Source organism: Crinia signifera, chromosome 6 (genome assembly GCF_055691185.1).
Source record: "Crinia signifera chromosome 6, ASM5569118v1, whole genome shotgun sequence".
NCBI lineage: Eukaryota > Metazoa > Chordata > Amphibia > Anura > Myobatrachidae > Crinia > Crinia signifera.
Genome location: NC_139222.1, coordinates 110,053,625 through 110,125,713, shown reverse-complemented (window position 1 = coordinate 110,125,713; position 72,089 = coordinate 110,053,625). Strand labels below are relative to the sequence as shown.

At 43.7% G+C, this 72,089-nt stretch overlaps 1 protein-coding gene and 1 pseudogene across 1 annotated transcript; both read left to right on the top strand.

Annotated features, from left to right (window-relative positions):
* Positions 1-25,900: 25,900 nt before the first annotated feature.
* On the top strand, positions 25,901-49,956 carry LOC146009629 (uncharacterized). Its single transcript, XM_083150079.1, has 5 exons — positions 25,901-26,611; positions 26,987-27,171; positions 47,822-48,022; positions 48,274-48,336; positions 49,921-49,956. Exons 1-5 carry the CDS (start codon positions 26,059-26,061, stop codon positions 49,954-49,956), a joined length of 1,038 nt encoding a protein of 345 aa, XP_083006205.1. The 5' UTR covers positions 25,901-26,058.
* A 13,208-nt stretch (positions 49,957-63,164) lies between these two features.
* On the top strand, positions 63,165-65,355 carry LOC146009628 (uncharacterized; annotated as a pseudogene).
* Positions 65,356-72,089: the final 6,734 nt, after the last annotated feature.

Below are 72,089 nucleotides of genomic sequence, written 5' to 3'. Positions count from 1 at the left end.
GTAAGGGGCATTATGTGTGTCATGTATAAATGCATTAATAATGTGCGACATATGTGTAACAGGCATTATGTGTGTCATGTGTATGAGGGCATTAATAATGTGCAACATATGTGTAAGGGGCATTATGTGTGTCATGTGTATAAGGGCATTAATAATGTGCGACATATGTGTAACATGCATTATGTGTGTCATGTGTATGAAGGGCATTAATAAAGGTTGGCATAATGTGTAAGGGGCATTATGGTTATAAGGACATTAATAATGTGTGTCATGTGTAAGGGGCATTACTGTGTGGTATTATCAGGGGTGCAGAGAGAAAGGGGTAGGGGGTACAAATTATCCAGGCCAAAGTCTGAAGGAAGGGCCCAGTGGGGGCCCCGGGCCCCCTCACCTTAAGTGACCGCAGCAGTTGCAGCTCTTCTCCTCTGCCCAGCACACTGCTTTGTGCTGGGTTGCAGTGTGGCCATGGAGGTGCTTAAAATACAATATTTTCTCAGGATTTTTTTCTAAGGGTATAATGTGAATAATGTGTGATGTAATGTATATAAGGTAAAGTGGTACTACTGTGTTATGTAACGTGAATAAGGGACACCATCGCATGATATAATAAGAATAAAGTTGTCACTACTGTGTGGCATAATTTGAATTGGGGGTACTATTGTGTGGCCATGCCCCTTCCCCTGTTTGGGCTGCGCACCAAATGTGTGCGCTGTTTCTATTTAAAATATTGCGGGTAGGAGCACCAAAATGATGACTGCTATGATGAGGGTTGATGGTGCTGGGAAAGGGGAGCTGGGTCAGAGACGGAAATAGTGGCGGTGCTAGGGGGCACCAGCCAAAATCTTGCCTAGGGCATCATTTAGGCTAGGGCCGGCTCTGCCCCTCTCGGTGGCCCTGCCCACAACCTAACCCTAGCCACCCCTTCTAGGTGCCTAACCTTAACCTTCCCTGCAGCCCAACCTTAACATTCCCCCCCGCAGTTTAACACTTAATGCCTAAACCTAACTAACGTCCCCCCATTCCTGGTGTAAAGCTAATCCAGTTACTGACCATTTGGCATTACTGTTGTCAGGATTCCGGTGCCAGTCTCTCAGCAGTAGTCGTGATGCTTGCATTAGTATAGTGAATGCCTCATGTATTGGACTCCTATGGGAATGTGCGCGGGAATGTGTCCCCTGGCACTGCTCTGTTGCTTCTATGAATTATTCTTACCACCTCTAACTTGCCCTCTTCACCTGGCATGGTGTGCTACCCTGTGATGTTTTTTTCTGGACCCATCTCTGCTATTAGCAATCTTTGCTGGCTGGGCTTAATCCTTAGACCAGGATCACAGGCAGTGTTGAATAGGAGGGATTAGATGGATCGTTAATGGATCAACCCTGCTATTGCTGTAGGCAATAAGAGATTCTTACAGTGAGCCCAACACTCCACCACAGGCCCCCAAAACCTCTCCACCATTGCCATTGCACCCCCACCCCACACATAAACACACACCGTGCGCTGAGGATACATGCTCTAGCCTGGATGTACCTGCTCGATTCAGGGGTACATAGGAGATGATTCAGGTTTACACGCTATTTAGCAAGTTTGGTCCAGGGACCGATGTTGTGGGTCTGTGCATGCGTATAGCCATCAATACACATGTGTAGACCCGCTGTGCGAATGCCTTGGGCGAGTATCACACTTGCCGAGGTATTCGCAAAGAGCGGGCAGGAAGGGGGATATCCCGTGGGAACGCGTAGAGTTTCCTGGGCTAGTCCACAAAAATGGTGATCAGAAAAACGCTGAGCGTCCCCATGAGAGGCGTGTTTATGCATGCAAGGGGTGGGCGGGTCAGCTGACCCACCTTGAATTCGGCCATGCCCTAGGCAAATAAAATTCAGTCTACCATTGACCTTTATTTGTAGAATGATTTTTCGCCCCTTTGACCGCATGCGAATGGATGTAGAAGTGTACTCATCCATTCGCATGAAGCCACGGGCATTCGGTTGGCGAAGGGGGGCAGCCATTCACTCCCAGCGGGTAGCGTTTACCTGCTCGCTAAGCAGAGAAAGAACGCTGCTTAGCGAGGGGGTCTGAATCAGGCACATAGACAATACTTATGCTAATACCTAATGATTATGTAATAGTCTCCTTATACTTTTTAATTTATACCATTTATATAGGAAGTTCTTTTATTCACCTGTTTCAAGGGAACCGTATGAATATAACCTTTATGAGAAGCATTTTATAGAGAACTGCATTTTGTGTATACATAATAGAAGACATAAAGCAATACTGCAATGTAAGTGATCTGTTTATACCTTATATACTACTGCCTCAATAATATCAGAGCTGGTTCTTCTCATTTACATACTGTTCCTTTTGAAGCTGATGAATAAAAGAACACGCTACATAATGGTATAAATGGGAAGTATCGAATCTTTTCGACTCATATCACATAATCATAGACTTTGGAACCTGGGATTGGCAACATTGTAATGGTAACTGGTAATCTAGTAACTATTTAGTTTCTTCAACCTCAACCGTATTTTTAATACTTATCTTTTGGTAATCTGAATGGCATGATATATTATTCCTTTTCAATGACTGAAACAGCTGACACACGCACATAAAACTTAATTTATTACTATGGATAAAAACAGTGTTTTATTACACATTTTATGTATTTCTAGTGAAAATATTTATTCTCTCTCATATGGAAGTATTTATTTATTACCATTTATATATCGCACACATAGGCCCTTATTCAGATCTGATCCCTGTACAAATTTGTTCTCAAAATGGGCAAAACCATGTGCACTGCAGGTGGGGCAGATGTAACATGTGCAGAGAGAGTTAGATTTGTGAGTTATTTTGTTTCTGTGCAGGGTAAATACTGGCTGCAATATTTTTACACTGCAATTTAGATTTCAGTTTGAACACACCCCACCCAAATGTAACTCTCTCTGAACATGTTACATCTGCCCCACCTGCAGTGCACATGGTTTTGCCCATTTTGAGAACAAATTTGTACTGCGAACAGATCTGCATAAAGGCCATATTCTGCAGAGTTTTACGGAGAATAGAGGAACATTCACAACATTGAATTTAAACATTAAACATTTATTATAGGTCATGATATTATTAAAAGAATGCTAATATTTTAAGTCATAAATAATTAATACGGTTTAAATTGGTTTATCAATAGAAGAAATCTTAAGTGTATCTTCCATAAACTCACTCCTTGTTTCTTTTTTTTGGTGTGATTATTATGTTAATGTTTAGGTAGAGCATAGGATTGCATTGTGTATTTACTACAGTACATTCCTGTTATTAATCTGGTACAAACAATGCAATTTCTAAGGGTCAGGACTGCCATCAGAAAATGTGAGGCCCAGGACTGACAAAATAGTCAGGGCCCCCTTTACTCTGCTTAACTGGTGAGTGTCTGCAGCATTGGCCACGATACATTACCTCCACATTGCTTCAAGGGAAATGTGAGCTTTGTCTATGACAACTTATACTTAATAGACTCCAGTCCTGTGCCCCCTTTCTCTGTAGGCACGGGACTGTAGTCCCCGCAGTTCCCCCCTGATGCCTGCCCTGCTATGAGTTTACCAAACCTCTATCGTGGCTGGCCAAAACCTCTCTGGAGACTGTCTGTCTACTTTCCTACACATGGGCCCCTATTACCTTCATGCCCCAGTAAAACGCTGGGTTCATTTGTACCTGCTTCACATTACGGTTCCTGTTCTTCACTAGTGTTATATTCACCATGTGTAGGTGAAACATAGTTGTGCATTCAACGGGAAGTTGTGTGATGTCTGCTTCGGCGCCCAATCCGACTGCTTCTATTGCAGCCGCCGAGTAAGTGCTGGGCTACGCACCGCCTCACACACTGGAAATTCATTTGATGGTGGTCGGGTTGCAAATGAATTTGCAGGTAATCCCTAATCCAACTAATAAGGCTATCTAATCGCAGGGGGGATCACAGAGCGTTGCTACATCACCCTGCAGTGACCAGGTGTGAATAACCCCACTTGTTGTATTATGTCCCACTTGCCTGACATTTATTTATCGCACTAAATTCTTATCCTTTCTATACTATTGTCCTAATATAGCAATTGTGCACTTTTAATAATAAATATCGGTACTTGTGTATAATAACGGAGCCCCCGATTTCCATCACAGGGCATTGTACGATGAAAAATTGTACATGCACCCAGATACCTTATTACCATGTTAAATGCCCCCCAGACCCGATTGTTAATTGTATACCCACCCTCATGGGTCATGAGTATGTGAAATGCCCCCCCCCCCATTGTTAACGCCACCCCACTATGAACGCCAACACAAAGCGTGGCGAGCGGCAGTGGTACGCATCCTCCGACCTTTTTCATACCCCCACTATCCACGTCGGTGTGGAGTCGATTTTATAAAGTGTGGCGAGCGCAGCGAGCCACCGAGGCTGAAGCGTGATGAGCGGACGCGTATACCTGTGAAGTAATGCGTGTCCCCGTGCTCGCCACGCTTCAGGTTTGGTGGCTCGCTGCGCTCGCCACACTTTTTAAAATCGACTCCACGCCGCCGCTGCTCACCACGCTTTGGGCTGGCGTTGATAGTGAGTGGGGGGCCGTTAACAATGTGGGGGCATTTTACATATTTATTACCCATGAGGGTGGGTATACAATAAAAAATCGGGTCTGGGGGTGCCATTTAACATGGGACTCAATGGCAAATCGCATCGCATCGCATGCCATTGTAATGGCATGCGATGTGACCCGATTTTAAAATTGTATACTCAGCCCGGGAAAAGGCTGAAATCGGGTCCATCGCATACCTTAATTAGTGGTATGCGATGCGATTCGATGGGCGCCGTGATAATACACAAGTACCTAAATATCTCATTTAATAGCTCTGCTAGCCTCATAGCCTCAACAGTATTTCCTCATCACTATAGTTCCTGCATCTTATCACAACTGGTCCTTATTGATATGTTTATGTAATTGATTGAAAAAAGATAAAAATATATTTCTGAAGATTGCCTAGATTTATTCCATCATTTAACTTCAAACTCTATTTAAAATCTAGTTTAACCCCTTCCCGACATTTGACGTACATTTACGTCATGGTCGGGAAGCACTTCCCGACACATGGCGTAAATGTACGTCATGGATTTAAACTGTCACCGCGTCTATAGACGCGGTGACAGTTTCAACATGTCTGCTGTCCCTGACAGCAGACATGTCCGTGCATGCCCAGGGGGGGCTGCGATGCCGCCCCCCCGTCGGCGATCGCTGTGATTGGCTGTTCAGTGTGAACAGCCATTCACAGCGTTTTCCTGTGTCACCGGCGAATAACGTTCGCCGGTGACACGGGATCAGAGGTGATTGGTGCTGTAAAGTACAGCACCAATCACCGCGGGGTGTAAGGGTGACACTGGTGTCACCCCACCTCACCCCGCCCGCCCCCAAAGGCCGTGATTGGTCCGTCGGACCGACGGACCAATCACAGCCAAGGAGGGGGATTTAAACTAACGGTGACTGCACTGCAGATGCCATTCCGGTCTGGAATAGCGTGCAGTGCGGTCACCGTACCCCCCTGCCGCCATACTGACCAGAACCTTGCTCCATACTTACCTGATCGCTGCTTCATCACTGCTTCCTGGATCCTGTTGCTACTTGTGCCTTCCTGTGCTGTGAAATTGTGCTGCTGCAGTGTAATAGCTAGATAGAGAGATAGATAGAGAGATAGATAGAGAGATAGAGAGAGATAGAGAGATAGAGAGAGATAGAGAGAGATAGAGAGAGATAGAGAGAGAAAGAGAGAGATAGAGAGAGAGATAGTGTCAGAGAGTGCTATATTTTGTGCTGCTGCAGTGTGATATAGTTATAGATAGAGAGAGAGAGATAGAGAGAGAGAGATAGATAGAGAGGCCTAGTGACAGAGTGCTATATTTTGTGCTGCTGCAGTGTGATAGTTATAGAGAGATAGAGAGAGATAGAGAGAGAGAGATAGAGAGAGATAGTGACAGATTGTGCTATATATTTTTTATATAACTGACTGCTGCCCCCTCCTTTTGTGCTGATCAGTATAAATTAACTGATCAGCAACTTTTTGGGGGCGCAGGTTTTTTTTTATATATAGATATACCTGTCAGTGCTGCTGCTGCAGTGTCATAGAGTGATAGATAGTGAGAGATAGAGAGATAGTGACAGAGAGTGATAGAGAGTGCTAAATTTTGTGTCTGCTGCCCCCGCCTTTTGTGCTGATCACTATATCTGAGGTGATCAGCAACTTTTTTGGGGGTACAGAGGTTTTTTTTTTTTTATATATACCTGTCAGTTGCACCAAAGGTTGTGCACCTGCTGCACCTCACTGGTAATCAGTGTCGCATCACTGATCACCTTTTTTTTTGTGTGTGTGCTGTGGGGTCTTTTTTTAATTTTTTTTTTTACACACACTGTGATTTTGTGGGTGTCCTGTGGCCGCTGTGCGCTGATCAGTGACGTACATCACTGATCATCTTTTTCGGCACAGGGTTGATCTATTTTTTTTTTTTTTTGATCAAATTCCTGTTGCCTTTGAGCGCTGTTCAGTGACAGACGTTACTGACCAACATCTGTGCTCAATTTTTGGCGCAGGACCTTTTTTTTTTTTTTTTAACCCCTTAAATTTTTTATTTTTAACCCCTTCATTTTTTTTTTTTTTATTGGTATAAAGTATTTTTTTTTTTTCTGCACTACATACACACTACACACTACATACCCCCCGGATTGAAATAAAGTTTGTACCCCCCCCTACACTATACACGTGTTGAAACATTTCACTACCAGTAACACAAAAATAAAAATGGCATCCCAAATGTCCTCCCAAATGTCCTCCCAAATGTCCTCCCAGTCATCCAGGAGAATGTATTCAGTGGAGGAGGCATATGCCATGCTTGCTTCTGACTCTGACACAGCCAGTGATGCAAGCGGGGAATTTGAAGGATTTGCCTTAAGCTCCTCTTCCTCCTCTGGTGATGAGGGACCCCCTCAAAGACGCCCCCGTAGAGCAGCTGAGACCCCCCCCCCAATAATTGATCTCGTATGGACCCCACCACCAGACAATTTTGAGCCCCAGGTTCCTGAGTTTTTGGCCATGCCAGGAATCCAATTTGATTCCACAGGTCTCAGAGAAATTGACTTTTTCAAATTATTTTTCTCTGATGATTTTATAAATTTAATGGTGGACCAAACTAATTTATATGCCCAGCAGTTTATTGCTCAAAACCCCACGTCATCATTTGCTAGGTGGACCCCTGTAGATGCAGTAGAGATGATGACGTTTTGGGGTCTGGTGTTTCATATGGGCATAGTAAAAAAGCCAGAAATTAGGCAATATTGGAGTACAGATGTTCTGTACAGTACTCCATTTTACCGTATGGCCATGACCCGGACTCGATTTGAGACAATTCTTAAATTTATACATTACACCGATAATGCACAGTGCCCACCCAGAGATGATCCCACCTTTGACCGGCTATTCAAAGTCAGGCCGGTCATTGATCATTTCAGTGCCAAATTTGAAGAGGTGTACATCCCTGAAAAATTTATTTGTATCGACGAGTCCCTTATACATTTTAAAGGAAGGGTTAAATTCCGCCAGTACCTTCCCAGTAAGAGGGCAAGGTATGGCATAAAAATGTATAAACTGTGTGAAAGCACCTCAGGGTACACCCACAGGTTTAGGGTTTATGAAGGGAAGGATTCAAGAATTGAACCGCCAGAATGCCCCCCCTCCCTCGTAGGTGTTAGTGGGAAAATTGTCTGGGATTTAGTGCACCCCTTCCTGGATAAAGGTTATCACCTCTATGTGGATAACTTTTACACCAGCATCCCCCTGTTTAAGGCCCTTGGTTCAAGAGGTACAGCAGCTTGCGGTACTGTGCGCAAGAACCAAAGAGGCCTCCCAAAAACGCACATTGCCCAAGTAATGAGAAGGGGTGAAAGCAGGGGAATATGCAACGAAAATATGTTGTTGGTCAAATATAAGGACAAGAGGGATGTCCTTATACTGACAACAATTCACGGAGACAGTACCACCTCCATCCCTGTACGAGGTACCAGTACCCACACCTCCAAACCTAATTGTATCCTGGATTACAATAGGTACATGGGCGGAGTGGATCTTTCAGATCAGGTACTGAAGCCGTACAGTGCCCTGCGGAAAACAAAAATCTGGTACAAGAAGGTGGCCGTGTATATCATCCAGATGGCACTGTATAACGCTTACGTGCTATTCCGTTCTACCGGCCAGAGGGGGACATTTATGCACTTTCAAGAGGAAGTCATAAAGGGCCTAATATTTGGGAACCAGCAGGCAGAGGGCCCCAGTACTTCTAGTACTGGTCCCCGTATTGTACCAGGGCAGCATTTTCCTGATGAAATCCCCTCCACTGGAAAAAAGGGCAGGACACAAAAAAGGTGCAAAGTTTGCTATAAAAAGGGAATAAGAAAGCAAACTATTTTCCAGTGTGACACTTGCCCCGACAAACCCGGCCTATGTATAAAGGAGTGTTTTAAAATATACCACACATCTATGGAATATTAGGTTCATAATTTCACCGTGCTTCGGGGGTCTTGCTAATGCCACATAGCACCCACCATTCATTCCACCAGAATCTGAGCCGCAAAATCCAAAAATCACTCCTTCCCTTCTGAGTCCTGCCATGCACCCAACTGGTATTTTTTGGTCACATGTGAGGCATTGCCGTACTTGGGAGAAATTGGGGCACAGATTTTGGGGTGCTTTTTCTCCTTCATTCCTTGTGAAAATGAAAAATTTTGAGCCAGAACTGCATTTTTGTGTAAAAAAATGTAATTTTTCATGTTCACTGCCCACTTGTATCAAAATTGGTGAAACCCCTGGGGGTTTGAAATGTACACTATACCCCTAGATGAATTCCCTGAGGGGTGTAGTTTGCAAAATGGGGTCACTTGTGGGGGGGTTCCACTGTATTGGTGCTTTGGGGGTCTTGCTAATGCGACATAGCACCCACCATCATTCCACCAGAATTTGTGCTGCAAAATCCAAATATCACTCCTTCCCTTCTGAGTCCTGCCACTTTTTGGTCACACATGAGGCATTGCCGTACTCGGGAGAAATTGGGGCACAGATTTTGGGGTGCTTTGTCTCCTTCATACCTTCTGAAAATGAAAAATTTTGAGCCAGAACTGCATTTTTGTGTAAAAAAATGTAATTTTTCATTTTCACTGCCCACTTGTATCAAAATTGGTGAAACCCCTGGGGGTTTGAAATGTACACTATACCCCTAGATGAATTCCCTGAGGGGTGTACTTTGCAAAATGGGGTGACTTGTGGGGGGGTTCCACTGTATTGGTGCAACATAGCACCCACCATTCATTCCACCAAAATCTGTGCTGCAAAATCCAAAAATCACTCCTTCCCTTCTGAGTCCTGCCATGCACCCAACTGGTACTTTTTGGTCACATGTGAGGCATTGCCGTACTCGGGAGAAATTGGGGCACAGATTTTGGGGTGCTTTTTCTCCTTCATACCTTCTGAAAATGAAAAATTTTGAGCCAGAACTGCATTTTTGTGTAAAAAAATGTAATTTTTCATGTTCACTGCCCACTTGTATCAAAATTGGTGAAACCCCTGGGGGTTTGAAATGTACACTATACCCCTAGATGAATTCCCTGAGGGGTGTAGTTTGCAAAATGGGGTCACTTGTGGGGGGGTTCCACTGTCTTGGTGCTTGGGGGGTCTTGCTAATGCGACATAGCACCCACCAAAATTCCACCAGAATCTGAGCTGTAAAATCCAAAAATCACTCCTTCCCTTCTGAGTCCTGCCATGCACCCAACTGGTATTTTTTGGTCACATGTGAGGCATTGCCGTACTCGGGAGAAATTGGGGCACAGATTTTGGGGTGCTTTTTCTCCTTCATTCCTTGTGAAAATGAAAAATTTTGAGCCAGAACTGCATTTTTGTGTAAAAAAATGTAATTTTTCATGTTCACTGCCCACTTGTATCAAAATTGGTGAAACCCCTGGGGGTTTGAAATGTACACTATACCCCTAGATAAATTCCCTGAGGGGTGTAGTTTGCAAAATGGGGTCACTTGTGGGGGGGTTCCACTGTCTTGGTGCTTGGGGGGTCTTGCTAATGCGACATAGCACCCACCAAAATTCCACCAGAATCTGAGCTGTAAAATCCAAAAATCACTCCTTCCCTTCTGAGTCCTGCCATGCACCCAACTGGTATTTTTTGGTCACATGTGAGGCATTGCCGTACTCGGGAGAAATTGGGGCACAGATTTTCGGGTGCTTTTTCTCCTTCATTCCTTGTGAAAATGAAAAATTTTGAGCCAGAACTGCATTTTTGTGTAAAAAAATTTAATTTTTCATGTTCACTGCCCACTTGTATCAAAATTGGTGAAACCCCTGGGGGTTTGAAATGTACACTATACCCCTAGATGAATTCCCTGAGGGGTGTACTTTGCAAAATGGGGTGACTTGTGGGGGGGTTCCACTGTATTGGTGCAACATAGCACCCACCATTCATTCCACCAAAATCTGTGCTGCAAAATCCAAAAATCACTCCTTCCCTTCTGAGTCCTGCCATGCACCCAACTGGTACTTTTTGGTCACATGTGAGGCATTGCCGTACTCGGGAGAAATTGGGGCACAGATTTTGGGGTGCTTTTTCTCCTTCATACCTTCTGAAAATGAAAAATTTTGAGCCAGAACTGCATTTTTGTGTAAAAAAATGTAATTTTTCATGTTCACTGCCCACTTGTATCAAAATTGGTGAAACCCCTGGGGGTTTGAAATGTACACTATACCCCTAGATGAATTCCCTGAGGGGTGTAGTTTGCAAAATGGGGTCACTTGTGGGGGGGTTCCAATGTCTTGGTGCTTGGGGGGTCTTGCTAATGCGACATAGCACCCACCAAAATTCCACCAGAATCTGAGCTGCAAAATCCAAAAATCACTCCTTCCCTTCTGAGTCCTGCCATGCACCCAACTGGTATTTTTTGGTCACATGTGAGGCATTGCCGTACTCGGGAGAAATTGGGGCACAGATTTTGGGGTGCTTTTTCTCCTTCATTCCTTGTGAAAAGGAAAAATTTTGAGCCAGAACTGCATTTTTGTGTAAAAAAATGTAATTTTTCATGTTCACTGCCCACTTGTATCAAAATTGGTGAAACCCCTGGGGGTTTGAAATGTACACTATACCCCTAGATGAATTCCCTGAGGGGTGTAGTTTGCAAAATGGGGTCACTTGTGGGGGGGTTCCACTGTATTGGTGCTTGGGGGGTCTTGCTAATGCGACATAGCACCCACCAAAATTCCACCAGAATCTGAGCTGCAAAATCCAAAAATCACTCCTTCCCTTCTGAGTCCTGCCATGCACCCAACTGGTATTTTTTGGTCACATGTGAGGCATTGCCGTACTCGGGAGAAATTGGGGCACAGATTTTGGGGTGCTTTTTCTCCTTCATTCCTTGTGAAAATGAAAAATATTGAGCCAGAACTGCATTTTTGTGTAAAAAAATGTAATTTTTCATGTTCACTGCCCACTTGTATCAAAATTGGTGAAACCCCTGGGGGTTTGAAATGTACACTATACCCCTAGATGAATTCCCTGAGGGGTGTAGTTTGCAAAATGGGGTGACTTGTGGGGGGTTCCACTGTATTGGTGCAACATAGCACCCACCATTCATTCCACCAAAATCTGTGCTGCAAAATCCAAAAATCACTCCTTCCCTTCTGAGTCCTGCCATGCACCCAACTGGTACTTTTTGGTCACATGTGAGGCATTGCCGTACTCGGGAGAAATTGGGGCACAGATTTTGGGGTGCTTTTTCTCCTTCATACCTTCTGAAAATGAAAAATTTTGAGCCAGAACTGCATTTTTGTGTAAAAAAATGTAATTTTTCATTTTCACTGCCCACTTGTATCAAAATTGGTGAAACCCCTGGGGGTTTAAAATGTACACTATACCCCTAGATGAATTCCCTGAGGGGTGTAGTTTGCAAAATGGGGTCACTTGTGGGGGGGTTCCACTGTATTGGTGCTTGGGGGGTCTTGCTAATGCGACATAGCACCCACCAAAATTCCACCAGAATCTGAGCTGCAAAATCCAAAAATCACTCCTTCCCTTCTGAGTCCTGCCATGCACCCAACTGGTATTTTTTGGTCACATGTGAGGCATTGCCGTACTCGGTAGAAATTGGGGCACAGATTTTGGGGGGCTTTGTCTCCTTCATTCCTTGTGAAAATGAAAAATTTTGAGCCAGAACTGCATTTTTGTGTAAAAAATTTAATTTTTCATTTTCACTGCCCAGTTGGACCACAATTGGTGAAACCCCTGGGGGTTTGAAATGTACACTATACCCCTAGATGAATTCCCTGAGGGGTGTAGTTTGCAAAATGGGGTCACTTGTGGGGGGGTTCCTAAATTTTAGCATCTTATGGTGCCTAGAAACCTACATGGTGCCTAAAAAATAATCTCATAAAAAGGAGGCTCCAAAATCAAGTAGTTGCTCCTTCTATTATGAAGCCTGTGGTTTGGTCAACGTGCACACTAGGGCCACATATAGGATATTTATGAAAACAAAAGAATTGGGGGAATCAATTTTTAGTCACATTTCTCTAGTAAAATGTACTGTGTTCCTTAGAAAAATGTATTAAAATTGCAAATCTGCAAAAAAAATGAAATTTTGAAATTTCACCTACACTTTGTTTTAATTCCTGTGAAACACCTAAAGGGTTAACAAACTTCCAAAATGCTGTTTTGAATACTGTGAGGGGTGCAGTTTTTGAAATGGCATCATTTATGGGGGTGTCTCACATACAAGTCCCTCAAAGTCACATCAGAACTGAACTGGTCCCTAAAAAAATCAGTGTTTGAAATTTTCTTGAAAATTTGAGAATTTGCTATTCATATTGTAAGCCTCCTAGTGTCCAAAAAAATTAAAAGGAAGTTGAAATAATGATGGAAACATAAAGTAGACATATGGTCTATGTTAGTTATTAACTATTTTGAGTGGTAAGATTATTTGTCTCACAAGCAGAAAATTTAACATTTTGCAAATCGCTAAATTTTCCATTTTTTCACGACATTTTGGTATTTTTCACAAAAAAACACAGACTGTATCGACCCAAATTTACCACTAATTTGAAGTACAATGTGTCACGAAAAAACAATCTCAAAATCACTGGGATAAGTAAAAGCAAAAAAAAGTTATCCCCACTTAAGTGAGACATGTCAGATTTGAAAAAAATGGCTCTGTCAGGAACGCAAAAACTAGCTCTGTCAGGAAGGGGTTAACAAGTATCAGTGTAAATGTTACCACTCTGTGGAGCGTTTTATCTAAATAATCAGCTGCACTCTTTCTTACTAATGAGCATGAATCAAGGGAGAGGAGAATAGAACAAACTATGCAAAGAGCAGTAACACATTAAACGTGTTTGACAACTGCTTTTATGAACTTACTTGCTGTTCATTCGCTTATTTATCAGATGTGGTGACGAACTATTAAGTAATTTACAAAAACTCTTTCCCAGTCTGTGGATGAAATCATCCGGAATCATGGGCAAATTACCATGGGAATGCCCAGCATTTTCATGGGGACCCCTGTGTGTTCCCATGGTCATGCCTCGTGTCTGCAGCCCCACGACCCCCTGCCCGTGCTGCTGTGTGAACGGGCCGGTGACTATACAAGTTGGCGCATCCGCTTGCACAGATGGCCTTCACATGTGCGTAAGCGAATATGCGCATATGCAGTCCACCACCATCGCTTACCATTGCGAATTTGCAACGGTGAGGATGAATTACAATGACCTAAGTGTGCAACTTTTTTTTATTGAAATAACAATCACCTTCCAGGACTTTTTTTTATAGTGTTATCACTAAGCAGTGACAACATTTCTGTATTCCATGTGCATTTGCAGGATTTACATTTGATTGATATGTCCATATTACTGTTATAGACCAGCCACAACATCATGTGGAATAAATATTAGCTAGTTTGCTTACACTGTATTCATATCTGCCTTTGGTATCATTACTTACTTACTTACTCTTACTCTGTTGATGTTTTTCAGTATATTTATATATCTTTGTTTGGATTAAATTACATTTCTTATTGGTCCCTGTGTGCCTCTCCATTTACATTGTTACTAATGCAATGTATTGGCATTATATTAGTAATGCACCCAGCACTTTGTTAGCATTGCTGCATTTGAGGCCTTGTTCAGAGAAGTATGCAATGGCAAGTTTCCAACTGAGCGATTATCATCACACTGGGCATGCACAGCACTCGCATCGCACACATGTCAAGATGCCACTGTATACCCGCACATAATAAGTCATGGCCATTTTCAGGGAGTGTATCTGACATCTGCAAGCCCTAGCTTACCGACTCGAGCAATTGTTTCCTGTTGTTACATATAGGCTGCCTATGCGTATGCAATTGCGAATGAGTTTCAGTATCTCCAATGGGCTCCTCTTTTCATTATCGGGACAGCAGCTTCACTTACTGATAGCAGCAACTGTGATGTGGCTAAAACCCACACTAAAGGTGCCCATACACGGTGCAATGTGTACCATGCGGTTTTTAAATGGATTGCATCACATCTAGTTCAAAACGCATTTGATGGGTTAAAGCACCGTGCGTTTTGAACTAGATGCGATTTATCTAGTTAAAAAAGCACGGGCAGCACATACTTTATGTGCTGTTCGACGGCATGTAAGCGGGAGCCTGCCCTTAGTATTCAACTGACCCCCTGCCTCGCTGTTTTCACCTTTCTGTTTCTAAAAAGCAAGGTGAAAACGGCGAGTGCGGCCATCAACATGGCGAGGCTCGCGGCTATATGCAGTGGACTCACTGCATTAGCGGAGAACCTCACTGCTCGGGGAAACCTTGCCGTCCTCTGAAGGCAAGGATTCCCTCGGAACATAGATTATGGCGAACGGCTGGCGAGGGGGTTAAACGGTGAGGATGGCTTGTTTTCGGTGATCCTCACTTAAACAAGCCATTCTCGCCATAAAAAACCCTCGCCAGCCGCATTGAATACACCCAAAAAGTCAGCGTTCGCAATGTCAACATTTAGAATATCGACTGTTATACTGTTGACATGGGTAATTTGTTGACATCATAAATGTAAACACTTGTGAACTGTTAATGCAGAAGGGGTGTTGAGTGTTGACATTAAACGTTAGTGTTAGGGTAGGGGTTTTGTATAGACTTACTGCAAAAATACATCATTGACATTCTGACCATATAGGCATTTCATTAGTGTTGGCATGGGAACTGTTGACATAATATGAAAAACCCATCCTAACACTCCATTAATAATGCGATGCACGTTACTATTTTCCATGGCAGTTTAATTCCTTATCTTTCTAAAGTGTATATATTGTTTTGATTCTTGTTTATTTGTTTGCCTATCTTACTATTGTTTTTTTTTTTAGTTTTTCGGGGTTTTTTTTTGTTTCAACAAAATCAAATATCTTGGTTGTGTCAGTATAGAGCGAGGAATATGGAGAAATACCCTCTTTGGGTCTGTGTATGAACTATAAAGACAAACAATTGTCTGTTTCTCTCATTGTTATGGCATCATGCTAAAATTAAGTTTGTTTCACTATTGGATATCTGAGTGACCTAGAAATCAGGAAGAGGAGACATGGAAAATGTTGACATGAGTTGTTTCATGTTTTTTTGTTGTCTGTCGTCATAAGTTGCACTCGGCACACTATTATATTCTCCCTCCACGCCGTAGTGGATGGTAGGGCATTAAATACCGCCTGTTGGCACGTCAGCTCAAAATCTTCTTGAAAAAATGCGTGTCAACATATTTCATGTCAACATTTTTCACATCAAACTTTTGACCATGTCGACCTATTGTCTGTCGACCTTTAGACACTGTCGACCTTTTCACTGTCGACCTTTGGACCCTGTTGACTTTTGATTGTCAACCATTTGACTGTCGACCAATAGTGGCCGACCTAATGACTGTTGACCTAGAGTCAATCTATCATGAGTCCGGATACCGTTATGAGGATCATCAAGTCACAGAAGTAAAGGCTCAGGGCTGCTGATGTAGTCTCAGGACCAGCTGCTTCTCCCATGGACAGCTTTTATTGGCTTGCTCACGATTTAGTATCCCAAACATTTGTGTGTGTTAACCCCTGAAGGAAAAAGTACAAATATTGTTTACAAAGAAGAGCAATAATCTGGCGCTTAGTCAGACATTATAATGGGCGCTAATACTGTATATAAATATTTAGTCTCCTGGGTCTTTTGAGCAGTCCTAAAAAGGAGTGCTTGTTCCCTCAAATGGCAAAATACACAAAACACTTAAGAACTGCGCCAGACAGACCAGAATCTAAAATAAACCCAATTATTTTAGTATTCCTCTAATAAACAAAATCACTGGCCAGTGACAGTGGCGTAGCTAGAAATTTTGCTCCCCCTATCAAATAATTCCTATCCCCCCCCCCCCCCCCGCTACACATTTATTTAAAAAATTTCCCAAAATACTCACTGCCAGGCATTTCAGTAGGACCTCTAGCCTCTATAGAATCTGTCCATTAGGTCCTCTAGCATCTGCCTCCTCCGACGACTGACGATGTGGCCATTTTTGGAGGGTCATTTTCAGCAGAGACCATCTGCAGAGATCAAGCGCCCTCACAGTACTGACTTCACTTGCGCTGCAGTGCCATTGGTACACCACTGGCCAGTTATAACATGCCTTTTAACAGTCATGTATAAAATAAACATTTAATGTTTTACTGATGAATACATATTGGAAGAGAATAACCCACCTGTATAATAATATATAGAAAGAATCACACTGGTAAGTAGCTCAATAGATGGCTCAGAAGTGACAGTCTCAGTCAGAAGTGTTCTTATCAGCTGTTAGTACTACTTCTGTCCTTTGGTTATTAATAGGGATTAGTAGGACTGTCCTCCAGTTTAGCAAAAAATAGATGTAATTACATTTTGTAGCATACCAGTGTCTGGTGAGACAGCATTTTTATACCTCTGTCATAGTGAGTTTTGCTTGCTGAGTCGTATCCCCCAGCTGCTGGTGCTTATCCTTGAGATGCAGCTTTTTCAAGAGATAACCGACAGCAACTTTCTCTTGAAATATAGTTGAGAGGTAACTTGGTGGTATTCCAGAAAGAATGATAAGGTCAGCTTTTAATGGCCTACTCACGATTTAGTAGCCATAAGCTTCTTTTTCGTGTTAACGCCTGAAGGAAAAACTATAAATATTGTTTACAAAAACCTTTTGTAGTGATCAACGTCTACAATATAAAATACACATCACAATATTAGATGCCACTACTGGTTTTGTAAAATTAGTTCCACTGAAACTATGTGGATTTGTGAATTCACCGCCGATCCACGTGTTTTCCACAGTGGCGCAACTATAAATTTAGCTCCCCATGCCAAAAAATTGTGGTTCGCGCCCCTCCCCAGTTCGGCCGCCCCCCCATCTTTAGTAAAACATGACAATGGTAGAATGGTTACCTGGGCCACTGTAGGCCGACATGTATAGTGCTGCAGTAATGACACTGGCCACCCCCAGGCACAGAGGAGGTGAGGAGACTGGAGGGGGGGGGGGGGGGCTGTCACCTATGCAGCCACAGTACACAGCCACCGCTGCCCACTACAACTGAGTGACAGCAAACTGTATATTCGTACAGGACAGCAGGTATTTTTCAGTGCGCCCAAGACCACTGGCTCCCCCAAGCCACAGGTGGGGCGGCCACACCATAGTTACGCCACTGGTTTTCCACTACTTTTGTTTTGCGGGTGCAAAAAAATTGAAAAAGCATGTACTTGAAAATGCCCGTAATTGAATACTGAGTGGCCAAATTTTTATTGCAGTTTTTCGGCTAGTAAAGGGGCATTTTTTCAATGATGTTTCAGTCCTTATGTATCTAATCTAAATATTCTAGAAATGTTCTTGCTGGCTGGTATTTCAGGAAAGCAAATGTCATTTTTCATTCTGGCTTCCTGAATCTCTGAGAATATTCATCTCTTTGCTCCGTTGGGAGCTGAGATCTCACGTGGCAGCTTCATGAAATATGCAGATTCCTATCTGTATCAATTAGCAGAGCCGCTGAGTGTTTTGCTTTTCATGTCCAGAAGATCCCACTTGCCTGTATGACAGATGTGATGTCAGGTATCTGGAAGAAGGAGTCCCTCGGTGCAGGAATTATAGTGGGCAAGAAGGTTCAGTTTAATGTTTCTTTGCAAACTAATCACTGTGTACCTGAACGCTGGCTGGTGTGAATTTGCGGCCTAGGACTGTAACTAGGGTTGTGTAACATGCCTGCCCAATTGTCCTTGCTTATGTGGCTAGCAGGGTGTCTGAATTTGCACATGGCAAATAGTATCACTTCATTACAGTGGCAAATGTAATCCAAAATCCCCCACTCTGTAGCACATTGGAGTAAGTACTGGATACTGTATGGAATATAGTATTCATATTTAACTGTACAAATGGTCTATAGTATAGGCTGTTTCAAACATTTAAATAAGATAAGTGGTCAGGAAACGGTTAAATATATCATAATAAATACTGTGTTCCAAATACCAGATCAGATCTAGGATTTTGTTGTAAAAGTGGTATTAATGTGGTAGAAGAAGCTGGTACTCTAGGCATCTACAGCAGCTCTGCTCTGTCCCTTACACTGCATGATGTGGTGGCAGCTCTTTTGATCATATTATATACCAGTGCTATTGTTGTCGTAAGGCAAGAGGAGGGGGGTTTCCAGGCAACCAAACCCCCCTTGCGTTTGCCTATGCATTAGATGCTCCAGACAAGAAGCCTGCAGACTGTATAGCCAAATGAGCACATTTGTGCCCGTTCCGGAGCTGATATGGACATTTCAAGGCAAACCGTTTACAAGAACAAACGTTTGTTACTTGTCTCAACAGGAAATGACATTACTTTACTGCATTCTTGGTTAAGTATCTCTGAAACAGTTTTGCTCACATCACTAGTAAAACCACCATGTCAGTCAGCAGCATCAGTTTAAAAAATTATTATTTGAGAAATGTATGAAACATTTTATATTGTCTGTCTGCATGGCGTGGTACAGTGTACTGTAAAGTTAAGGCCCCCATACACTTGTCCAATTTGGGCCCAATTTCACCTGATTCCGATGGATCGGACTAAGAGATCATATGTGCTGCACATCCTGTCACCCAAGAGGGTCCAGGGCAGCTGGAGGGTGAATGTATGTGATTTTGCCGAAGGGAGAAGTGTATAGTGTATGGATACTTTCACTGTAATGTAAACTGTTTTCCTGCAACCATATTTGGAGTTTTTAGCCCTAAAGGCCCATACACACTGGGTGACTTTGAGATAAGAGCTGCTCAAAACCGCAAATTTGAGCGTTTTTCAGCTCAAAGCCGCCCAGTGTGTATGGCCCAGCGGTGAGCGCTGCTGCTCGCTCCCGCATCATCGCCGGGAAAGCCGTTCATCTGCTGGTATTACATGAGCAACTTTGTGGATGGCTTTGCATAGTGCTGCGCTATACAAAGACATCCTCTCCCCGCTGACGGTGCCAGGCAGGGGGAAAGCCGCTCAGTGTGTATGCATTGAGTGTCTTTCCCCGCAGCGGTGATAGCGATCATCGCTGTCCATACACGCTGGGCATAGTCGCCCAGTGTGTATGGACCTTAGGGTATCTATTTATTAAAGGCTTTTGATCAGTATACCAAATATGGAAATGCTCAGAGGCTTTCTGCCAGATATAAAGATGGTGGCTGGAGAGTGGTAGTACTGACGTGTTCCTGTGTCTTCAGTTACAGAAGCAGTGCCCATAGCTTTCTACAGAGACTTCAAAAAGGGTTTACCATGCTCTGAAAAGATTACATGTAGGAAGTTGGTCTTGATACCTTGTTTCACTGTAGTCTAGTACCAGTGGATTAAGGGCCTAATGGGCCTGAAGTTGAAAATGTTCAAGGGCCTATTATGAGAAGTGGAGGCGAGGCCAATGGCATGTAGAATCAATACACTAAGCCCCAATGTCTCCCTAATTATATAAAAGTACATACATTGCATAAATATGTAAAATAGGAATGCAGTTGTAATACTTATGATATATGGCCATGTAGTACCCCTGGACTGCTGTGGAACTACAAGTGCCAGCCTGTCTCTGCATTGCCAGTTGCTGAGGCATGCAGCCCACAGCCTGATGCCCCTCTCTTGTTTGACACCCAAAAAGTATAGTAAATCTTCCCAAGAGACTGCAGGGGTTAACTCCCTTTTACTGTACTGTGAATAGCAGGAGTCTGCAATGAGCTGTGAAATGAGGAGGACTTTAGGACCCAGAGATGACTGCAGGGGAAGAACACATGTGAGCAGGCTGCTGGGACAGGAAGTGGAAGTAAAAAGGAGACTACACTTGAAGCATGCTGTGAGAGCTAGGAGCTGGGGGAGCTCTAAAGGGAGAGTCAGCAGTGTGCTGAGAAAGTGAGAGAACATGTTACAGCCATGAGCAGCAGTGTGCTGAGATACAGAGCAGATGTGTTACAGCTGGGAGCAGCAGTGTGCACAGTGATGCAGGACAGACCATGAGGAGCAGTGGTAGGCATCATACCAGCACAGATTGTGTGAAGTACAGAGAAGAGTGGGAGCAGCAGCTGCAGTGGAATCCCTGCTGTACAGATATCAGTGAGAAGGGCTCAGCACTCGGGTGCCTTTTAACCCTGGACATTGTGAGTATGTGTTGCCCTGTACACTCACATTGAACACTACTCCAGACTTTCTATTATACACAGAACATTTGCCTTAAGGGTAACACTCTAAACAAGAAGAGAGCAGAAAGGAGCCTTATATTAATAGGTATCCTAGGGATCTGCTGATCCCTGTGACTCAGTGACATTTCAGCTACACCAAGTCAATGTAATAGGCCATGTGGGGAAAGAGAGTAACTGGTCCCCATCCCACATGTTAACAGGGCCTATGCAAAGGAGGACTCTAATTACAGTAGGCCGCCTGGCTGCAGTACAAGACCCAGGTAGCCCCATCTACAGGACAGTGTCTGTATTACAGTGCCTGGGAATAGCCCCATCTAGTGCATGGACATGGAAATATAGCTCTCATTGCTTTTAGTCCTGTAAACCATTGGAGTACAGTTAATCCTTTCTTGTTGAGCTACAAGGACAGTTCATTTGCCTTCCACAGTATTACACGACAAGGATTATTTCACCATTACCTCGGCCAGAGTTCAAGAGTGACCTTCTGGCTACTTATCCGTAGGAAGGCCAGAGATCAAGAGTCACCCTCCGGCTACTTATCCGTAGGAAGGCCGGGTTGCCCCATAGGGACACCGCCCCCGGGAACTATACATTGGTTCCTGTACACAGGCCGAATCCTAAACTCGGATCTTGGATAAAAATGGGGTACCGGTACCAGTTAGACTCAAGTTAACGTAGGCCAAAGTACTGTTAGTATATTATGTATGGTATGTTGAGAATTTATTGTTTTTACTGTTTATTCCAGTATCTTGTACCATTGACCTGGTGGGTACAGAGATTGGTTCACCAGAGGCCGTAATATTTCTTATTGTTATAAAGTGAAGAATAAAATCACTCCTGTTCAATTGCATCTGCGCTCTCAAGCCTGCTTTCGTTTATTGTCTACCAACCCCCTGGACGACTGAGCTCCTAAGCGTGGGTGTCACATATGGCGTCATACCGAACAGGATCGGACATGGAAGTGCATAAAGGCAACCCCACTGCAGATGACAAAGCCTTTAAGGAATTGTCTGTAGCATTGGATGGACTCCTCAAAATGACTGCAGAGATGAGAAAGACCCTAGCCAACCAGATAATAGAACAGACTGTATACAGAAACGGGGAATGGCGTTCAGAACGCAGAGTGAAGCACCAATCCAGATGGGACGTTACCCAGGAGACGGGAAGATGGGTGACTAATCAGTTTCATGCTCGAGGGAGACCAATATGTTGGCGATGTAGACAAAGTGGTCGCTTTGAGAGGAATTGTCAACAACCCTCAAGTAGACCATCACAAGGAGAACCACCCTGGAAAGGACAACCCAGGAATGCAGGCCCGTCTGAAGTATTCCAGAGCCAAATGAGAGTGTCTGGGGTACAAAATGCTGTGCATAGTGAGCGAACCAACCCAAGAAGGATCTCCGGTCATGTCATGTGGTTCAGTGTACCACGTGGGTATGGGTTCATCAAGAGAACAGATAACAGACAACGCGTGTATGTACATTGTACAGCAATTCAGAGAACAAATCCAGGAAACTGGTTCCGGAGCCTGAGAAGTGGCGAAATGGTGGAATTTGAGTTAGCAAACGGGAGGAAAGGCATCAAGGCTGTACATGTGACCGGTCCGAATGGGGCTCCAGTACAAGGCAACAGACATGCCGCAGAGGGCAGCCAGCATGGGCACTGTCCACGTTTCAGAGAGCCTCCACGCTACTGCCAGCAAGATTACCATTACAGTAAAGGTAGAGAGGAACCCAGCAAAGATTTGCCTGTTGAGAAAAGACCCCAGGGATTTAACAAAATGCAACCAAAGCTGCATGATGTGGTCAGGCGGCAATTTCCCCCAGAACCAAGAGAAATGGAGGGCAGTAAAGTGGTAGAACACACTGGTTCCAGCACAGCCAACCCCAGACCAACAGGTTCCAGTGCGACTGACCAAGAAAGAGCCATTGAAGCTGTGGGGCAACTGGTTGTGGCAGAGAGATCTAGAGCCTTGGAATCCTATAGTAAAGAGTCAGATGTAGCAAAGTCTGAGTGTAAGGCCCCGGAAGAAGACCCTAGTGCAGCTAAGGAAAAGGTGACCTGGCTCTTCCCAGAATTGCATGGACCCGATGTTGAGTACCACACGATAAGTAAGGAGGAAGTCACCTTGTGGTTACAGCAGGCATCAAGAAGGCAAGGAAAAAGATCCAAAAGGAATTTCTAGCAGCTAGAAGCATAAGGAATGTCTTGCCCGCCAGTTACGAATATTGATTGTTCCCGTTGCAATTAGCTGTTGATGCGTGAGGACACGCACATGAAAAAATGTGGGCGAATGTAGTACCCCTGGACTGCTGTGGAACTACAAGTGCCAGCCTGTCTCTGCATTGCCAGTTGCTGAGGCATGCAGCCCACAGCCTGATGCCCCTCTCTTGTTTGACACCCAAAAAGTATAGTAAATCTTCCCAAGAGACTGCAGGGGTTAACTCCCTTTTACTGTACTGTGAATAGCAGGAGTCTGCAATGAGCTGTGAAATGAGGAGGACTTTAGGACCCAGAGATGACTGCAGGGGAAGAACACATGTGAGCAGGCTGCTGGGACAGGAAGTGGAAGTAAAAAGGAGACTACACTTGAAGCATGCTGTGAGAGCTAGGAGCTGGGGGAGCTCTAAAGGGAGAGTCAGCAGTGTGCTGAGAAAGTGAGAGAACATGTTACAGCCATGAGCAGCAGTGTGCTGAGATACAGAGCAGATGTGTTACAGCTGGGAGCAGCAGTGTGCACAGTGATGCAGGACAGACCATGAGGAGCAGTGGTAGGCATCATACCAGCACAGATTGTGTGAAGTACAGAGAAGAGTGGGAGCAGCAGCTGCAGTGGAATCCCTGCTGTACAGATATCAGTGAGAAGGGCTCAGCACTCGGGTGCCTTTTAACCCTGGACATTGTGAGTATGTGTTGCCCTGTACACTCACATTGAACACTACTCCAGACTTTCTATTATACACAGAACATTTGCCTTAAGGGTAACACTCTAAACAAGAAGAGAGCAGAAAGGAGCCTTATATTAATAGGTATCCTAGGGATCTGCTGATCCCTGTGACTCAGTGACATTTCAGCTACACCAAGTCAATGTAATAGGCCATGTGGGGAAAGAGAGTAACTGGTCCCCATCCCACATGTTAACAGGGCCTATGCAAAGGAGGACTCTAATTACAGTAGGCCGCCTGGCTGCAGTACAAGACCCAGGTAGCCCCATCTACAGGACAGTGTCTGTATTACAGTGCCTGGGAATAGCCCCATCTAGTGCATGGACATGGAAATATAGCTCTCATTGCTTTTAGTCCTGTAAACCATTGGAGTACAGTTAATCCTTTCTTGTTGAGCTACAAGGACAGTTCATTTGCCTTCCACAGTATTACACGACAAGGATTATTTCACCATTACCTCGGCCAGAGTTCAAGAGTGACCTTCTGGCTACTTATCCGTAGGAAGGCCAGAGATCAAGAGTCACCCTCCGGCTACTTATCCGTAGGAAGGCCGGGTTGCCCCATAGGGACACCGCCCCCGGGAACTATACATTGGTTCCTGTACACAGGCCGAATCCTAAACTCGGATCTTGGATAAAAATGGGGTACCGGTACCAGTTAGACTCAAGTTAACGTAGGCCAAAGTACTGTTAGTATATTATGTATGGTATGTTGAGAATTTATTGTTTTTACTGTTTATTCCAGTATCTTGTACCATTGACCTGGTGGGTACAGAGATTGGTTCACCAGAGGCCGTAATATTTCTTATTGTTATAAAGTGAAGAATAAAATCACTCCTGTTCAATTGCATCTGCGCTCTCAAGCCTGCTTTCGTTTACTGTCTACCAACCCCCTGGACGACTGAGCTCCTAAGCGTGGGTGTCACAGCCAACCATGTGGCCAGATGGTGTCTGTCTGGTGACCATCATGCTGTTATGATGGTGTTGGGCCTATTGTTATGTGGAGGCTCGAAGCTGCAGCTCCATCTACCCCATTGTTACTCTGGCCCTGCAACCGGGTGTCAGACACTGATGTGTGATGCCAAAATACCGGCTCCTGCTCATATACAGGATCTGGGTTCTGCACTGTACATACATTACGTGCAGCACACAGTTCCTGTCAAAGTGTATGAGCTGGCACTGCAGTCCCAGAGATTTAGATACAAAGCCATGCCCCCTTTTTGTGGCACATGTCTATGTAGAATGTACCCTTTTCTGCCACATCATGTGTCAGACAAGAAAGGAATACCACTGCTATGAACCACACTACCATTTCAGTATCTTTCTTCCAGAGAAGGGGACCTTGTACCCTTCTGCCTGCCTACACTCAGGTGAGCTGGGTGCCAACTGATTGAAAGTAAGTGTTATTGTAACCTATTTCTCAGCACTTTACCTAACTCCCCTCTCCAGTCCATCCTGCTGCCAACCCCCCTCCCCCTCTCATTCCTGCTGCTCCTCTCTGTCAGTTGGTTATCTGGCTCCCAGCCCTATAACGTATCAAGTTTAAACTCTTCACTTCACAATCACTTACAAAGCTCTCAACCACTTAGATCTCCAATCTCTTCCCCTTACTCCCTTTCACCCACACCACTGCCAAATATCACTCATGCTTCATCTATGATTCCCACTCATGTCTTCAGATTTCTCCCACAATGCACCCAACCTCTGGATTGCACTATCACACCCAATCACGCTGTCATCTACCCTCCCAAATGTAGAGAATAAGTGTCAGACACTAGAAGGTATCTGTCACTTTAAGAAGCGCGGTCCTGCTCAGTAATTAAATGTCCATACATTTTTAGTAAAGAATATGCAGCAATTTATTAAAACAATATACAATAATAATTCCCCCCCAATATCAATTCATGAATTGTATATACAAGACAACATGACAGACAAGACATACAACAATAAACATATAATAAAAGCTAGATTAGCTGGGATTTGCCGATTGGTTCAGTCAATTCTATTAGAATAATGATACCCCTTTCAGACAGAAAAAAAGACCCGGTAATTTCCCTGCTCTTGCCGTGTCGACACGGGTTTTTCTTCTGTCTGAAAGGGTCAACACGGGTCTAAAGTTCCGGGACTTCGACCCAGGTATTTACCTGGGTTTTTCCCGTGTCAGACACGTGTTTGCGTCTGTGTGAAAGGCTCCGACCCGTGTTTTTCTCCCGACTATTGAAAAATCATGCTGATTGGCTGTGCAGCATGGCGCTGCGTGATTGGCTGATCTTTACAGCTTCCCTGATTGGCTGAGCGCACGTGGCAGAGGCGTGCAGCGCAGCAGTAAATGGCCATGGCACACTGGAAAGATGAGGAGATCCGTGAGCTGCTCAATGTCAGAGGGGAGGAAGAAATCCGCAAACAGATTACTGGCACAGTGAAGGACGCTGTAGTCTACACCAATATTGCCAAGGTCCTCACTTCAAGGGGCATTGTGCGTACCCAGCAGCAGGTGGTCAACAAACTAAAAGCTCTGCGCAGGTACTACAACAAAGTTTGTGACAACAACAGGAGGAAAAGTGGTGCTGGGAGGATGGAATGGGTTTACTTCGACCAATGTAACGAGGTCTTTGGCAATTCTGCCCTGGTGAACCCTGTTGCCATATCATCATCCAGTGCAGCTTCATCACGGAGCATAACTCCAGAATGCAGCCCATCTTGCCCACCTATAATGGAGTTGGAAGACAGCATAGACAACAGCATCCCTGATCCTATTGCTGCCATGGAGGACACAATTGATCCATTAGAGGCTGAGGTTGAGGACAGTGGAGCCAGCACCATTACTCCATCTGGGACACCCACTCCTGCACAGACTGAGACCCCAACGTTGCGTCGTAACAGTAAGTTTTTCAAGTATTGTTTGTGTATCTATTTTAATAGATGTACAGGGGGCTATAGGTATCAGCAGGCCTTTAATGCCCCACATGCTGGTACCTGTGGTTCTTCCAAGTATCAGCATGTGTTGCAGGCTTGCTGGGACCTGTAGTCCCACTGTAACACAGGTAACAACCCCGCACCCACTACTACAGCACACGTGTGGTGTGCCCTGGAGAGGGGTATTGTGGGAACCAGTAGTAGTAGTCTCTCTCTCTCTCTATCTATATATATATATATATATATATATATATATATATATATATATATATATATATATATATATATATATACACTGGCATGCCGCTATTGGATTGTAATGATTTTTCCTTTATTTTTAGTATTTGATGTACCTGCAAGGAAGAAAAAAACGTCAAAGATGGAGCTTGCTACGCGCTCAATGTCAAGAATCCTGGTAGATCATCTCCGAAAGTCCGATCTTGAATTTCAAACTCAAGAGGATGCCCGACTGCAGCGCTTCTTTGACAACGAGAGACAGTTGCAAGATTCCTTTCTCACACAGTTGGTGGGTCTGCACGAACGCATAGCGCGTGAAAATCGAGATGCACAGATGACCTTCCTTACCAATATGGTGTCTACATTACAGAATCCGCAGCCTTACAAGCTGTGTAGTCCGTACGCTGAGGGTGATTATTGTAATCCTCCACACAGAGGCCATACATTTATGCCTTCAAATTCAAGCCAAACTACTGTGCAGGGCCAAGGGCGTAGTTATACTGAAAACATGGGCAATAATTTTTCACATGCCACACAGCCAAGTAGGCCACATGCCAATACCAGTCCACAGGAGACAGTGCATGATACTGTCAATGGCACAGGATATAGTAGGCAATATGGCAATGTGAAAAATTATGCTGATGATTCAGTGAATGCCAGTAATCATAACACTCCTGTTAGCACTGTAATCAGCACTGCCTACAGGCATTTGTAGTAATGTTGCTATATGGTTGTTCTTTTTATATTTTTTCTGGGCTCGTTCAATTTTTCTTGCTTAAAAAGTGGCACTTACAAGGCCCGTTAAATGCTGTGTTCCATTTTGATGTACACAGTAGAGTATTATGGTTCTTTAGTTTATGAGCCTCAAAAAAGCTCATTTTTTTCTTCAGTTTGGAGCTGAATCAAAGTTCTCAAACTTTTTTTTTATTTAAATGTGTACAAATAGAGTATACTCTAGATATGTGACTGAACATAATCTATAATGTGTACACAGTATGCCTTCTTCTTTATCTTTAAGGCAATAAAAAAATTCCCTGTTTGGGGCTTATATTTATATATTTATATTTTTTTGGGGTGTACTAAGGGCTATTTCACACACTCCGACTCCTGTCGGATGGCGAAACCCCGCACGGCCAGGAAGCCGTGCCACACACCGTAGTTAATAATGGGCACAGATGTGACCATTCACCCAGGCCGCCTGGTTTCAGCCGGATCCCATCATTGTAAACTGCTGTGTGTGGCACAGATTCCTGGCCGTGCGGGTTTTCACTGCCCGGCAGGAGCCAGAGTGTTTCGAATTGCCCTACAGCACAGGTCTTCAACCTGTGGCCTTACAGATGTTGTGAAACTACATGTCCCACCATACATTGCCACATTTTTTCCTATAGTAGGATGGCAAAAAAACTCAGGGCATGCGGGGACATGTAGTTCCACAACATCTGAAGGGCCACAGGTTGAAGACCTGTGCCCTACAGGTACCAAAAATTGCAAATACAAGTGTTTATCTATATATACAGTGCCGGATGAAAAGGTGTGGCTGCTGGACAGTCAGACTAGGTGTGTGTCTCCCCTATACAATATCAGCTTGGATGGCAGCACAACCTATTCACCCACCACTGATAGTAGACCTATGCTAAATACATATTCTACCTCGTGTTGCAATAGTTCAATGTTGTTTCAGTGTTAAAAGGGTATTTATGACCACTAAAGATTTATATTTGAAAACATTTTATATTTAAAGTGAACTGCATAAAACATGTTTTGTGAAAAATAAAACAAGTTCTTTCAAACATACAACCAATGTGTCCTTGTACTTCTACTGTGTCATAGTATTTAGGTTAATAGAGAGGGTGTTCTGCAACTTGTCAGCCATGTTTAATGCAATGCAGTGAGCAGTCACCTCCCACTTTTCATGATCTCATCTCTGTGTGCCTTTAAAACTGTCCTTTTCTTATGACACACAGAGTTTTGCAGGAAAAATCCGGCTTCTGTGTGAAAGGGGTCGACACGGGAAATACCCGGGTTTTTGCTCCTGTGTGAAAGGGGGTCAGCCCCTTGCTGTCTAGTTGTACCCGGGTTTTTGTATCCGGGAAATACCTGGGTTTTTGGGATTTTTCTGTGTGAAAGGGGTATGAATGAGGCTTTGTGCAAAATATAGCTAGAGGCAATTAAATCTTTTATATAGTTACCAGTCCTGTACACTTTGTTCCATAAATGGTGCGCTGTTTTTTGTGGTTATTTAACCTCAGGTCAGTCTCTCCAAGAATTTACCAGAGATGTACTCCGGAATAGCTGTAGTGGGGACCTTCTCCTGCTGGGCCAGCCAGCTGGGTAGTTGTTTGTTTGTAATCCACGTGTAGTTGCGCTAAACAGGAACGATGCACAGTGAGGACCAGCGGTGGGTATGGGCTCAAAAACACGTTTCTCCGCCTGTCACTGGAGTCGGCGGCTTCCTCAGTCTCAATCTACCCTCCCAGCTGTTGAGCATGCCCTTGAATAGGATCTTTCTATTCACCACCCTTATGGGGTGGCGGTCTCACTTGATCGCTTACAAAATGCTTGTACGTCACTCCGTGTGTAGGGGCCATAGTGATATGTTATGTAGTTTGTGGGTTATAAATAATTATATATGTCTAACATAGGTGCTTTAATTTTTTTTTAACTATCCCCTGTTTGAAAATCCTCTCATTTCTATTTGCAGTATACATTTGTATATTAATGTCTATTAATTTGAATTTTAACGTGCAATTTGAGGATTGCATATTACCGTTTCTGTCTAAATAAAATATTTTATTTATGTCAAGATCTCTGCATGCACAGCTGTGGAAACACTGGCACCTACTCACTGTAATTACAAATGTGTGAATAGCTACTGAGAGATGGAGCAGACAGCTATCAAAGTTGTTCTGTTTTAATCAGTAGGTATGTATTAATATCTTGTGTGTTTATGCACATGGCATCATTTTATTACAGAAGGCTGTTGACCACTTTGATAGAAGTCCTCTAGATTGCAAAACCCCCGCTATGAAGTGAATGTTTACTTATTCCCAGCAATGGAAAAAGCAGATTCCAAACAAATGTGACAGCAGGTAGTAGAGAGTACTGGCAGTGAGATCTGATTTGGAGATCTCTCAATCACTCAGGATTGCCAACATTTGAAAATATTTTCCAAGGACATTGCTAATAGTTTTGAGAGTGTAAAGCATGTTCCTCATAGTGTGGTCCGAGTATACTTTGGTGCACTAAAGTGTCAATTGCCATAATTACTGTTTTTTTATTATAATGATACCTATATATGTAAACCATTCCAAAAAACATATTCCATTATATAATATTAGCTTAAATAAAGAGTAGGCATTGGACAATTAGTCACTTTTTAAAATTATATATAATAACATTTAAATTTCAGGAATAAATATTTATTTCACTGTAAATTAGCGACAGTTGGTACTGTACCTACATTATGGTGCAGTCTTTAAGGTACCCCAACAGTCCAGGGTTTAGATACGGTATATACATGCTTAGCTACAGATGACTTAATTAGTACTGCAGTCATCTTCATTTAACCATGTGCTGAGCCACAGATATACTTAAAACCCGGCTCGTTGGGTTGCCATAAGGACAGCATTTAGGAACCTCTGGCTTAGGAGAAATGGCCTGTAGGTGGAAGGTGTGTTGACTTATCACACATGTAGGTAGGACAACCACAATGCTCTTCCCTCAAGGCTGCATTGTAGGTGATTTGGTGGTTCATGAACATACAGTAGATAATGGCACTCTAAATTAACAAAACACCTGCAAAAATTATCACGTACAGTAGATTTGAACGTCAGTGGCGTAAATCTCAAGATCCAAGTGACTTTGTCACATTTAAGACTACCTACCACTCCTATCGTAATGCTCTGGACACTGCTAAACAAACTTATTTTCAATCTCTCATCTCTTCTAATGCCACTAACCCTAAGTGACTTTTTAATACATTTAAATCACTTCTTTACCCCCCTTCACCCTCCCTACCTGCCAATATCAGTGTGCAAGAGCTTGATTCCTTCTTCACGGAAAAGATTGCTAAAATCCAAGATCAAATGGCATGCTCCTCTTCAGCCAGTGACTTGCTTACTATCTTTCCTGATCCCTTTGCCACTCTCTCCTCATTTGACCCAACAAGTGAGGATGAAGTATCCTCACTCTTCTCATCTTCCTACTCCACTAACTCTCCTCTTTATGCTATACCCTTACAAGACAGTAAAGCTCTGTCTCCTGTGCTTATCCCAAGCTTAACTAAAATCTGTAACCTCTCTCTCTACTGGTATCTTTCCTTCTCTGTTCAAGCATGCACTTATTACTCCCATTCTAAAAAAACACAATTCTGATCCAAACTGTCTCTCTAACTACCATCCTATCTCTCAGCTCCCATGCTTCTCAAAGCTACATGAGAGACTTGCCTACACTCGCCTCACACACTTTCTTAACTCCTACAACCTATTGGACCCACTTCAGTCAGGCTTTCACTCTCAACACTCCACTGAGACAGCACTGACTAAAGTAGTCAATGATCTGGCCACTGCTAAATCTAAAGGCCATTTCTCACTTCTTATTCTTCTAGATCTCTCAGCTGCCTTTGACACTGTTGACCACTCTCTTCTCATACAAACACTACAATCCCTAGTTCTTCAGAACACAGTGCTTTCTTGGTTCTCTTCCTACCTTTCAGTGTTCGCTTCTCTGATTCTACCTCCTCCTCACTACCTCTGTCTGTTGGAGTACCACAAGGTTCAGTCTTAGGTCCTCTGCTTTTCTCAATCTATACCTCCTCACTTGGGAAACTAATAAACTCTTTTGGATTTCAGTATCACCTGTATGCTGATGATACTCAAATCTATCTATCCTCCCTGGAAATGTCACCATCAGTATTGCTCCGTGCCTCTGAATGTCTTTCTGCCATTTCATCTTGGATGTCATCTCGCCACCTCAAACTCAACATTTCCAAAACTGAATTAATTCTATTACCACCAGCCAAGAGTAGTTACCAACCTGATATCTCTATCACTGTTGAGAACATAACAATTAATCCTTCTCCACAAGCTCGCTGCCTTGGGGTCATCCTCGACTCTGAACTGTCCTTCATTCCTCACATTCAATCTGTCTCTAATGCATGTTACATGCATCTAAAAAACATACAAAATTCGTCCATACCTTACACAAGACAATGCAAAAACTCTAATCCATGCACTCATTATATCACACATTGATTATTGCAATGGCCTCCTTACCGGTCTTCCTAAGAAAAGACTCTCACCACTACAATCCATTTTGAATGCAGCTGCGAGGCTGATCTTCCTGGCTAGACGTTCATCGTTTGCTGATCCGCTCTGCCAGTCCCTTTATTGGTTGCCTGTATATTACCGCATTCAATATAAAATACTTCTATTTACATATAAAGCTATCACTCTGACTACACCAACTTATATCTCTTTGCTTATCTCAAAATTATATCCCCACCCGACCTCTCCGCTCTGCACAAGATCTGCGTCTCTCATCCACACTCATTACTAACTCCCACTTACACTTGCAGGATTTGTGTCGGGCAGCACCCACCTTATGGAATGCCCTTCCACGCACACTAAGATTTTCCTCTAGCCTCCAAAATTTCAAGCTTTCCCTGAAAACTCACTTCTTCTGGCAAGCTTATCATATTCAGGACTCCCACACAACCTCCAGTAGCATTCATATCTAATTGCACCCCACCAGGGACTGCCATGCCATGGAATTCTATCCTTATGTATCCCTCCAATCATCCCTATAGATTGTAAACTTGCGAGCAGGGCCCTCCTACCTCCATGTCGGTTTGTATCTACCCAGTTTGTTTAATCACTGTTGTTTCCAATTGTAAAGTGCAATGGAATATGCTGCATTATATAAGTAACTGAAAATAAATAAATGTGCCTTACTGGCAGGGGCTGTACAAAAGTATACCATCTTTTTATAAATAATTATATAGATATGACTAGGTAACTAGCTTTGCAGACTGGACTGAAGAGCTGCAGTCTAGACAAACTGGATTAAGGGCAGTAAAGGATGAAGCCCTGAAATGGCAGCTTAAGGAGAACATGGTGAGAGAAGACTGAATGATGTCCTACTGAGGGCTTGTGTGGCACATGAAGTTAAAGGCGAATTCTCCCATCCTCTATGCAGTTGGACACTCTAAATTAACAGCAGCCTCCGGCAGTGCCATATTTTGCCAGTGCTGAAAAAATACAAGCCTACACACATCCTGGAGCAGAATGGGGGGCTGTTTTGGATGCTTTGAGAACATGTATAGTAGGGCTGCAATAGTCTATAGGGTATCTGGTCATTAAATCAACCACTATTTGTCAAAATGCATTACAGCTAAATGTTCAAAAGGTTGACATGACACAGCATATGGTCAACATGAGTTTTTCCCATTTGTATAACTTTTTCATACTTTACCATCCACATGGACTATGACTGGGAATGGTAACATGTGCCAAGCGCAGCTATAACAGAGTGAGGCACTTTGCCTGAAGCGTGGTGAGCAAATCGGTACACTAATTGTGGGTTCATGTATTCAAAGTAAAAAATTGGCACCACAAAAATCTGAATAACTCATGTCGAACTTTGGCCTTTTTCTCATGCTGACCTTGTGCAGGTCGGTCATTTAGACACTGCCGACAGTCATTTAGCACTTCACTGCCAGGTTCCTGATAGACATCTAGTGCTAGCTAAATGCAGCTGGGAGTTTCTTCACCGGGCAGCTTCCTATGCCACAGACCTCACATAGGCCCTTATTCTGATCGGTGCGGCCGGATCCGAATATGCGGCCAGGACCGGGCGTGCGAAACACCGCCTTCCACACGGATCGCCAACTCCGTCCATACGCGGCAAGAAGCTGGCCGAACGGACCGCACGTGTATTTTTCATGGAATACGCCTCCTCCATCTCAGGGAACCTCCCCCATCATTCGATGGTCGCAGACCATCGAATGCAGGACCGAGTGGTCCACCAGCTCCCGCAACCTCAGACCACACGGACATTTTTCCGTGCAAAAGCAGGGATCTGGGCAGGCAGCTGACATCCGGCGATGTCATATGTCCGCCCCCTACACGTGCGTCACGGCCGCATTACCATACGTACGCCCAGCGTTTGCAAGGGAACGCCCATGAAACGCGGGGCGTATGCATATGGTAATGAGCCCAAATAGCCCTTCACGCCCCTCTCCACCCCCTGTTCGGAGTGTTCACATTTCATGCGGGATTTGGCCGTACGCCCCGCTCGCACATGCGCAGAGACGCCTCTGCACATGCGCAGACACAAAACATCGGCGGCAAGAACGCACGCGGATATTACCGCACCAACCAGAATAAGGGCCAAACAGACTGCGTTCTCCTGACCACTGGGCATAATCTCCACTTGAACTCCTATCTGCAGGGTGCTACATGATGAACCAGCTACACATATGTACATTTCTATCCGTGTTCCCTCTCTCACTCTCTGGCTGCTACTTTTATGCACAGGCTCCACTGTAGTCCAGCCTCACTCTATGAATTTTGGCTCCATTTACATGCTAAATGGCCCCAGCAACACCCAGTCCCTAGGAACTTTTGCCCTGCAACCCAATAACCCAATGGGTCCCCAGCAGCGGCATCTCCAGAGGAGTGGCTGCAGCACAGTTCAAAATTCAAATAGGGGAGCCACACCAACTGCCATTGTGTCAGTTTGGAATGGCATTTGAAAAATGGTAAATACCATGTGGGTATGATAGGTGGCGCTATGACAGGACCTGCTCCAGCCAGTATGGGTAATTATTTGTGTTAAGGGTGACTATGTACACATAATTACATTATGTCTGTCCTCCAGAGATTTGTTTGAAAGGTGTAAAAATGGCTTAGGAATCAGACGTTCTGTACAGGCTGTTAGGATATTAACCAGTTTTATTGGTTAGAAAACCACCACAGAACACACAAACTTTATTTCTGAGGTATTGTGTTGGTTTAGCTTGGTGATCAAATAAAGAGACATGCTGTAGGGAAAGACTATATAACCAATGATGTCATCCATGGGGATGTGGATAGTACTATTATCAAGCAATAGTTGGAAGTTTTCATGACACTAAGCCATTGGCCACAGGGAAAGTTTATTTCAGGCCATATAAGAACTGATTGTGGCTTCCAACATGTGGGTTTGCCATGTGAATGCAGTTACCCAGTCAGTAGATATTGTAATATACCGTAAATAGGGTTGTAGCTGGAAAAGGACATACCAGAAGTAACAAACGTTAATGACCATAAATCTGTAAAGATCGGTCTCATGATATGTCTTTTAATCTAACGCAACGTTCTATGACATACCACTACATACAGTATCAGTTAATTGTGTAAAGTTATAAAAGCAGCAGTAGGTCAATTGTGGCTTCCCAGCCGTTACCGAGCAGCTGCCAATGTATTCTGGTTCATGTAGCCCCATAAAAGCTGGGTAGCCACAGGTTGTACTGTATGCTTTCCTATGGAGCATGAGCTTGCTATTTGTAGATTCAATTCTTCAGCAGTCATTAGTTATTTTAGTGGTAAACTCAGTGGCAAACGCAGGATTTACAGAGTAGGGGGTTCCAAATGCAAACCACAATCTCTCACTCTGTAGAACATTGGAGCAAGTGCGGTAGAAGAACCTAGTAGTGATCCTGGGCACTAATTTAAACATTGGTCCACACACTGCAAGCTTTGTACAAGAAGTTACTACCACTTGGCATGTGCAGCAGCACCGTTCTGTCCCTTAAACTTATTTAGGTAACCCGGAAGCTATAATAATCATTTTATATACCATTGCCATTGGTGTCATAATTTGGGCTACTTGTCAAGAGGAGGGGGGTTTCCGAGCAAAGAGAATCCCCCTATGTGTTTCTCTCTGAAACTATACTTATTTTTGATTGCTTTGTTATTAGTATTTTTTTAATAGAAACATTGAGGGCTGATTCTATCAAATGTTCTGGTTATAGGACTTTACCTAGTTTCTTTGATAGTACCAGTAAGTCTGCTATAAGAAATTGTATGTGATCCAGGATAATTATTTGATTTTTTTTCATCCATAATGCTTTTCCCACAGCTTTCTAGGTAATGTGCATAAGGTGTGATGATCTTTTCACAAAAGCATTGCATGGCGCGAAGTCTAATGTCATGTGGTAGGTGAAAATTAATTCAGAGGACGGGTATGATGTCATAAACAGTCTAGCCAGATCCACAAAGGTGCAAAATTATGACAGAGATGCAGAGGTTTTCTTGTTGTCTGCATAAACCATGTTTTGTATATTTATTTGCCACTACTAGCTGCAAATAAGCCTGTATTATTGATGTTGTTGAAGTCCCTTTAATGTTTTCTATTCCCTAGACATGAGAGTTTACAAAATACGATTTTTTTTTCTAAATTGCTTTTATTTTTCCTACATCTATCTTTTAATAGCTACTTTAAATTCCATTAAGGTATAAGTAACTCCTTGTAGATGCAACTGACATGATGAAAATTATATGATTTGATCTTGAGTTATATATTTGACAGATTCTTGCAAACTGATAACAAAGGGAATTTTGTTGAGACTTCATACATTATGCAAATTAGTTTAGGGTTAGCACTCTGTGTAATCCTGAATTTTCACTTTGTGTTGAAGTACATTTAGATTTTACGGACATATGTGAGGTAACGTGTAAAAGCTGCCTAATGAGATATACCAACAAGTGGTTCTTTGCAGTTGTAGTGTGTAAAAGTGTTGTGGCTAGGTGCACCTTACCTCAGTAAAAGTGTTGTGGCTAGGTGCACCTTACCTCGGTAAAAGTCTTGTGGCTAGGTGCACCTTACCTCGGTAAAAGTGTTGTGGCTAGGTGCACCTTACCTCGGTAAAAGTGTTGTGGCTAGGTGCACCTTACCTCGGTAAAAGTGTTGTGGCTAGGTGCACCTTACCTCGGTAAAAGTGTTGTGGCGGTGCACCTTACCTCGGTAAAAATGTTGTGGCTAGGTGCACCTTACCTCGGTAAAAGTGTTGTGGCTAGGTGCACAGTACCTCGGTAAAAGTACAGGCTTACTGAAGGATTAGGAACTCATGGACAGAGCCGGCCCTAGCCTAAATTATGCCCTAGGCAAGATTTTGACTGTTGCCCCCTAGCACCACCACTAGTTCCGTCTCTGACCCTGCTCCTCTTTCCCAGCACCATCAACCCTCATCATAGCAGTCATCATTTTGGTGTCCCTACCCGCAATATTTTAAATAGAACCAGCGCAACCATTCAATGCCTTTTTTGCTAAAAATTCGTCTTATTTGCATTGTTATGACCAGCACACACAAGGAGCTTCTGCTGATTAAAATGATATGCAGCATGCCTATATTCTGTGTGCAACTGTGGCTGTACCTGCATACGGAATGCTATGTTACAGTGATTTCCATGAATACACTATGTCATATGCAGATACAGCCTCACTCACACACAGAATATAGGCATGCTGCATATCATTTTAATCAGCAGAAGCTGCTGATGCCCCTAGGCATTCCAAATGCCCTAGGCAATTGCCTAGTTGGCCTATGCCTAAGGCCGGCTCTGCTCATGGAGTGCATTTTATGAGCATTAAATATCAGTTTGGTTAATTCATTGTTAAAAGAAAAAGTTTCTGAATGGTAACAAACCCAAGGCCTCCTCTTGCTTTTAAAATTCTTACAGAGGAGAAGAGCTGTGAGGTTTCTCTTAATGTATTTATTGTTTTTAAAAGCAGGAGAAGAAAGAAACTTGTTTTATTTTATACTACGTCTAATGGGTTATGGTGTATTAGATCTACAATGTCTAGGTCTACAGTCATATGGTTGACCACTATTGGTCGATAGTCAAAAGGTCGACATGAGTTTTTCATGTTTTTTTGGGTGTCTAGTGTTCATTCTAGCACCCGCCATCTTTGAAAACCCACGCAGTTCCTCTTCCCTGCCTGGGATGTCGCTGTTTGCTGTGGTGTTTCTAGCACAGGTCTGGTTTGCATATCAGAGCTGATATCCAGACCACACTGTGCTAGAAGCACTACAGCAGACAGCGACACCCCAGGCAGGGAAGAGGAACTGCGTGGATTTTCAAAGATGGCGGGTGCTAGAATGAACACTAGGTGTCTATGTCGACATAGTTCGGTATGGACACCATCTAAGTGTACCATGGTTTGCTACGCTTGCCATGCTTTGGATACAGTGCCTCTGCCACCATGCCGTAGTGGATGGTAGGTATGAAATACCGCCCATCGACACATGTTGGCTCATTTAAAAAAAACACTAGTTTCTGCCTTTTTCCATGTCAACATTTTTCCACGTCGACCTTTTTCCGCGTCGGCCTTTTTTCCGTGTCGACCTTTTGTCCGCGTTGACCTTTTCATGTCAACCTTTTTCGTGTCCACCTTATTCGTGTTGACCTCATTTGTGTATACCTTTTTCGTGTGACCTTTTAATGTTGGCCTTTTCTTTTGGCTGTGTCGACTTTTTGACTGTTGACCAATAGTGGTCGACCTTATGACTGTCGACCTAGACACTGTATATCTAATGAATGCATACCCTTATAATGCCAGGTAACCTGCGCTGAGCAATTTATGGGCCATGTGGTTCTTATCTACTGCCAAAGTCTACTTAATATTTCTGCATTAAACTGCTAATCCAAAACCCTAAAGTGAGTTCTAGTGAGTGGGCAGTAGGGATGAGTGATTGCTAGTGAGCATAGACCGTTAAAATGAGTGTGCTAGTGATTATGAGCTGTAAAGATGAGTGAGCACTAGTGAGTATGGGAAGTGGGGATCAGCAAGCATTAGAGAATATGGGCAATGGGGGCGAGTGAGTTCTAAGACAAATCTCTAGACCATACTTGCCTACTTTTGAAAACTAGTTTCAGGGAGATTATAGTTGGTAGTAGAATTTTGCAAAGTGCCCCACTGCGGAGGCTTGGCAATATCCACCCAAAGGCCGTGTCTAGTTCCATATATGGAGAGATTGTGAAAAGAGATTGTGAACGTGGCACCAAGAAGCGTTAGTGTGCACTTCTACATCTGAAAGGAATCTTGTAAAATGACTTACAGTATATCCAAATGTAAATGAGCTCCAAAGCAGTTAGTAAGAGCTACGGTACTTATGTAGTATCTGGGCGCCCGATTTTTTGATTGTATGCCTTAACTTAAGGCATACAATCAGATGCGATGCAATGCGATATCGCATCGCATCGCATACGACCATATCGCATGCGATGCGATGACCCGATTTTTCCATAGGATTCAATGTTAAAATGGACTGAGTCCATTTTAACATGGAATTCAATGGGAAAAAGGGGTCCTTTTCATACCCCTACTATCCAAGTGGGCATGGAGTTGGATATAAACCTGTAGCGAGCCACCGAGCTCGAAGCGTGGCGAGCGGACGGTATTCTGTGTCCCCTCGCGGGGCTCGCTACGCTCTCCACGCTTCGGGCTCGGTGGCTCGCTACGCTCGCCACAGGTTTATATCCAACTCCATGCCCACTTGGATAGTAGGGGTATGAAAAGGACCCCTTTTCCCATTGAATTCTATGTTAAAATGGACTCAGTCCATTTTAACATTGAATCCTATGGAAAAATCGGGTCCATCGCATCGCATCCGATTTGGTCGCATGCGATGCGATGCAATGTGCCCGATCCGACCCGATTTCTAAATCGGGCGCCCAGATACTACATAAGTACCAGAGCTACTATACTTGCTAAAGTGCTGGGAAATGGTGCTGATGATTCAATGTAAATGTATCTATCTCTTATTACTTTTCCCCCCAAAAAAGTAAAAGTGTAATGTGGGCTAGGTGAAATGAGGGAGATTAAACAAAAAGACAAAGTGTAGAAAAGTCCCAAGGCGCTATCAGTCCTTGCAGCCGTATATCCAAATGGAGGACCACTGGGTAATCCTCACTAGCAGATACTTGGAAACAAAGGAAGGTCTTGATGGCGCTGAACTTGTGTGTCCCACGAAATGTATAATTCTCATGATGTGGAGAAAATAGGTGAAAATATATGGAAAAAATGTGTTAGAATTTCCAAAAATAACAAAGGTGTGTTTGATGAACACTCAAATGGGGGGATTCGTACCCAAACTCACAGATGAGGGGTGTGGTAAAGGTGTATAAAGGTATCTTTTAGAGGTTCACCCGTGCAGATGATCTAAAGATGGAATACCAGTAGATAAGGTGTGTCTGAAAAGTGCGTACCGTACTCACTGTATATACAGTGTATATATCAAGCCTATAACCTTTATAGACTTGACGCCTATAAAGGTTTCTTTTCGCTGACACCAAATAGTGTGAAATATCCAATTGTCAAGGTGCCTACCGTGCTCACTGTGCGTGTAGGTGAGATAAACACATAGCGTTTTCTTTGAATGAGGCCTGGTCCATCAAATTTTCACCAAGCTCATCCCAGAGGTATATATGCAAAGAGAGGAGGAGGAGGACCGGTCTCAGTAAAAGAGTTTAATTATCGGTACAAATGCAATGTGGCCAATTGGCCAATAGCCACACACAAATGATCCAATAGACAAGGTAAAAACAAAGGTAAAAGTAACTCACAGAGAAGTGAGTTACTTTTACCTTTGTTTTTACCTTGTCTATTGGATCATTTGTGTGTGGCTATTGGCCAATTGGCCACATTGCATTTGTACCGATAATTAAACTCTTTTACTGAGACCGGTCCTCCTCCTCCTCTCTTTGCATAAATACCTCTGGGATGAGGTTGGTGAAAATTTGATGGACCAGGCCTCATTCAAAGAAAACGCTATGTGTTTATCTCACCTACACGCACAGTGAGTACGGTAGGCACCTTGACAATTGGATATTTCACACTATTTGGTGTCAGCGAAAAGAAACCTTTATAGGCATCAAGCTCCTGTATATACAGTGAGTACGGTACGCACTTTTCGGACACACCTTATCTACTGGTATTCCATCTTTAGATCATCTGCACGGGTGAACCTCTAAAATATACCTTTATACACCTTTACCTCACCCTTCATCTGTGAGTTTGGGTACGAATCCCCCCATTTGAGTGTTCATCAAACACACCTTTGTTATTTTTGGAAATTCTAACACATTTTTTCCATATATTTCCATATATTTTCACCTATTTTCTCCACATCACGAGAATTATACATTTCGTGGGATACACAAGTTCAGCACCATCAAGACCTTCCTTTGTTTCAAAGAAATGAGGGAGATTGTTACACTAATGAGGGAGAGAGGGAGATTGCTGCTATTTCAGGGAGTCTCCTGCAGAATGCAGGAGGGTAGGCAGCTATGCTCTAGACCTGGGGTAGCCAACTCCAGTCCTCGAGAGCTACCAACAGTTAATGTTTTCCAGATCTCCTCACAGAATCACAAGTGAAGTAATTAGCTCCATCTTTGGATCTTTTAAAATGTCAATCAGTAATGAGTGCACCTGTGCAGCAGCTAGGTTTTCTGGAAAATGTGAACTGTTGGTAGCTCTCGAGGACCGTAGTTGGCTACCACTGCTCTAGACTGGCCCTAATACCCTACAGCCAACCTCAACCTTAACTTTAATGGACAGACTGGCTGAGCTGTGTGGTTCTTATCGGCCATATTTGTATTTAAAACAAAAAGTAATACTGTGCCAGTTTGGAAGAATATACAACTCTAAAGGTGCCTTATAAGAAGATACAGGGAAAACACATACAATTATAATTATATACAATTCCTCCTACTCATAAATTCCATAAACCCACATTTGTGTCTCAATTAGTATAGTGACAAATAGCCTCTATTTCTCCAAAGTGTATCACTGCTTTTGTAAACAAATGAATATTAAGCCAATATATCTTACAAAGTATTTTTGTCTGGTAATAGCCTCCCCCAGGTTTCCAATGCCTATTTGTTACTATCTGCTTTATTAGAAAGGGTTTTGTTCATTTCTCAATCTAATCTGTAGTTGCAGCAGCATTTATGAATCACTGCCAGTAGGAGATTTTACGATGACTGTCGCTGCATCTCCAAATATAGGGCCTGATTCAGACCTTCCGGATCCCCTCCATACGCTGCGAGCAGATGTGTACACATCCCTGTTACTACTGTGCACTAGTGTATTATTGGGATGCAGTTAACATCCTGGGTGTCTGTAAGTTGGCAATAAGTATTCCAACAAAAGGATCCCGACCAGGGCCTGCGCTACCCACTCAGCAGCTCCTGCAAAGCAGGGAGGCGCCATGCTGAAAAGGCGCTGTCTCCCTCCCTGCTCTGCTAAAGCTGCCTCAGCCCTCACTGTCACTGCCTCCTGCACGCCGCTCGCAGCACCTGTCTGACAGCGGGCGGTGGCAGTATAAAGAGCTGCTTCCTGCACCGCGCACACACTGTCCTCCTCCTGCCCCCTCTTCCTCATGGACAATTGTACTGAGGCATGAAGCGCTGTCTGTGAATGTCTGGATGACATGTCATGTCCGTATCCGCCCCCTACCCATTGCTCCCTGCGCCAGTCAGCTGTCAAACAAATGACGAACAGGCAGCAGCGCCACCCTTCCTTCCCTCCTCTCAGTGTGCTGTGCCAGTGCCTCTGCCAGTCCTCAACACTCCGCCCCCTCTATCTCCACTGCTCTTCTTCCATCTCCTCCTTCTCTCCCATCCTTTTCCCCTCAGTCACGAGAGGTGTGTAATAGGGTCCTCAGCGTCCTGCCTATGCACTTAAAAGAGGAGGGACTGCACAAGAGTTAAACAGCAAAAGAACAGTGAGTCTTTTATTATACATGTTTATAACAATTTTTTTAATAATTGTAGATTTTTTTTATATTAATTTAGACACTTTTTAAATAATGGGCTGGTTTATGTGCCTAACGGTGGCCATACACGCTGCACTGAGATGGTGTATGCATACATGTACATGCACCCGAGATCCTCCATGGGATTGCATGTTGCATACGCTCCCACAATCGGGCTGCAGCTTGTTGCAATGGCAATGTGAAAGGGCGCAAAATTTATGGTTTGCAGGAGGGCGCCGGACACCCTAGCACCGGCCCTGATCCCGACTTGCGGCCAGAAGCCGGTACCAGAATCCAGATATCAATGAAGATGCAGCCGCTGGAAATCCTGATGGTCGGCATAGCTATCATAACTGTACGGGGCGGGTTAGCGATAGACGGGGGTGTAGGTTTAGGCAATAGTGGGGGACTAGTGGGTGGGAGATAAGGGTTAGGCTATGGGGAGATAGGGTTAGGCACTAACAGGAGAGGGTTTGGGTTATGCTGTAGGAAGGGAGGGTTAGGGTTGTGGGGGGGCAGTGAGAAGGTAAGTATACTTACCCAACAACTGTAGGGATTCCTAACATGGGGATGCCAGCATCCTATTGGCTGGTCATCCATATGTATGCCAGGGTATGAAATAGCAAAGTAAATAAGCATGAAATACCATCTTCCTGCAGCACTTTTCCATTCCTATTACTAACACATACAGCTGTTCTTAACATTAAATGATTAAACTGCTAACACAATGTTAAGCAATTTCACACACATAATCAAAACCATTAGCATTTGTTCCACTGAGATAACCTGGGCACCATCTGGGAGGGAGACCTGGAATTTGAGCATCTATCACTGTGATGGATAGGTCTAAAGTTATATCCGCTTGTGTTTTTAGCAAGTGGCTGGGAAGCAAGAACTGCAGTGTACTAATAACCTATTGGGAATCATATTAGGAATATGAGATTACTACTGTAATGCCATACATTTTAAGAACACAGAAAGGTTTTTTAATGCACACAAATCAGTGGATATATATACATTTCCTAGCTATGGACCCAAAAAGTACGACATGAATAAGGTAGACATGAGTTTTTCCCAGTTTTGGTGTTTATGTCGACACGGACCCGTATAAGTGTATTGTGTGCTTGCTGTGCTTTGGACATGGTTCCTCGTTGTGCTTGGTACACTGTTATATTCCCAGTCTATTCACACTTGGATAGTAAAGTATGAAACCCACCTTTAAAAAAAAAATGAAAATGTCGACTTATTTATGTCGACAATGTCAAGGTGGACCATAAGTTTGTGTTGATCTGTTGCCAGTGGTGACCTTGGGTATGTTGACCATTTCAAGGTGTCGACTTAGTGACTGTTGTCATAGACATTGTCTACCTAGTGACCGCATACCAGGAGCCAGATGCACTAAGCTCAAAAGTGATAAACAAACAACCAATTAATTCTTGCCTGACAGTTTTCAAACCCGGCCTGTCACATGGCAGATAGGAGCTGATTGGCTGGCTGTTGATCCAGGGTTGCCTACCAGACCCTCTCCATGAGGGAGAAAATGCTCTGTTGCTGGGCTTCCCTGGTAATGTATGATTGCCATCACCTGTGGTGAAACACCTTTCTTCTCAATTTAAACAAACAAGAAAAGACAAAGTCAAGGCGCGATTTCAAATCCTTGCAGCCTCAATAGTGGTGGTGGGTCACTGTGAAGATACACACTAGACAGTCATAGCAAATGGGAGAAGCAATATTGATGGTGCTGGATTTTCAACGTAAATGTAGAATATCAGATGCTCAGGTGGTGAGGGAATCATAAACGGAATAAGACAATGTGTAAGGCTCAAATAACTTATGGGTCAAATGCTTGAATGGTTCAGTTATAATCAAAGGAGTCGTACCAAACTCACAATCAAATATACCAAGCTAGGTGCATAAAGGGTCACCTCTTGGGAAAATGGTCTGGTCAACAAATGCGTACTGTACTCACACTCAAGTTGGGAGGATAACTCTTATCTCAGTTTCTTTAATCACTGGACATCCACTCTGATGGTCCAAAACGGAAAGAAGATCATAGACACCATGTGCATCAATGTTTATTTAAATGGACACCAGGGGTGAGATTTAATAGGATGAGAGATTCAGAAAGTGAGAGATTTGGTAAGAAATCTCCAGTTTTTTTTAAAGCGGCAATCATTTACACTGCTAAACCCATTTGATTTTGAAGTGTAAATGATTGCCGCTTTAAAAAAACTGGAGATTTCTCACCAAATCTCTCACTTTCTGAAAATCTCATCCTATTAAATCTCACCCCAGATGTGAAACCAATCCCATATGCTGAGAAGGGTACCTTAACTTACAAGGTATAAGGTAGTCAGACGTATATAGTGGTATCTTTTTAAAAGGATCCCAATTCCTCCATATAAGCCCTGTTCATAAATGCAGTAGAGGCAAAACGGAAAGTGGGAACTAGCTTAATAAAATGATTTAATGTAAAACTTGACAAACAATAGAAATATTTAAAACATGCTATACCTGAGTAGCGACAAAGCACAACAAAGAATCGCTATCCAGTAACAGATTAAAAGTAGGTCAGTCACTCTGTGGGCGAACGCGTTTCGATAGCACCTGCTATCTTTTTCAAGGCTGTGGAGTGACTGGCCTTGTAGCTCTCTTTATACCATGACGTACAACTCCTTCCGGGTCGGAAGAAAGTTACTTCCGGTTATCGCAGTAAATAGTGCTTTTCGGTATTGTTAAAATAAAAATGAGTATCAGCACTTGTTAGTGCGGGGGCCTGGGGTTTAATGGAGAGATCACAAGGTGCTCCCAGATTCACCTAGACAGACTTCTTTGTCCGTGGCCGCTGACTTCTGGCTTTTGAAATGCACGGAAGTCAACTGATCTTGATGCCTGAACTGCATATGTACGGCTAGGCCGTATCCGGCTGCTTACAGCCCTGAAACAACTTCATGTGCATGGACCGCACAGAAGTGTATCACTGAACCGCAAATTGCGGAAATCTTCGGTGTAATATATAATGTGGAAGTCGAAATTGCATCTCAATCCCATTAAGGTATTACGACCGCCCTCTGTGCAATTCCAGTACGCCATTTGCGTCTTAGTAGCTTAAACATAACTACCAAGGTTGGACGTGAAACATTAATGGGTAATTCTTAATGACATGTCCCCTTTTGATTCTTTATGTTTGTGTGAAACCCTTTGAGATTACTAGCTATAATTGCCGTCAACAGTCGCAAAGGTCAGTATAGTGAAACAATCACTATACATGACCTTAGAGATATCTAGTCTGTGTTATCCCCTGATTTAACATGTGAAGACACCAGACAAAGGAACAATAAACTATGATCCAGTAGTAGCCAGTTGTCCCCTTAACCTCAGACAAAGAACCGCATGGCTCGGACGTTACTCTCGTGAACAGGAAGACATCCCCGTGAAGCTGAGAGCCAATGAAGAGTTGCCCAAGCCCCTTTCCTTTACCCAATGACCATGCAGTTTGTCCCCACACCCCTTTGCTTTAAAAGCCTGAACCCGAGATCCCTGCACATATATGTGATCTAGCCAGAACACATACCCAAGTGCTTGGGGGGATTCTTATCCAATCGTGGTCTCTGCTTCCTCTTGACGGTGACACACTTGCTCCTGAGGAAGCCGGACAGTGAACATCCGGGGAAACGTGTTGAGCTCTCTGATTGATTCTTCATCCATCCACTTTGTGACTCCCCACCACCCACTGACTTCCATCATTCTCCTGGTCCTATTGGATTACAAATATCGTATGGGATATCTGCACTATTCCTAAACATCCATTTAAAGGAGAAGACGCCGAATAGGGAGGTGAATACCCCAATACAATACTACTGTATTTGCGTCTACCACCTCTGATGGTAGGCTATTCCACTTATCTACTACTCTTTCTGTGAAAAAATTCTTCCTCACATTTCCCCTGAATCTTCCTCCCTCTAGTTTCAGTGCATGTCCTCGTGTTCTGTTGCTCCTCTTCCTGTGAAGAATGTCTCCCACCTGTACAAGGGTTTTAACAAGGTACAGGTGGGAGACATTCTTCACAGGAAGAGGAGCAACAGAACACGAGGACATGCACTGAAACTAGAGGGAGAAAGATTCAGGGGAAATGTGAGGAAGAATTTTTTCACAGAAAGAGTAGTAGATAAGTGGAATAGCCTACCATCAGAGGTGGTAGACGCAAATACAGTAGTACAATTTAAACATGCTTGGGATAAGCATATTGATATCCTTACAAAAAAATAAGGATCAAATATGGTTTGAGGTAACATGTTTAAAAAAAAGGGCAGACTAGATGGGCCAAGTGGTTCTTATCTGCTGTCAAATTCTATATTTCTATGTTAACTTTGGGACTTTGTCACGTCATTATTCTGGTTCACAAAATCGCCAGAAAACATCGGATGGTAATATTCAACATCATCATTATTTCAAATAAGCCATAATTTGTGGAGCCAACAAATTCAGACACCCACCTGTTATTGCTCATTAGCATATGAAATTTGATTTTAGTTAATGTTATATATATATATATATATATATATATATACTGTATGTGATTATTGAATAAATGTTATAAATTGAGTAACCATCTTGTCTACAAATTGGATCAGCCAGCACTGGCACACAACCTCTTTTTTTCCTAAAAATATTTTGGGCCTGACAACCCAGTGCCAGCAGCTGTTGGTAGCGCACCACTATTTTTCCTCCTCTCCTCTTGACGGTAATTGTTGTTCCTTATATGCAGGGCCGGCGCTACCATTAGGCAGCTTTAGGACATAGAGAAGTGACCTAGGAAAGGTCTGGTTTGCTATATCCAGGATCTCCCTTACCTAGATGGTGCAGTGACTTTGCTTTGTGAGGAACATTTTTTACCTTTTTTTTGTGTCCTTCTTATGTGGAAGCCATTTTTTATTGTTTATTGTTTATTGAAGTTTTTCATGTTTTTTTCTGAATAAATATTTTTGGAGTTTTTAAGAGAAGTGGACTGTGTTCTCTTTGGATTCAAGTACAGACTTTTCTACTAACTATATACAAACATCAGGTTCACTCTGATCCAAAGGGTTCAGCGCTGTGGGTAATCCTTGAAATCTGTATCGTTTTTTGTATCTTTTTCTAGGGTGTCTTTGGTTTTCCTTACCTCTTTATTGGATCTGCGGGGGCTGGCTTTCACAACATCATGGGTAACACAGAAAAGATAGTAGAAACCTGCGCCTCAGGACTGCAGCACAACTATCACCAAGGTTACCACACCAAAAATACAATACAAAGACAAAGGGTGAAGGTTGTTGCGCTGTCCCAGACTGGCAGAAAGCGGAAGGTGGGTTAATTTCAAACCACTTCTCGAACAGTCACTCTAGGTCCTGGTGTTTGGATCCAGACATACGGCAATGAGAGATTGGTCAGAAAGGTTATAGCAGGAAGAAACCATGCACAGTGCCCAAACTGTGTTACTGACCTGTCTCTCCTGCCCTATTTGCATATAATGGTATCTTTAAGGTCCACAGCTGTTTCCCACTCTCTCAAATAAATAGGGCTTACCTTTAGTCTATGCCCTATATGCGTATATAGGTATCTTTGATCCTCAATCCTAGGTTTTCTAAATCCAATACGAATGCTCCAAAGATCCACAAGGTACAAAAAGGGTTTATTTTAACATCACAGCAATCCAGACAAAAATTCAGCATCGAATACAGCAATAAAAGAATTAAAAAATAATGTCTCAAGGGATATGCCTATCTCCACCACCTCAACTCACCCGGGTACCAGAGACTAAGGTGGGGCTGCCGTTCGGATGGAAAACTGGCAACAAGGATCCCTGGACAAAAAATGGTGTTTAAAACCTCCTCACCAACGCGTTTCGGGACATAAAAGGGCCCTTTTTCAAGGTATGGAGGTAACCTTTACAGATAGGGTTTATATACCCTGAGACATTAACCAGTTTAAGGGAAATGTAAAAAGTTAGGGCTGGATTGGAATCCGTGCCCTAGACAATTAATGATACATACATTAAAATTCACATAAAAATCTATAAAATGTTTAGCATGTACATTGATATGATATATCCATCTGGACAATATATATATCGTAAATAATACCGCATATTATAAAAGGGTTAGGAAAATATTAGGTGTCCAGTCCATATTTATTCCATTTCTGGATGATATATTTAGTAGAGTTGCCGCCCGGAGCTCCGTATCAGTAGCGTGATGTTTCTTCTGGGTAGGAGTCCGGAAGTCCATGCAGACGTAATATCCGGTCTTTGTTGAACCGCACTGGATTCCTCTGTGTGAAATGCAAAACGGACGGACAGCTGGTGGGCGACGTCATTTCGATATTGCTGGAACGCAAATGTCGTCCCGCAGTGGAACGCATCCAGGAAATGATCTTAAATAGATGTATCCCGCATTCATTTTTTTTTCATACAACGTAGATCCATGATATAAAAATAAAGAATAAAAACATACTGTTAATTATACAATAATACACCACCTTTACACTAGAGGGGGTTGTAACAGTAAACAATTACACTCAAAGGAAACATTTCAACTCAAAGTCCCCGTTGATGCCTCTAGGTTCCAAGGTTTTTAAATCATATATTGTCCGCATTTCAGTTTGAAAGAGTCTTAACTCTGTCATTCACTCTCTAATGTGGTTTCACAATTTTAATACCACAAAAGGATGTAAGCTGTGAAATATCATAATTGTGTACTTTTTTTAAATGACCAGAGACGTTATGGGATTCTAATCCCTTTTTAACGTTTCTTACGTGCTCTGCTAAACGTACTTTGAGCATTCGTTTTGTTTTACCTACATATTGTTTGGTGCAATTACATTCTAGAAGATAAATGCACTGTTTGCTATTGCACGTAATAAAGTCTTCTATGTTAAAAACTTTGCCAGTAGCCGTGGACCTATACTGGCTTATTACCGCGGTGGCACTCCTGCATGCTCGACACATACTGCAGGTACCACAGCGGTAAATACCTTTAGATTTTATGTGCGAAAAAGAAGTGGGAACATTGATGCCACTATTAACTAAGGAATCTTTCAAATTCTTTGCCCTCTTATAAATAAATCTGGGCTTGGACTCTACATATTTGTCTAGTAATGGATCATTCTGAAGGATGGGCCAATGCTTACTAATAACAGCCTCCAGTTGTTTGTATTGGCTTTTATATTGAGTGATAAATGTCACTTCTGTGTGGTTGTCCTTAGGTTCTAAAGGTAGAACTGGGGGAGTCTCTCCAGTAATAAGGTGTCTACCTTTTTCCTTAGCCTTCATGATCCTTTGTGAATTGTAGCCCTTGCTACGAAATTTGTTTTCCAACATAGTAGCTTGTTCGTCATATACAGTAGGGTTGGTACAGTTACGGCCAATACGTTGGAACTCGCTGTTGGGGACACTATTCAGCCAGTTGGCATGGTGGTTACTGTCTGCCCCTATAAAAGGATTGCAGTCAGTTGCCTTAATGAAGTTCCTGGTTTGCAAATGTCCATTTTCGACATAAAAGGTAACATCCAAAAAGTCCACCTGTACTGAGCTTTTATTAAAGGTTAATTAAATGTTGGAATCATTGCAGTTGAGGTGCTCACAAAAACTCTCTAAAGCCGGCTCATCACCCCTTCACACAAAAATGACATTGTCAATATACCTGTGCCATAGTACCAGGCTGGCACCATGTGGGTGGCCCTCCCACACAGAAAGTTCTTCCCACCATGCCATAAAAATATTGGCATAGCTTGGTGCCAGCCTGGTACCCATGGCTGTCCCCATAAGTTGCAGGTAAAAACATCCATGATACCATCAAAAGTTGTTTCTGAGAATCAATGAGATACCTTCTAAGATAAAGTTCTTTTTGTCGGTTGACATCTCTCTAACCAAGAAGAAAGCAACTGCCTTAAGACCCAGCTCATGGTCAATAATTGTATAAAGCGATGTTACATCTGATGTTACTAACACGTAGTTAGGCTGCCAGATTATGTTTTTCATCAAATCTAAGGTGGCTATAGTGTCCTTCAGGTATGCTTTACTTTTCTGGGCTATTGGTTGAAGGAGACTATCCAAATAGTGGGACAAATTTGCTAATATGGAGTTTGTGCCTGCAACTATTGGTCGACCAGGTGGACATTCCTGGTTTTTATGTACTTTAGGCAAAACATACAACACAGGGATCGATGGTTGATCGATTCTGATGTAATCTCTTACAGTATCGCTTATGACTCCTTTGCCAGTATACAGATTTAAAAAGGTTTCCAGTTTTTTGTCTATAGTGGCGGATGGGTTCCCCTAAGTTTTTTATAGGTACGGGTGTCCGCAAGTTGTCGTATGATTTCGCTATTATAGTGGTCTGTATTTAACACGACTATACTACCCCCCTTGTCAGCGGGTTTAACCACTATTTCTTTATTCTCTCTTAATGATTTAATAGCTTACCTTTCTTTTTTGGTCAGGTTAGCAGATTTATTTGGTTTGAAATTGATTTTTTCCAAATCAACTGTTCAAAGGTCTCTACAAAACATCCCTTTTTATGTTTCGGAAAGAAGGATGACCTCTTCTTGAACACTGAGAATTCCTCTGTTATGGGTGCAGGGGGGTCAGTCTGGTCCTTTTCCTCAAAGAAACGTTTTAATGTTAATTTGCGTATACATTTCTGTAAATCTATATATACATCAAAGTCATTTAACACTCAATATAACAGCCAATACAAACAACTGGAGGCTGTTATTAGTAAGCATTGGCCCATCCTTCAGAATGATCCATTACTAGACAAAATGTAGAGTCCAAGCCCAGATTTATTTATAAGAGGGCAAAGAATTTGAAAGATTCCTTAGTTAATAGTGCCATCAATGTTCCCACTTCTTTTTCGCACATAAAATCTAAAGGTTTTTACCGCTGTGGTACCTGCAGTATGTGTCGAGCATGCAGGAGTGCCAGTGCGGTAATAAGCCAGTATAGGTCCACGGCTACTGGCCAAGTTTTTAACATAGAAGACTTTATCACGTGCAATAGCAAACAGTGCATTTATCTTTTAGAATGTAATTGCACCAAACAATATGTAGGTAAAACAAAACGAATGCTCAAAGTACGTTTAGCATACCCATAACGTCTCTGATCATTTAAAAAAAGTACACAATTGTGATATTTCACAGCTTATATCCTTTTGTGGTATTAAAATTGTGAAACCACATTAGAGAGTGAATGACATAGAGTTAAGACTCTCTCAAACTGAAATGCGGACAATATGATTTAAAAACCTTGGAACCTAGAGGCATCAACGGGGACTTTGAGTTGAAATGTTTCCTTTGAGTGTAATTGTTTACTGTTACAACCCCCTCTAGTGTAAAGGTGGTGTATTATTGTATAATTAACAGTATGTTTTTATTCTTTATTTTTATATCATGGATCTACGTTGTATGAAAATAATATGAATGCGGGATACATCTGTTTAAGATCATTTCCTGGATGCGTTCCACTGTGGGACGACATTTGCGTTCCAGCAATATCGAAATGACGTTGCCCACCAGCTGTCCGTCCGTTTTGCGTTTCACACAGAGGAAACCAGTGCGGTTCAACAAAGACCGGATATTACGTCTGCATGGACTTCCGGACTCCAACCCGGAAGAAACATCACGCTACTGATACGGAGCTCCGGGCGGCAACGCTACTAAATATATCATCCAGAAATGGAATAAATATGGACTGGACACCTAATATGTTCCTAACCCTTTTATAATATGCGGTATTATTTACGATATATATTGTCCAGATGGATATATCATATCAATGTACATGCTATACATTTTATAGATTTTTATGTGAATTTGAATGTATGTATCATTAATTGTCTAGGGCACGGATTCCAATCCAGCCCTAACTTTTTACATTTCCCTTAAACTGGTTAATGTCTCAGGGTATGTAAACCCTATCTGTAAAGGTTACCTCCATACCTTGAAAAAGGGTCCTTTTATGGCCCGAAACGCGTTGGTGAGGAGGTTTTAAACACCATTTTTTGTCCAGGGATCCTTGTTGCCAGTTTTCCATCCGAACGGCAGCCCCACCTTAGTCTCTGGTACGCGGGTGAGTTGAGGTGGTGGAGATAGGCATATCCCTTGAGACATTATTTTTTAATTCTTTTATTGCTGTATTCGATGCTGAATTTTTGTCTGGATTGCTGTGATGTTAAAATAAACCCTTTTTGTACCTTGTGGATCTTTGGAGCATTCGTATTGGTCTTAGAAAACCTAGGATCGAGGATCAAAGATACCTATATACGCATATAGGGCATAGACTAAAGGTAAGCCCTATTTATTTGAGAGAGTGGGAAACAGCTGTGGACCTTAAAGATACCATCATATGCAAATAGGGCAGGAGAGACAGGTCACTAACACAGTTTGGGCACTGTGCATGGTTTCTTCCTGCTATAACCTTTCTGACCAATCTCTCATTGCCATATGTCTGGATCCAAACACCAGGACCTAGAGTGACTGTTCGAGAAGTGCTTTGAAATTAACCCACCTTCCGCTTTCTGCCAGTCTGGGACAGCGCAACAACCTTCACCCTTTGTCTTTGTATCATGGCCCAGGGTTACACAGCCAGCCAATGCTGCATCTTAGGACACAGCACGGATCATTAATGCAAGCAAGAAACGTGACATATCCAGTGCTGCATTACCTTATCACTATCGCTGCTATTTCCATGTAAGCAGCAGCAATTTCACCTCCAACCACATCTGAATCAAGCCCCTTGTTTCTTAACTAAAGAAAAAAATTGTTTACGATACAGTAGATGGTTTTCTATAGTCAGTGGAAAAAAAATACATCATGGTCACCATTACAACTAGGTATACTATAGATACAGATCTTACATAAAACATAGCAGACAAGATACGATGCAGTAAATCATAAAGGTTTCTGCTACTCTTTGTTGCTAATGCAGTCATAGAAATACACTCTGCTGCTGTAACGGTCTTGGTGCAAATATAATAACACAGAGATACCAGCGAGTGATAAACTAGACCTTTAGTACGAATAATACAGATGTTCAATAAAGATAATAAAAGGGTGGCAGCATTTACTGAACTACGGAGGATTTCACATTACAGAGCTGTCGCCATCATATCAAATTATTGCTCTCCCACATACTATTGAGTAAAAAAGTAATTATTTTATTGGTAAGCCTTGGGATACAAGTACATTAACGTGACAGTAAAACACATCTAGACTGTTAAAAACATAGTGCCTGATTCAGTATGGACTGTATATGGTTCCCAAACTGTGTGCCTCGGAGCACTTGCAAGGGTGCCTCAGGTTGGTGGTCCAGAACCAATTCAAATAATTTATGGTCAATGAAATAGGCCAAATCAGTGGTTGTGGCTTCCAATTATAAAATCTGTGGGTAAACAGAAGTGAATCATGTTCCTCACCACATGAATGGACCTAAGGATAACATTTAAATCACAACTTCTTTAATATTTTACTCCAAAACAAACTTTTGGCCTAGGGGTGTAGTGAAAAATATTATTATACTGTAGGGTGATTCAAAACATTTGGGAACCCCAGGTATATGTAAAGCTTCTCACATCAGCTTAGCATTTGCTATCCTTATCAATGCTAATGCAGGAGGAGGTGAATACCACCCTCTGCCTGCATTTGTGATTGCTAAAACTGCAGTCGCATTACAATTCTAGATGAACAAAGAAGCCATTGATCGCAATGTTTACCTGCGACTGCAAGCCTGAGTAAGTCTGACCTTAGTCGCAGGGGGCGTTGCAAGGGCAAGGAAACTGCTCAGCAGACACCGTCCTTGGCCTCACCATGAATTAGGCCAAGGACTAAGTGTCACACCCCCATTTTCCAGATAAATGGCTGGCAAACCCCTCCCCCCTGTGCGTCTCTGTCTGTCAATCAGGCAGAGTCGTTCACTAAGCTGTTCTGCAATTGAAGGACCCGTTCTGCACATGCACACAATGAGTGCTGCACATGCACAGTTTCCTGATAATTGGCTTTAAATGGCTCTGCATATTACAGGTAGTGTTCTGTACCATCAACAATCAGGTTCACAGTATATACTACTTCTATTGCTTCTGGCACAAATAGAGGAGTATCATAGGGTGTACACACGGTTCCATTTAGTCTATTTTTCAATTTCATTTTACTTATATAGGCAAAATCTAATCAAAATTGAATGGTTTTCAGCCGCATTCTATACCAATTCGATCCAGATGCAAGGTCCAATTTAGTCTATATTGAATAGAAAAGTAGACTGAGCAGGAATGACTATATAGTACAGATACTGTATATTAAATAGCTGTACTATATATGTACTATAGCTGAACTATATAGACATAGTACAAATGTCACGGCCTGGACTTGCTGTGTTCCCGGCACTGACCTGGGTGAGACCGTGGAGGGCCCATGGAATCGGAAGCTGGGAGGCTTGAGGTATCTGGAGCTCATGCACGGAGGGATGGAGAATGATGACCTGCCAGGGACACAGAGGATTGGCTGAACCTGAAGCAGAGGCGCGGGGTCTAAGCCGACAGTGGTGTTCACCAGTGACCCCCGCAAAGGGGTATGGATTTAGCTGCAACTGCCAACTAGGTCGCGGCCCTCTACCCAGGTTCCTTTGTGACTTTGGCAGGGTTGATACTCTGTAGACTGGTAGAGCAAAGGTGTTATGGGGTACTTAAACCATCTATGGTGATTGATGGCACTGAATGCTTGGTAGCAACACAGAGGGATGTAGGTAGCAAGGTGTACACAGTATAGGGGACTGAGTACCGTGGGATGCGGCCTGGGAGCCAGTCGATGGTATTCGATGGTGCGGCCTGGGAGCCGGAGGAGAGTACTTGTGATGCGGCCTGGGAGCCGGAGGGGACTCAATGGTAATCAATAATGATCACTGGGGATTGCAGGGGCGGCCTGGAAGCTGAGAGGTGAAGGGCATGGGGACCCACTGATATCCGGATGCTGAGCAGGTAACCTGGGCTGCACACAGAGAGCTGGATTACACGGCAGATGGAACTCGTGGAATAACCAGGAACGCTGAGGATGCAAGCAGGTAACAGCGGACTCAGGTAACCGGACCTCTGGAGCAAGTGGGGAGTCTTGAAGGGAGCTTGACGCTGGAGAACTTGCAGGGGAACTGACAAGTTGTTCAAGACAGGGAGGAGACTGGGAAGCAGGATTTTATCCCTCCAGGTGATTGGGGAATCAGCCGCAGGCTTGTGGAATTAGCCGCAGCAGCAGTACAAAGACCAGGAAGTAAGTTGGAGCTTACCTGGATCATGTGACCCGCAATCAAGACAGGCAATACACCTGGAGTCCTAGGTGACACAGGGAATAGCTTGTGAGATGGAGACATCGCATCAGGGGTTGCAGACTGTACCAGCAGCTGATCTGCGGAGCAGATTACACCAGCGTGCCGGTAAGGGGCGCACGCGAGCGGCATGAGAACCGGGGTTCCTGACAACAAATCTGTACTATATAGTCAAAATCGAATGCATTTTGCTTGCTGTGCGATTAGATCCCGATTGATCGAATTGGAATCTAAAGTTAAGGCAATCGCACCGTGTGCACACCCCTTCAGGCACTCCTTCCCTAATGGTATCTTTCAATCTGGAAACCACAGTAATGAGGCCTGGAGTGATGTGTGCCCGCGATCTGAGCGATGCTAGATCGCTCAGTAAGGCCTCAGCACCAGCGATGTGTGCTGAGCAATCGGGCAGGGCCAGTGTGCTCCGGTGCATGTAGTGTAAATCTAGATGGGTGAAAGTGATGTGAGGGGCCGCGTATCATTATTGCTATGGACCCTACACGCGGATCGATTTTGGGTCATTTTGTTAAATCTAGACCGATCGCTTAGAAAATTACCCAAAATCGCTCCATGTGTAGGCCCCTTAAGCAATGCAAATGCAGGAGAAGTTGCACACCACTCCCTACCTGCATTTGGGACTGCATCAAACTGTGATGCGACCGCAGTTTAAGAATAACATCAGGACTATCTATTGTGGTGTCTCTGCGACCACATTTTGATTAAGTCTAACCTTTCTCAGGATGCGTGTCACACCCTAGCTTGTAAGGCCAAGGAAACTCCACTCCCAGAAAATGAGGGCAACACGCCCTGGCCCCATCTCAATGATTACCTCTGCCTGCCAATTTCATTATAGCGATTCAAGCACTGGAACATTGGAAGCTGCATAGGGGGTCCTGTATATGACCCCTGCTGCATCGTGTGTGTGTGTGTGTCTCTCTCCAGTTCATCATTTCATTTAGATGATCCAATCCTACATTAAATCTCAGTATTGCCTATGATTGTGTAAGTAAACACACCCAGTCCTCCTAGCTTTGTGTCTAATTCCTTATTTGCCTTTTGGCAGTGAATGCATTGTTCTAAATGTTACCTGTGGTGCCTTCTCCAGACTGTTGTTCCTGTCAATATATATGCCACTTGCAGACATGTGACTTAAATTCGCTGGCTCTAGCAAGCTGACAAAATACTGGTTCCTAGCTCCATGACCGAAATAAGAGAGAATGGGGCCCGTGTGTAGGCTCCGGGTCTGACTCTTCCACCGCTTCGCGACTGAGACCAGCTGGTCAAGGCCAGCGCTGGCGTCACACACCCTCCCTTAAAATGCCTGAAAATCAGACACACCCTGAAAATGGCAGGTGTACACCCCCAAAGCCGACTTCCTATACATGAAATAGCAACGGGATTGCGGTTCGATATTTTTGTTGCTATTTGGCTTGTGCATGCGATCCAAATACATGTGCAGCCACCATACGGATTGTGAATCCACAAATCAGCGATCATCTCTAAATCAGGCCCTATAGCTGCTTGTGTGAAAGATGTAATAATAATTACAATAATCATTTTATTTATATAGCGCTCTTTCTCCAATAGGACTCAAGTCGCTTAACAGATAGAATACAGTAAAGGAACAATGAAGTACAGCAAAGCTTTTCATAAACTATAAAAGGAATTATGGAAATGCTTGAGTAAATAGGAAAGTCTTGATTCTGTTTTTTTGATTCTGTGCCATAAGTGGTGCCAGTGGTCATTGCAGCAACCAGGTAGGGAACAATATAAGCAGAGGCAGTTTTCACAAAGGGAACAAATACCCGCTGTGCTTTACAGTGCCTAGGCAGCCATCAGCGGCGCCACTGGCCCGCAAGAGCCAGGTAGGTAACAATACAAATAGAGACGGTATAGTTTTTACACAGGGAACACATACCCGCCGAGCTGCACAACCGTCCACAACACCTAGGCAGCCATCAGCGGCGCCATTGGTTGCCGCAACAGCCAGATAGGCTGGGAACCCGCATCGATGCAGTAGCTTTACCTTTCCTCCAAGGCCTCCTCCTTGGTCTCCCCCTTCTGCACACCAAACAGGGCTTGCTGGGTGTCCTTTGCGGCTGGTGGCCCTGCTGCACCCAGGTGTCCTCCAGGCCCGCATCCTTCCGTTGGGGGCGGCGGCCACCCGCACTTATGCCTGTCTCCAGGCCGGGGGGGCTGCTGCGCCTGTCTCCAGGCCGGGGGGGGGGGGGTGTTGCACTGGGGGCTGTCCACCTCCGTCTCCTCCATCCACCATCGTCAGGCCGGGTGAGCTGCCACGCCGGAGAAGCTGCCGCAACGTGGGGGGCCGTCTGCTTCCTTCCTCCCTCCACTGTCCTCACCTCCATCCTCTTCCCTCCTCTGGTCACCCTTTCCGACTGAGCGATGGATGCGTCCCTTCACAGGACCGGGGATGGGAGCTCCGGCGATGGGATCCAGGAGCTCCACATGTGTGCGACCATCCCCGGCCCTACCAGATGTAACTATCATTCATTGTAGAGAGGTTAAAAAAAATTAGAGAATGTGGTGAATCCAAAAGGGAAACATATAACATATAATTGTAAGCCAGGTGCATCCAATTAAGCAAAGCCATAAATATGGGTAAGAATTCATAGTTTATAATGAAGTGTGTATGTAGTGTATGGTTTACCTCATGGAGCCTTTCTTGTTATACATTCGCTGAACCGTAGCTGACTGCTCATGCCTATACAGCAGCTTCAGGGTTCAGCGCCAGTTCAGTAAACATCTAGCAGGACAGACTCCATTGGAATCCATAACTGGTGCCAAGAGCTGTATTTAGTGCCAATACTAATGTACTGAGTCAGAGAATTTCCGCACACTGAAATTACAGTGAAACGCCTGTCAAGTGTAATGAGAAATGGTGGTTGTCAATCTCAAGAACTGATATCCCTGCTTGGAGGTTAGCTGAAGTCACGGGTTGAGCTGTATTTCATATTTCACTGCAACAGTAAAATGATAATTACCTGCCTGGCTGGTTGAAGCTGGTGCTCTGGGTCCTGTACATCTACAGGTCTATTCCAGCAAAGACGACAAGAACTACAAAAGGCTTCTTCCCAATAGCTGTCCACCAACTAAACCGTATTGAACATACTAAATACTAACTCTAACTTTTCTAGATACATGTGAAATGTACAGTATGTGATGTATGTTTATGCCTCTCTTCCCACCCCCTTTGTGTTCCCTGATTGATGCTGCACTGTTACCACAAAAAATTCCAAGCATACGCAAGTATACCTGGCCAATAAAGATGATTCTGATTCTGATAAGGAATTAAAGATGGTTGGGTTCTACTTCTACACTTTTTAAAGTGTAGGCTCAAGGTCTGGTACATGTCCTAGATTTTCCATTTAGAGTAGAATTTTACAAGAAAGCAGAGCCCTACAGACAGCACTGTATACTATATTCATATCTGATCGCAGTACAAATTTGTTCTCACAATGGGTAAAACCATGTGCACTGCAGGTGGGGCAGATGTAACATGTGCAGAGAGAGTTGGTTAGGTGTGTTAAAACTGAAATGTAAATTGCAGTGTAAACATAATGCAGCCAGTATTTACCCTGCACAGAAACAAAATAACTCACACAAATCTAATGGTGTGTACAGACGGTAAGATATGGCTTCCGATGTTGCCGATATAGTGAACATCGGAAGCCATTTCGCATGCTGGTCGCATGCTTTTTTAGGGCTTGTGAGCCCGATGCGCGCGGCAGTGAAATAGAGAGGGTAGGCAAGACTATATAGTGCAGATCTGCACTATATAATCTAAATTGTTCCACTCTAGCATCTAGTTTAGTTGTAGACCTGCCGCCACTGCCCAGGAAGGTGTGTGTGTGTGTGGGGGGGGACCAATCGAACACTTTCAAACCCTTGCTCACCCCTCTCCTCCTCTCCCACCTCTCTTTCCCCCCTCCCCCTCCTCTTCCCCCCTCCCCCCTCCTCCTCTCTCCCTTCTCATCTCCCCCCTCCTCCTCCTCCTCATCTCCCCCCTCCTCCTCCTCATCTCTCCCCCCTCCTCCTCCTCCTCTCTCCCCCTCCTCCCCCCTCCTCCTCCTCTCTCCCCCTCTTCCTCCCCCTCCTCCTCCTCTCTCCCCTCCTCCTCTCTCCCCTCCTCCTCTCTCCCCTCCTCCTCCTCTCCCCCTCCTCCTCTCTCCCCCCTCCTCCTCCTCTCTCCTCCTCCTCTCTCCCCCCTCCTCCTCCTCTCTCCCCATCCTCCTCTCTCCCCCTCCTCCTCCTCTCTCTCCCCTCCTCCTCCTCTCTCCCCCCCCCCCTCCTCCTCCTCTCGCCCTCCTCCTCCTCTCTCCCCCTCCTCCTCTCTCCCCCCTCCTCCTCCTCTCTCTCCCCACCTCCTCCTCTCCCCCCCTCCTCCTCCTCTCTCCCCCCTCTTCATCCTCTTGCCCTCCTCCACCTCCTACAAATATATTATATTTAAAGTCTCAGGGCTGATTAGTTAGAAACTTATCAGTTTAATTAAACATTAACAATATTATTGCAATAAATTGCCTTTTTGCCATTTATCCCCCCCCCCCCTCTCTGTCTTTTGCAATGAAAATGGAGGGGGGGGGGATTTTGCTATGGGGACCACCAAGTTGTAGTTACGCCTCTGATTATAAGCGCCCATGGTGGCGATGGACCAGCTGGTGCAGATTACATTTTTAAAACTTAAAGATTATTTTCAATCTGCAGGTAACCTTCGGGTAATTATGTTTTTTTCCAAATACGTAGGGCTCCTTTCATTAAAATATGATCATGGCCAATTTTACATACAGTAATATATATCTTTGCACTTTTAATTCAGGTCATAGAGGAACTCTCACACTTCCTGCGAAATTATACGAAAATGGGTCCTCAGCCAGGCGCAATCGTATACAGTCATGGGCTCTACTGTCTGGGAAGTGTCAGCTGACCCTGGTTGGGTGGCGATCAGCCAGTTAACTTCAGATTCTGCAGTGTAGCAGTTATCCTGCTGTCTGGTGCAACTTGCTTGCCCCATGTGTCACAGTCATTTCATTCCAACCATTTGGCTTCTGGCTCTTTCTCCTGCTCTCACTGCTGCTGCTAGCACACATAAGCCTGAAGTTACACCTCTCTGAGATGGCATTAGGATTTCTTCAATGTGGACAGTAAGTGGGACATTTTTATAAATGTATGTTTTCCTATTTTATTTTACAATGACTTGATGATCTCAATACATATTTTATCACTGAGTATATAATTCAGAAGAATCAGAATCTGCTTTACTTATAATAAAATTATACAGTATTATACACGTTTGCTAAGAGCAACACATACTGTACTACTTTGTTTCCATCCCTACTCTACATAGAATTGAATAAATACCATATATACTCGAGTATAAGCCTACTTTTTCAGAACATTTTTTATGCTGAAAAAGCCCACCTCGGCTTATACTCGAGGGAGGGTCCAACTTGAGTCAATAAGTTTTCCCAGTTTTTTGTTGTAAAAAAAATTAACCTCCTATATGGATGTGTTCTAACTGTAAAAATGTTCAGTTATGACAGCCCATGTTCATTATAAGTCCTTCATGTCATAGGACTCTAGTGCCACTGAAAGACGCTCTTCGTATGCTCTTCTGTAATGACTGTGGGTTTCAAGTTCATCAAAGCTGGGTGGATGGGCATCACGGGTCATAAACTTTTGGTTAATATATTATTGTGTAGTAAATGCTTAATCACGTGTTAATGATGTTGACGCCAACCCCAAAAAAGTTGATATATTTTGAAATGGTGTAACTTGTGTTATGCCCACAATCTGGAATTTTTTTTTTTTTTAAACATTAACCAGCTTCAAATATATATTGGATCTTAATGGTAAGCAAATACCAAAACATGGTATCAACATGGTTTGCCTAATTAACTAAACAACATATTCCTCATATTGGGCCTTATTCTAGTTCACTCTTTCTGACAAAATCCTTCTTAGATGGACAATACCATGTGCACTACAGGGGGGAAGATGTAAAATGTGCAGAGAGAATTAAATTTGAGTGAGTTATTTTGTTTCTGTGCAGGGTAAATACTGGCTGCTTTATTTGACACTGCAATATAGATCTCACTTTGAAGTAAAACCCCACCCAAATCTAATTCTCTCTGCACAAGTAACATCTGCCCCACCTGCAGTGCACATGGTTTTGTCCATCTAAGAAGAAATTTGTCAGAAAGAGTGAACTAGAATAAGGCCCATTGTTCTTCAACAGCAGAAGTACAGTACATATCCCAGGGTTTTGGCATTTGGTGGAACATTATACACAAGTTATAAGGCCCATATTTCTATGCCAGATTCACGGTTCTGATGTGCCGGTCAGCAATCCGATTAGCCAATTGTTGGACCTTGATGATCTTTGATCCATTGGTGAATTGGGGAGAATTAAAACATTAAAAATAATGACGGTTGGAATCTGTGAGTCCGGTAAATCCAAAATGTTAAAATCCAACATGTTGGATTTTTTTGCTCTACTGACCCAGGCATCAGCGGGGGCTATTGCTCTGCTAATTAGTAATTTGGGTGTATTGCTGCAGATTAATCCAAAACACAGATGTATTGTGTCATCCTGCAAAAAAGAGGTTAATAGTAATTTTACTTATCTTTCTGCATTGCTTAGAAGTCGGATAATAATGTGGAGGATCAGACAGCGCAGCTTCTGATGTGATTCGAGTGCTCTGCCTGGCTGTGTTAGAATACTCCTATGCCCATTACCCCTTGTGTAGGAAGAATCAACAAAGCAATCACAATGACAAATAATCCTTATGCATTATGGAAAAATACCAAGAACACAAACCTTCCCAATATTCCTTCTAACTCATTTTAGTTTTTTGATCCCTTGCTGCCGCTTTGATCTTAATGTATGTGTGTTCGTTGCCTGTTGAACTTCTGTAATGGCTGCAATCGTTCGTGGCTCTTATCAGTATTCATTAATTCATGACGCTGGGTGTTTCTCAGCAGTAAAAAGGCAAGTGTTCCATTTCAGGGGTGATTACAAGCAAATCCACACTCAGACAAAGGACGGAACATAGAGAAACACTACAAGGAATTATGGGTTTGACAGTGGGGAAAAAAAAATCCCTTTACAATCAAAAAGCATTTTTTGAATGCATCGAATCACACGTTGAATGTGTTAGAATTAACATGTCCAGGGTGGAAAGTTACTGAAGTTGTGTTTTTGGATGTAACCAGGGAAAATGAACACTGCAGCGCCTCCTCCAAAAAATGGGCAGTATTCTACATCTCAACAGAGACCTTTCTTCTATGCACAGCCAACAGCACAACTACCTTTCCCAAATCCTTGGTACCTGAGTCAACTCTACAATCCATATTGTGTCCCCGGTACAGGCTTCAGAGGTGGAAATCCCTACTACCCATATTACCCTGTTGCACTCCATGAGTACCCTGGATTTTATGTCCCCCAGCATCAAATGAACATGAAAATGAACAGAAGACCTCATTTTAATCCCAATCCACCCTCTCCTATGTTTTACCATGACACAAGGTTTAGGCATTACAGCAGCCCAGGGAGAAGAACCGAAACCAAAGAAACCCAGACAGACCCAAGGCAGCAAGAATGTGTAACCAAAAAGCAATTGGTTACAGAAAGTAAAGGCTGTGACGCAGGAAACCTGGTATCCAATTCTTCTGGCATTAGCACAGAGCATTAAAATAACTCTGAGAATGTGGAGGTGACAGTGTCACCAGTGATGGCTCTGACAGAAAGAGACTTTAACAAAAATGCTTGCAACTCATCACAATACCGAAACATGCCTCCAAGAAGCTATGCATATGAGAAAGAGGAGGTAAGAATAAATTATGGAAGTGGTTCCCCTGCTGCTATACAGATGTGGAAATCGTATAAAGAAACAATACCTATATACGATGTGACAGTTGTTAAAGATATACCAGACAATGTAGTTCAGCGGGATCTGTATTGTGAGGGTGTGTTGTATGGCCCTCATCCAGGAGGAGAAGAGATTGCAGTGCAGAGTGTCTCCTTCTCTAACAAAGATGAGTGTAAACAGTCTTCTTCTGTACTCTGCCTTGATACTGTACAAGAAACAGGAACTCTGCCTTCACCTGTTCAAAACAGAAAGCAGAGAATTGAGACTAGTAAGCCAGCTAAGCAGAGTCTGAAATGAAAGACCTCTGAAGAGAGTGAATCTCAGTCTGTGCTGGTGGAATATGTTGACATTGTTCACCCTGGTTTCAATGCACAAGATGATGCCAAAGAAGACTCAGCGGGAAATTGGCTGGCTTGCTTTGAGAATGCAGAAAATAACTATGATAATGATTTGTATATGTCTCTCAGGAAGCAAAAGCGACCAAGCATATTAAGTGTAACCTCTGAGGAGCTTTCTTCCAGAGATGAAGGGTCATCTATGGATAATGCCTCAGTTTCTTACTTTGTCCCTGATTATATGCTGAGGAAAACTTTGTATGCTTTCCGAAGAAATGTTGAAAGCTTGGAGAGGGAGAGAATTCAAAGCAGTGGCTCTCTGAAAGAAGAGATACCCGAGAAGCATGCCAGTAGCCAATACAGTTCAAGGATGAAGGCTAGAGATATTTCAATCAAAAGTCGGCCAATTGGTGTGACTGTAAGAGGTTTAAGCAAGAAGAAACTATTTTCCGTTAAGAAGAAACCAAGAAAAAGCCAGTCACTGTCTGAACCAGAAGATTCAGAGGAATATTGGGTATTGGAGGAAGAGAACTTGCACGGTTTTGATTTAGATGAGGTGAAGATGAAGAATATTACTTTGAGGAAAGTTTTCCAAAGCAGCAGCTAGACCTTAGCAAAAGTAACTTCTTTAAGCAGATTGCTCAGAAAAGGATTTTATGGAAACCTCTGAAAGGGGCATTTCCAGCCCAATTTATTGGGTGGCCAGTCAAAGAAAAAATAAAGTGAAGAAATAGGATGCATGTGAAGCCTCGGGGCAGGTGCATAGACTAAAGCAGTGTGACTATGGCAGCTATGAGAAGTCCGATCGAGGATACAAAGAGGTGTCTGAACAGAAGAAATCCCTGGCGAAACCAGTAGGTGGAAAACCTCAAAAGAAAACCTCTGGGGCAACTGTTGAAGAGTACTGCGTTGGAAGAGGTGCTAAGCCCAAATTCTGCAAACCTACATATCATCGGCAAGATCCACCCAAAATCAAAGAGCAAGACAAGTCTCCAAAAAAGAAGGGAACATTCAACTAAAACTGATACAGAAGAAATAGAGGCATGGGAGATTCCCAGATAATTTTTTTTATAGAGGTCAAAACTTAAGAAGAGGTGGCACCAAGAAAAAGTAGTGAAGCTGCATATTTAGTGTATTTAAAGCAGGCATGTCCAAAGTCCGGCCCGGGGGCCAATTGCGGCCCGTGATGTCATTTCAAGCGGCCCGCAGCCTCCAGCCAGAAGCGGGCAGCTGGAGGCTGACATGGGATGCACAGGACTCTAGAGGTGGGACCCCGGCGAGCGCGCCTTTACCTTGCTGGCTTGGTGTCTGCATTAGTGAGGGGGTGCTGGCTGCCACTGTGAGATGTGTTTGCCATCTTTCAGATGAGTATGTGTCCCACTCTTGCTGCTGCAATTATATATAACCCTCCACCACGATCACAGTGACAGCAGTGTGCAGGGAGGGGGGAGCAGCAAAGGGGAAGCTTGCTCCCATAATATGCTGAGCAGAGAAGGGCTGCAGGAGCCCAAGCATCTGTCTCCTGCAGGGTATATACAGTGAAGGGAGGCAGTATGTGGTACATTCAGAGAAGGGTGGGTAGGCTGGGGGACATAATAATTGGGAGCAGAGTGGGGGGCATACAGTGAATGGGTAAATACAGCAAAGGAGGGGCATTTTATGGGATTATACAGTGAAAGGGGCAGAGTGGGGGACATACAGTGAATGGGGGCAGGCTGGGGGACATACAGTGAATGGGGCAGGCTGGGGGACATACAGTGAATGGGGGCAGGCTTTGAGACATAAAGTGAATGGGGGCAGGCTGGGGGACATACAGTGAATGGGGCAGGCTGGGGGACATACAGGGAATGGGGGCAGGCTGGGGGACATACAGTGAATGGGGGCAGGCTGGGGGACATACAGTGAATGGGGGCAGGCTGGGGGACATACAGTGAATGGGGGCAGGCTGGGGGGCATACAGTGAATGGGGGCAGGCTGGGGGACATAGAGTGAAGGAGTGGCACGCTGGGGGACATACAGTGAAGGAGTGGCACGCTGGGGGACATACAGTGAAGGAGTGGCACGCTGTGGGACATTCAGTGAATGAGGGGCATGTTGGGGGACATACAGTGAAGGAGGGGCACGCTGGGGGACATACAGTGAAGGAGGAGCACCAGGGGCGTAACTATAGCACCGCAGCCCCCACGACCGCGGTGGGCGCTATGCATGTGCGGGCGCCGGGGGCTGCAGTGCTATAGTTACGTTACACCCCGCCGCCCGCCGCACCATCCCCAGTCTTTACCTTTGCAGGTGGGGGGGACGCTGCGAGGCGGCTGGGGGGACGGATGCTGCGGGGGACACAGCTGCGGCAATTACTTACAGCTGAGCAGGGCAGGGGGAGCCGGGAGCTGTCTGTACTGAAGAAGAAAAAAAAGCCCATACAATGAATGGGCAGCCTGTGATTGGCTGCTGAGCGCTCTCTCAGCCAATTGCTGACTGGCTGAGAGAGCGCTCAGCCAATCACAGGCTGCCGATTCATTGTATGGGCTTTTTTTTTTTTTTTTTCGTACTGACAGTGACAGCTCCCGGCTCCCCCTGCCCGGCTCAGCTGTAAGTAATTGCCGCCTCTGTGTCCCCCAGCCGCCTCGCAGCGTCCCCCCACCTGCATTGACGGCTACCTGGGGGAGCGGCAGGCGGCGCAGATGGAGACCGGGGGCGCGGCGGGAGAATATAAAGAAATCTTATTCAAAAGACCGGGTGGCCGCTGATTGGCTGATAGCTCAGCCAATCAGCGGCCGCCCGGTCTTTTGAATAGGATTTCTTCCTATTCTCTCGCCGCGCCCCCGGTCTCCATCTGCGCCCCCGGTCTCCATCTGCGCCGCCTGTGGTCCTCGCCTGCCGCTCCCCCAGGTACCCACTTATATATCGGATCTGAATCTAGACTGCGGGGGTTGGTGCGGGGGTTGGTGCGGCGGGTGGCGGGCGGAGGGGCGGGTGAGTGGCTGGGCGCCCTCCCTTTAACGGCGGGGGGGGTGCCCTCCCTTTAACGGCGGGGGGGCGCCCAAAATGTAGTTACGCCACTGAGGAGCACGCTGGGGGACATACAGTGAAGGAGGGGCACGCTGGGGGACATTCAGTGAAGGAGAGGCACGCTGGGGGACATAAAGTGAAGGAGGGGCATGCTGGGGAACATAGAGTGAATGGGGGCACACTGGGGGACATACAGAGTGGGGGATCATTCTGATGTGATTAATGGTTCAAAGAATGTCAGGCTGAATGGTCGGCCCCCCACACATTTTCATGTCACCATATCTGGCCCTCTTTGCAAAAAGTTTGGACACCCCTGATTTAAAGTATATTTATTTAATGTATCTGTGTGTGAGTTTTGCATGTAGCAAAAATTGTTTTACTCCTGATAGGAAGCCCTACCTACCCATTGATTTTTGTGTAGCCCTGTAGTTTTTCTATGCACCAGAGGGGAAAATGAAACTATAAATATAGAAAGGAATAAACAAGACACAATGAATTTATTGCAGTTTGACATTTTGAATATAAAAATGTAAATATATTGAATGGTACATAATTGAAAAGGCACTTTAATGTAAATACCACTGAAGTCACAAGTATAACAGCATTGAATAAAGTTTAATATACCGGTGGCCGGGGTGGGGAGGCCGGCGGGGACAGGGGGGGGGAGGCGCCCCCCCATTAACGGTGGGGGGGTCGCCCCAAACCAAGCTACGCCACTGCACAGAGGACTCATACAATTTATTTTATGCTGTGTATAGATGACTTTACTAGATTATATACATTACTATTACCAAATAAGGGTTTTTCTTGACGTAATTCTTCACTCCGTAAAGCACGTAATGATAATAGTCAAACTCATCATATGCACTGCAGCATAGGCCTGGTCTTGACTTTTCCATAATGCAGCTTTCTGCATCAGCATTACCGTTTCCCACTTTCTGAGATGTGCAGCAAAAGCAAGTAAGTAGAAAATAATTACCACAAAGTAAATTGCATCTCCTCTCCTCTTTAACTTAGTCATATGGATATGTTAACTGATACTATCTGAAGGAATATTAACTTGAAATCTGTCAAAGGAGACCGGTTATTCTGTTTTCCCCCAACAGATATTTACCCCAGCAATGATAAACTTACTGGGGATTCCTGTCTCCTTTGCAACCTCTACAATCTGATTTTTATATTTATATTTTTATTTGTTGTTATATTTTTTATATGTATCCCTGTTTGTGTCTATAGATCTTTTTTTGTATGTCTGTTATTGTGTATAAAGTGAACTAGTTTGTACGGAAGGGATCAGCATGAGATACAGCATTTTGCTGTGAACAACTTGATTAAATTAGACACCTGTAATTGATTCCTAGATAAGTGAGCAGGTATTTAAACCCCTGTTATATAGCCAAATACCACTCCTGTTGAAAAAGCTGCCCTGAGCGCGTCAAAACACATCCGAGGACTGGAAAACCCCTGACCTCCTTATTGACTGAACACTCGCCGTTGGATCACAGCTAGTGATGGGTAGTTCGTGAATGATTAGTTCAAAATGATCTAATCTTCAAAGTGAACTAAATCGTTCAGATCACTGCTCTGGCAAAGATTAATTAGTTCATTTAGTTCACCAGGAAGTAAAGCAAGTGGGAGATGTAACACACAGACAGACAGAGCCCAGCAGCTGCATACCTCCCAACTGTCACGATTCCGTCGGGACAGTCCAGATTTTCGGGTCCTGTCCCGACGTCCCACCCGCGGCAGGCATTGTCCCGCTGCGGGGGGTGGCAGTTGGGAGACCCCCCAATCTAGTAGAATAGACGCTGTGCGCCACAGGTTTATATCCAACTCCATGCCCACTTGGATAGTAGGGGTATGAAAAGGACCCATTTTTCCATAGGAATCATTTTAACATTGATTCCTATGGAAAAATCGGGTCATCGCATCCGATATCGGATGCGATGCGATGCGATGCGATGCGATATCGCATCGCATCGCATCTGATTGTATGCCTTAACTTAAGGCATACAATCAAAAAATCGGCAGCCCAGATACTACATAAGTACCAAAAAATGTTCTGAAAAAGTAGGCTTATACTCGAGTATATATGGTATGCAGCCACAGACACAGTGCTGGCTGCTGCATGTTATACAGTATACTGTAGTAGCTCTGTTTACTCCACATTACAGTCAGAGATGGATATGTATGAACCTTCATGATACATACAGTGGAGCAGTTGCCCCTAGCAACCAATCAGCAACTGGTTACTTTGCAAATTCTCTACTTTATCTCTCTCTAAGGTCAGCTAAATTGGGGCAAGGGGACATGTTTTTTTCTAATTACTGTATTTTAAAAGCAGAAAAAAATTGACTTATTAAATTACTCTGAATTTGGGTATTTTACTTGCATATTATGGAATATTATGGAAGGTAAAATAATAACCACAATGGGATTAATATTGCAGAGCTAAACAATAAACATGTCACTAGAAGGGTGCTGTATAACTTATTGCTTTTCTAAACTAGAAAATAATCTGATTTATTAAACATACAGTATATAATCATTTTAACAAGACTGTAACTCCTACAATGAGCTAGTATTACAATGCCTGCTCTGTGTGTCATAATCTAGTCTAGTTCATCTAGATCCATGCACTCCTCTCAGTCTCTGAGTCAGTGCTGGAATAATGAACTAAATGAACTAGATGAACTAATCTTCTGATCTAATCTTTTGGGTGAACTAGATCATAATGAACTAGTCACCAAAACGAACTAGATTTCCCATCACTAATCACAGCGCCCTCCCTCCCAGCACGCTGAGACCTGCCGCACATCCCCCAGCACAGTCTGAGCCTCACCAATATCTCCAAAACTCAGGGGTGTATGTTGGTGAGACAAGCCCCATTCGATTTAAACCCTCAAGATGCTGGATACGAGCACTCAGACTCATTAGTTAAATAAACAATTGCTATCAATTTTGTACACAAAAGTTGCTACTGTATATTCCTCATCAGTTGAATTATACATACTGTACTGTATATTTCTGTTTAGATAATTTTTTTATATTGTGATATTGATTCCCCCGGGAGGTCTATTTATTTGTTAGTTACTATGTATTCATCCATGCTGCTATAAATAATACTATTTAGTAATTTTATCATTGTTGTCTGTTTGTGATTTAAGCGCCATCTGAACCCCCCTGTGTTTCCCAATGTGTTTTGGGGGCTGGCATTCCCTCATTCAGGTGGCTGCTGAGTTGCAAACACATTTGCTGACCTCTCCACACTTAAGCGCTGTTGACAAAAAACCCTTTTGCATTCAAAATGACACTGATGGTTATGCTATGAAGTATTTTCTTCTAAATACTACGGTGAATAGCTTTCTTTTGGTTTAGCAATTATATACATGACTTAACTTTAGCTGCTTCATTTGCTATTAAGTAGATAATGCAATGCCTTATCTATTTCAACTATTTTATACTCTGAATATAAACATTAACATTGCCAAAAACACTTATAAGGAAATATTATATATATTTTAACACACCAGAACAAACCAACCCCAGGTTGGCCAGTCATTTACTTGTAGTTCACCTACAGTGCTATTTGATTTAAGTACTCTCAGGAATCTTTATCAAGGTCCACTGTTTTTATGTGCCTATTAAATTGTACGTCACCATGTATATATCCCTAATTCATTCAACTGGCCCTGTCACAGAGAGAGATACAAAGGGACATCATATATTGGGGTATATTCAATGGTGCCGGTGAGCCTCTGACGGCAAGCAGTGCCAATAGCTCGACGGCAGAGTATTCAACGGCATCCCCTTCACTCACCGTTTCCACCTGTTTTTTTCCAGCGAGGTGGAAAATGGTGAGTGCAGCCATTAAAACGGCAGGGCTCGCCACAAAATGCAGTGGGCTCGCTGCATTTGTCACGAACCTCGCCGTTCTGGGAAATCTCTGGCGGCGAGGATTTCCCCAGTACATTGAATACATCAAGTGGCCGGCAAGGGGATTAGACAGCGAGGATGGCTTGTTTTTGGCGAGGATCACCACCCTCACTGCACAAACCCCCCTCATTGTCAGCATTGCATATCGCCCTATATCTCACGGCACTGGTTAAAGTTGAGTGTATATTTCTGTCTATTGTTGTTTCTGTTTCTGTTATTTATTAAGAAACTAGGTGATTCATCACGCCCTATGGGTGCTCTTCACACCAGCGTAAGGGGCTGCTCCCCCTTAATTTGTGAACTTTGTATTGTGAGAAATATGGTTAGAATTGTATGAAAGATGCCCTGTATTGCAACTTGAGTTATAGGTGAAATGTGTTAAATAGAGAGCATATCATTTGGAAGGGGGTGTGTATTGTATTGTTTTTGTTTAATTAAAAAGCGGTTACAGAGTAAGATGTACTTTGATAGTGTGGAGGGTACAGTGACATGTGTGGGCCTGTGTGTGTGTGTGTGTGTGTGTGTGTGTGTGCAATAGTATAGTATGATGTTTTTGAGTCAGCTGCTCCCCACTGGCGGAGGTCACAACACAGAAAAACAGGAGGCTGGGTAGTGATAGGGATGTGTGGGCATAAGGGGGACTAAAGAGGAGGGTGGGGGACACTGTGCAGCTTCTGCCAGTGGGTGAGGGTCCAGCGTGGCAGCACAGGAGTACAGGATGGTGGCCCTGACTCAGTGTCTCCTCCTACTGGGTGGGAGTTAGGGTGCATGAGAGCAGGAGGCTGGGCTATGAGGCGTGATAGGGGTATGTGGGCAACACAGAGTCAGCGATTCCCCAGTGGGGGAAGTTACGGTTCAGGAGAGCAGGAAGCTGGGTAATGATAGGTGTGTGTGGGCATAAGG

Coding starts and splice junctions, on each gene's coding strand:
- LOC146009629 (XM_083150079.1), top strand. CDS start 26,059: ATGGCCATGGCACACTGGAAAGATGAGGAGATCCGTGAGCTGCTCAAT. Junction 27,172..47,821: donor ATTCCTTTCTCACACAGTTG/GTGGGTCTGCAC, acceptor ATCTTTTTCTAG/GGTGTCTTTGGTTTTCCTTA. Junction 48,023..48,273: donor AGACTGGCAGAAAGCGGAAG/GTGGGTTAATTT, acceptor ATGCGTATATAG/GTATCTTTGATCCTCAATCC.